The 72,089-nt window shown below is 43.4% G+C and overlaps 1 long non-coding RNA gene across 1 annotated transcript in view; it reads left to right on the top strand.

Moving 5' to 3' along the window:
* The window catches only part of LOC122929749, a 4,588-nt gene extending 3,549 nt beyond the window's left edge, over positions 1-1,039 (top strand). Inside the window, exon 4 of the long non-coding RNA XR_006387996.1 lies at positions 980-1,039. This is a non-coding gene — a long non-coding RNA (uncharacterized LOC122929749). The remainder of the gene's footprint in view (positions 1-979) is intronic.
* The last annotated feature ends 71,050 nt before the right edge of the window (positions 1,040-72,089 follow it).

The raw sequence follows: 72,089 nt of genomic DNA, 5'->3' as shown, positions 1-72,089 counted from the left end.
TTTTTGTCTTTCAATAATTCACTTTTTAAATTCTCACTAGATGAAGGAAGAAGAGAAAAAATTTCAACATATTCTTTTCTCCAAATTTTTTCTTTCACGCTCAAGGGTAAATGAAACCCTAATGGAGAAATTTGACACGCCAGAACTTCTTTAACAGATGTCTCTTTTATACCTGAGTTAAATTCAAGCTCAGGAATTACTGCCATTTCAGGGTTAATATTGGACATTTTAGGTACATTAGTGAACGGTTGAATGGTTGAATTAGCAGCAGTCAGACTATTAAGGGTATTAACTTGACTGACATCTGCTAATCCAGACCAAACATTTTTTGGTGACTCATCCTTTTTAGATAGGTAAAGTAAAAATTCATCAAACAACTGAATCTTCAATTTAGAAGAATCAATGTCAAGTGAATTAATCTCTTGATTAATAGTGCCCTGCGGTTTGCAGTCACTTAAAAAGTTATAATTCAGCTCACCAGAAGCAGATGATGTAGGAGGATGATCAACTGTTGAAGCAGGTGATGGCTCCTGAGTGACAGTTGAATGCTGTTGAAAATGACGCCGTTGAATTTTCCTGCTGGCTCGGCTTGAAGATAAGTTGGTTTTCTTGGTCTTAGAAGGAGGCGCATATTGTGAAGGGGAATATGCCCTCTTGTCTCTCCGCTGACGTTTTTTAATCGGCGAGCGGGTCTCAGGTTTTTCGCGCATGCGCAAAAAATTATCGCAGGGAGGATCGATCAGTTCGGCGCTCGCGCCAGGTACTGCGCAGCAGACGGGATTAGAAGATAAAAGAAGCTCTTCTTGCTGGTCCGGTCCTTGCTGTAAGCACTTCCTCAGCCATTCTTCTCCCCCTTTGCTTTCTGCTCTGAAAATAAGTTGTTTCAACAGATCTTCCATGACACAGATGAACGCAGGTCTGTCTCTTGAAAAATACTTACGTGAATGAGCCAAAATCGTTATTTTCTGTTCTTTTATAGGTTCTCAAACTGGCAGTTAAAGTGATCTCCAATCAAATTTGAAGATATCAGCGCAAGCACCCACAGCATCTGGGTTAACCCATTCTTCACATAGGTAAGTAAATAATATAATCAACATATTAACTGTAATGTTAGGTGCCATGTCATCATGGCTCACCACACTGAATTTATCAGTATGGTTCGCTCCAAGAAGACTCCCTATGCGTGTTACTGCAAGACACAGTGTTCCACACCACTATAAAGGCTCTCTGCAGCCAGGAAATAGCTGTTTTTTAATGGGATTTGCGACAAATAAATTCAGATCAAACTAAATTTTTTCTGAACATTCAGCAAACAGGAAGAATCAAATTTTGGAGAAATTTGCTCATCTCGAACTATAACTAACCATTTTTGCACTACCAGTTTAGAGGTTGTAAGCTTTTAAAGGCTGCAGAAAATTACCATCACTGTTTCATGATTTGAAAGATAAAGAATCCTTGACTGTTGTTGCTCATCAGAAATGCTTTTTTCACTTTATTCAATCTGCACTGTCTTCGAATTTGGTCTGTAAGTGCTAATCCTAAAAAGTTATAGTTTATGCCTCATTCACACGTCAGTGAGCTAAAACCTGGTGAGGCTCTAAACACAGAACAGGTGCAGACCTTTCCCTTATACTTTATCTCTGTGGAGGCTCCACTCTTGGTTTTGGCTCACAATTACTGATGGGAATCACTGACCAAACACTGATCTGTAATTCTCTCTACACCACCATTTGGGGAGACATTGTTTGCGCCTTAAAAAGCAATAGTCCTGTAGGAGAATTATCTCTATAATATAGCACTTGATGCATCATAGGTACATTGGGAATCTGTGTTTGGCTACATTCACACGACCATATGTATTTTGTGATCTGAAAAATGCGGATCAGCAAAAAATATGGATGATGTCTGTCTGACATCTGTATTGCATCCAGGTTTTTTTTGCAGATCCATTGTAACAATGTCTACCCTTATCAGCATATTGGACAGGAATAGGACATGTTCTGTATTTTTTGCGGGGCTACATAAAGGATATACGGATGCGGACAGCACATGGTGTGCTGTCCGCATTTTTTGCGGAACCATTGAAATTAATGGGTCCACATCCTATCCGCAAAAATAACAAAAACGGAATGGACACAGAAACAAAATACATTTGTGTGAATGTAGCCTTACTCTGCATATGTGTTGGTTCCATTGTACCTTAGCAAAAAAATTAACATTAGGTATCTTTTCCATTTAAGATCACTTTCACATAGAAAATCTAGACTTCTACATTTTCTTAAAGGATATTTTGGTTGTAACAATCTATCTTTAATCCACAGGATAGGAGGTGACCATTAAACTGATGAGGGTCTGACCACTAGGGCCTCCACAAATCATAAGAACAGGGACCCTGCATGACCCACTGGAAAAAAAATCGAGCTGTAGATCAGGTGCATGCACTGATGCTCCATTCATCTCTATGACACTGCAGGATATAGCTGAGCACAAGTGCCATCTCTGGCAGTGTGTATGTCCATGCAGTTAAATCCCCCCAATCTAATCATTAATAGGGGATAACTTGTTTCAGCCCAAAAAAAAAACAAAAAACTTTAATCATCAGTAGATGATGCTATAAATGCTATGCACAGTAGCTGGCATGTTTGCAAAAAATCATAAGAAATTCTTTTGTACTGTATGTATTGAAACCAGAGCATTTTATACCGGATACAAAATGTATTTATTTTATGCACTTATATAGCGCTACTATATTCCGCAGCTCTTTATAGACATTATAATCGTGCTGCCCCCTATGGGACTCACAATCTACGCTCCCTATCAGTATGTCTTTGGAGTGTGGGAGGAAACCAGAGTACCCGGAGGAAACACACACAAACTCCATGCAGGTGTTGTCCTTGGTCAGATTTGAACCTAGTACCCCAGCGCTGCAAGGTACCAGTACTAACCACTGAGCCACCGTGCTGCCCAAAACTAATCAAGGCAACATTTTCCAATTAACTATTAGAAAAAATGCCTATTTCTATGTATTTCTATATACTTTTACAACAGGTAAAGAGAATGAATATACTAATTTTCCTGTTATCCCAGTTTGACTTGGTTGGGCAGTTATGGCTTTTGTCCTTTTCCTTTGTCGTGAAGTAGATAACAGCCTGTGGACAGATTTACTTGAATTAATTTTTAATACATTTAATCTTCTGTATTTTGGTCCAAAGAAAAAGCAGACAATAGATTTATTGATTTGTAATGTGCATGCAAAGTTTTTCTTTTGAAGAGAATGAAAATAAAGTTTTTTTATGTTCCTTAGCCACTCTTTTCAACCAAAGGACTCAAATAAAGAAATATGTAGGAAAAAAATCACACTGTTAATGGTCTGTCTCAAATTATTTCCTTTTTATTATTTAAGGAAAATCAATTTTGAAGCTGTTGAGCTTTAAACAAGTTCCATTAAAAAAGATAATTTTCTTGAGGGCTTAGGCAATATTATACTATGTAAATAGAACTATATATTTGCTTATTTAAGTAATCCATTCATAGAAACGCTTTTACATATCAATCAATCTTTTTATCACTCCGCACATTGAAGTTATTCTCTGCCGCTATATGAAGATACTGTAAGTCTGGAAATCCCTTGCTGTTACTTTGTAGCTAGAGTCATTTTAATCAACTTAAGATGGCTTTCTCATTCTAGCTCTGTTCCCCTTCAGTAAAATTGTTATTGCTAGAATTTCAATAACTTTACATACCCTATGCAAGCTCTTCATTTCTTCAACTGTTCTTCTTTGTATGGAAGTGAAAAGTGCAAGAGCCATTGGGGCCTTTTTAGTGTCCTCTGGAAATTTTCATTATTATGCTCCTCTGCCATGTGATATTTTCTCAGTTTCCATTACTCAGGAGAACTTATTACCATCACACTTCAACGACGTCAGATCATTTTTGTTCCTTTAATGAAGCCTTTAGATCGCCAGTATAGAATATTAATGAGCATATGGACTTCTCATATTAATCACACTTTATAGAATTAAAATAACTATGGGTTTTAGCATTCTATTGTATCCACTCCTGGTTTCTGTCTTCTCTTTCCTGCAGTGGTACAAAGCAGTTACAATGGTTACAACCATGTCCTGATGCTTAAAAGGCCGACAGATTCATACGTTTTTTAGGGCCCATCCTCAGCAAGAGTCAAGAGTTTAGCTTTTATTGTGTTTTACATTGAATTGATTTTAAAAAAATGAATTTAAAAATGTTGAAATAATTAAAACATTTGGTTTGTGTTGCTATATTTTGCTACCCATAACTATTTTAATTTCCCAGAGAAAGAGCAAGAGAGAGAGAGAGAGAGAGAGCTCCGTGATCAATGTTTTTTGAAGAGTGAGCTGTAGTTTTTAATTGGTACAACTATGAAGCAGACAATTTTTTCATCCATTTTATTTATTTACTTATTTTTCTGTAGAGCTAAGGTGACCAAAAATGTCAGGTCTGGGATTTTTTTTGTTCAGCAGTCACCAAGCTTGATTAATATCAAGATATTTTAATATTTAACATTTTAGATGCACTGATAACAATTATATAGAGAACCAGTAAGACTCTATTTAGAAGCTACTGCAATCTGTCAGATAGTAGTAACAGATTCCAATAGCTTATTAAAGGAGTATTCCCATCTCAGACAATGGGGGCATATTGCTAGGATATGCCCCTATTGTCTGATAGGTGTGGGTCCCAGCGGGACCCGCACCTACAATGAGAACAAAGCAGGGAACGCTGTGGCCGGAGACCCCAGGAATTTCCCGGGGTCCGTCCACCACCAAGCACTGCTCCAATAGAAGTGAATGGGAGCGCACCGCGCATGTGTGGCCCATGCTCCCATGCATTTCTATGGGGCAGACGGCAATACCCGAACCAGCGCTCGGCTATTTTCGGCGCACCATAGAAATGAATGGAGGGCGGCTGCTCATGCTCAGTTCTCATTGTAGGTACGGGTCCCACCTATCAGACAATGGGGGCATATCCTAGAGATATGCCCCCATTGTCTGAGATGGGAAAACCCCTTTAAGAGTATTACTGGATTATTAGGCTACAAACATTGGTACCTAACGGATTAAATTAGACACAATTTTTTACTTATATTTTTATCACTTAGTGAAAAAGGTGAGCCTTTTGTGGACACATACACTGACGAGCAAAAGGGTAGCAATGTTTTCAACTTTTGACTTTCAGGCTCCATATCTCACCATCCACTACAGCTTTGAACGTGAGACTACCATCATTCTATAGACAATCATCTTGGCGGTATCTCAGCGAAGAAAACTGCCAAACTGCATTATGTGAGTGCCATGACAGTTGGAATAATACGAAATGAAATCTGTCCATCCATTCCGAAGCCAAGAGGTGGACGTCCAGGCAAAATATCAGAGTCAACAAGTCGGCTCATCACAAGGTCTATCAGGTCTGGCACGACAAACATGGCAGCGGAGGTGGCTCGTGTGCTTCGTAATAGTGAGATCACAGATGTCCATGCAAACACTGTGCAACATGCATTACACACGTCTAGAATGGTGGCTTAAAAAAAAGGAGATGAAGCCTTGACTTCTGGAAGAAATAAGGGACAATAGGCTAATGGATCAATAAATTGAAGAAACTGTCAAGTTCGGTGGAGGAAGCCTGATGATATGGGGTTGTTTCACAGCCAAAGGCATTGGATACTTGACCAGGATTGATGGTGGTCTCAATGCTGAGCTATGTGTGAGTATCCTACAAGACAAGTTACTGTGTACACTCGAGTACTATGGGTATACAAAGGACGACATATTATTCCAGCAGGACAACGACCCGCAGCATATGTTGATATTGGCGAAGAAATGGTTCAGTGACAATGAAGTAGAGGTGCTGGATTGGCCCACACAGTACCCAGATCCAATCGAACACTTGTGGGTAGAGTTTAAGAAAACGCTGTATTCGTACCCAAGTGATTCGACCAGTATGCACCAACATTGAGGACAGTTAGAAGAGACCTAAGAACAGATTTTGGTCGAGATATACTTGAATCTGATCGACAGCATGCCCAGGAGGATTCGGGCAGTGTTGAAAGCCAAAAGTGGATTTACAAAATACTAACAAAATAATACAAATAGAAATGTTGAATTTTAGGAGCAAAACAATAACAATGCAGTTACATGACAATAATCTGCATAACTAATCATATGCTAAATAGTCGCAAGTCCAATTTGTGTATCCGATAGCCAACATGATTGTCTATAAAATGATGGTAGTCTCATGTTGAAAGCTTTAGTGGATGATGAGGTATAAAGCCTGAAAGTCAGAAGTTCAAAACATTGTTAACCCTTTTCTTGTCATTATATATATATATATATATATATATATATATATATATATATATATATCTTAACTGGACACATATGTTGTAGTAAAATATAGTTCCCAAAAAAGAGATTTCACATATATTCTGGGAGATTTATCAAACTGGATTCCACCTTCATTTTCCAAAGGAGCTCTGAAAAATCCGTGGACAAATGGGTCCAAGGTCTGGACGGGATGGGCAATGGAAGCAGAGATCCAGAAGGCCGAGTATGTGTCACCTTAGCACGTGCACAGGTACCACAAGCTGACACATAGTCCTCAATACACTTACGCAACCCCGGCCACCAGAATCTGCGAGAGATGAGATCGATAGTCGATCTGTTCCCAGGGTGCCCAGCAAACACCGTACAGTGATGTTTCTTAAACACCTTGTGATGTAACTCGGGGGGAACAAAAAACTTCCCCTGAGGACAAGAGTCCGGAGCATCCTCCTGTGCCTCCAACACCCTGGCCTCAAGATCAGGATAAAGAGCAGAAATAACTACCCCTTCAGATAAAATGGGACTAGGGTCATTAAACTCACCCCCCCAGGAAAGTTACGTGACAAAGCATCCGCCTTGACGTTCTTAACCCCAGGGCGGTAAGTGACGATGAAGTTAAATCTGGTGAAAAACAATGACCATCTGGCCTGCCTTGGGTTCAGTCACTTAGCCGACTCCAAGTAGGCCAGATTCTTGTGATCTGTAATTACCGTAATAGGATGAATTGCTCCTTCCAAACAATGCCACCATTCCTCGAACGCCAACTTAATGGCCAGAAATTCCCTATTCCCCACATCATAATTCCTTTCAGCAGTCGAGAGTTTTTTAGAGAAAAATGCACATGCGCGCCATTTACTGGGTGAAGAACCCTTTCGACAATATTGCTCCTACCCCAACCTCTGACGCGTCACCCTCAACAATAAATGGCTGAGACACGTCCGGTTGCACCAGAATAGGGGCCGAAGCAAAACATTCTTTCACAGCAGAAAAGGCCTGTAATGCTGCATCAGACCAGATAGAAATATCAGCACCCTTCCTAGTCATGTCTGTTAAAGGTTTAACCACGATGAATAGTTCAAGATAAATTTGCGGTAGTAGTTGGTAAACCCCAAAAACCGCATAAGCGCTTTCAGATTTTTGGGTCGATCCCAGTTCAACACGGCACGGACCTTCTCTGGATCCATAGGAAGACCTGAGGATGAGAGCAGGTAACCCAGAAATTGCGCTTCCTGTACAGAAAATACACACTTTTCCATCTTAGCATACAACTTTTTCTCTCTTAGGATCTGTAATACCTGTTTCACATGATCCTGATGAGTCTCCATATTAGGCAAATAAATTAGTATGTCATCAAGGTATACAACGACAAACCTCCCCACCAGATGATGAAAGATGTCAATGACAAAGTGTTGAAAAATCGCAGGAGCATTGGTTAACCCAAAGGGCATGGCCAGGTTTTCAAAATGACACTCAGGGGTATTAAATGCGGTCTTCCACTCATCCCCCTTCTTGATCCTTACCAGATTATATGCCCCCCTCAGATCCAATTTAGAGAACATCTTGGCACCAACAATCTGACTAAACAAATACGGAATTAAAGGAAGGGGGTAAGGATCACGGACGGTAATACGATTGAGCTCACGGAAGTCCAGACATGGTCTCCTTTTTCTTTACAAAGAAAAATCCAGCAGCCACTGGGGACTTGGATGGTCTAATATGTCCCTTTGCTAAACTCTCTGTGATATACTCTTGCATATCCTTTCTTTCGGGTTCCGAAAGATTATACAACCGAGACTTAGGCAATTTAGCTCCAGGAATAAGATTGATGGGACAGTCATACTCCCAGAGCGGAGGCAACTCCTGATTACCACTCTCAGAAAAGACATCAGAAAATTCAGAAATGAACGAGGGTACAGCTTTAGTGGTAACCATAGAGAACGATACATTAAAACAGTGGTCCATGCAAAAATCACTCCAATCGAGAATCTGTCTCGCTTGCCAATAGATGTTAGGATTATGTTTGCTTAACCATGGTAAGCCCAACACCAAAGGAGCAGGCAGACCCTCCAACACATAACAGGAGATAGATTCCTGATGCAAATCACCCACTCTAAAATGAATGTCATTCACTACCTGCGACAGGCATTTTTGGGCGAGAGGTGCTGAGTCAATTGCAAAGACAGAAATACTATTCTCTAATACATTAGTAGTCAACCCGTGAATGCGTACAAACTGTCCATCAATCAAGTTAACTCCTGCCCCACTGTCGATAAATGCTTTGATTTTCACAGTTTTGGACTCTAGCGCCACCTCGGCTGACAGGAGAAAACGGGTACTACCAGTAAAAGACAACAGTAGGTTTTCTTGCTGCCCACCCACACTACCAATAGTAATTTGTGGCTTAAACTCCTTTTTCCTTTTGTTTACACCTTGATGCTGCAAGTACAGACAAATATTCACAAAATTTCCCTTATTGCCACAACAAAAGCGGACTCCTTTCACATGACCCAAGATTTTGCCAGTAGTTCTAGGAGTAGCTCCTCCTAACTGCATAGGCTCATCACAAGGCACGACCACCCGTTTCTCTCCACCATAAATGCCAAAGGAAGCAGTACCCTTATTGGACAGTACGTTCTGAAGGTGAGGACCCCTAGATCTCTCCCTCAGGCGTCTATCAAGACGTACAGCAAGGGACATAGCTGCTTCAAATGACTCAGGATTTTCATGAAAAGCCAATGCATCCTGAAGTCTCTCAGAGAGACCCTGGCAGAATTGGCTACGGAGAGCAGAATCGTTCCACTCTGTATCCGTAGCCCATCTCCTAAATTCAGACCAAAAGGTCTCAGCAGAACGTTCTCCCTGCCGCAAACCCCGTAACTTGGACTCAGCCTGAGAGATCCGATCCGGGTCATCATAGATAAGACCCAAGGCTCTAAAGAATTCATCTACCGACTGGAGGGACGGTGATCCGGTTGGCAGAGAAAAAGCCCAAGATTAGGCATCCTCTTTAAGCAATGAAATAATCATACCCACACGTTGACACTCATCACCAGAAGAGTATGGACGAAGCCTAAAGTACAATTTACATGACTCCCTGAACTGGATGAAATTGTCACTACCCCCGGAAAACCTGTCCGGGAGAGCTACCTTTGGTTCAGGGCAGGTCTGGAACCCACCACCGGAACCAGCAGCCTGTGGGCTCTGAATCTGTAAAACCATCGCACGGAGATCTGCTACCTCCAAAGTCAGATTCTGCAGCTGTTCGACCATTGCAGTCATAGAATCCACACATTGCAGTCAACTAGAACCACACTCCAGCTCTTCCAAAACCAAATGAAGCTATCCAGAGCAAGGAGTGATGGGTGAAGTCAAACTAAATAGGGGGAGTTAAAGGTCACATGATCCACACCTGAACAGGAGGTGTGGACATACAAGCAACACAGACAAAGTGAAACCAAAAGAGGCTGTCAGATCACTAATGAGCAGATAATCTTTCAGACCTTCTCAAACCTGTCACCGGTATGACACTCGCTTCAGACTTTGATGACACAGCGTGCAAACCACTCGGGTCTTGCATCAGCATATTGTGTGAAGAACTGCCATGCCAGGGAACTCCTTGGAGCTGGCTTTGGTGTGCTTGGTCCCTGGATGCGGTGGGCAGTAGCAGACGTACTGTCTTTCAGACAGCTGCTCTGCTTTTGCACCCTACTCCCTCTTTTGCTGTGCTGTTGGCTTGGTGTGACCTTCATTCCATGTGGCATCGAGGACCTCATCGTCCTCCACATCATCTTCCAGCCAGTCTTCCCCCCTGCCCTCCTTGTCGGTCTGCACACTGTAGAAAGCCGCAGCAATTGGAACCTGTGTTTCGTCATCATCAGAGACGTGCTGCGGTGGTATTCCTATGTCCTCATCCTGAAACATAAGTGGTTAGGCATCAGTGCATTCAATGTCTTCCACTTCTGGGGCAGGGCTATGTGGATGGCCCCGGGAAACCCTGCCAGCAGATTCATCAAGATACTGCTGCATGACTTGGAGCTCAGACTGATTGGCTGATTTGCAAGGGGATGAGATGCCAACTCTGAGCTTTCTGCAGAGGACTGGGTGGGAGATAACGTGAAGGAACTTGATCCACTGTCAGCCACCCAATCTACTAGCGCCTGTACTTGTTCTGGCCTCTCCATCCGTAGAGCGGCTTTGGGGCCTACCAAATAACGCTGCAGGTTCTGGCGCCTACTCGCACCTGAGGAAGGTGTTTCACTTGGACGTGTAGTTGGCGCAGAACGGCCACGTCCTCTCCCTGCAACAGGAGCTCCACCAACACAACCATGACCATGTCCACATCCCTTATTTGATGTTCTCCTCATTATTTGCGTTCACCCACCAGGTATCAATTAAACTGCCAATAGTCAACAATTAATTTCCTTAACAGTAAGGCAGTGCCCGTGTCATAAACAGAATACATTTCTTTAGGTCACACAACAGTGTAACAGAGCAACTGAATACAATTACTTCACTATGACCAAAAGTTAGAATTTTAAAACCAACAATTTAACTGCAGAAGATAACAGTTTAATTTGACTGTCAGAAAAGCAGCGTACACAGAAAATGTGCACTCTGCCACAAAACCAGTGTTTTATTGCAAACAACTGTAGAAATGCAGAATTCCACTGGTTACTTCACATGAAAGAAATACAGGGTAGGCCTCAGATCTGCTATGTAAGTTGAAACCAGTGTTTATTGCAAACAACTGTAGAAATGCAGTTTTTCACTGCTTAATTATCAAATAGGTAATGATGCGCTGTACGCAAAAGTGCTCTAGGGCAATAGTATAGTGTTTTTTGGCAACCAACTGTGTAAATGCAGCGTTCCACTGGTTACTTCACAGGAAAGAAATACAGGGTAGGCATCAGATCTGCTTCATAGGCCGAAACCAGTGTTTATTGCAAACAACTGTAGAAATGCAGTTTTTCACTGCTTAATTATCAAATAGGCAATGATGTGTTGTACACAAAAGTGCTCTGGGGCACTAAAACACTTTATTTGGCAACCAACTATAGAAATGCATTATTTCACAGCTTAATTATGAAATAGGTATTAATACTGAGGTGTACGCATAAGTATACTGTGGTACTAGAACACTTTTATTGGCAAGCAACTATAGAAATGCAGTAATTCACAGCTTAATTATAAAATAGGTATTAAAACTGAGGTGCATGCAAAAGTGCACTGTGGCACTAAAACACTTTTTTTGCCAACCAACTATAGAAATGCAGTATTTCACAGCTTAATTATGAAATAGGTAATTGTAACGGGGCGCCAAAGGCACACTCGGTCTCCCATCAGCTGCAGACCTGCTGCTAAGCTTCGGGAGCGAGGATCTGTGTTTGGCATCGTTCCCAGGGCGGCTTTGCTAGCATGGTGGCTCCCTGCTCTTAGGTCTGCCTTGAGCGCAGAACTGCTCACTCGGTGCTCGACTTGTCTGTCTGTCGGTCATGTGACGCTGGCCACATCACATGACCCTCACTCCCCACTATAAATACAGGCGGTCTGCTGGCTACAGGTTGCCTGTGATTTTCGTCTCTAGGGCTTTGTGTACTATTATTATTGCTTCCTACTTGACCTCGCTTTGCCTGTTCCCTTGGTACCTACGCTATCTCTCGGATTTGACCTCGGCTCGTTCTCGGATTTAGTCTCCTGCCTCATCCCTTGTATTTACGTGACCTCACGGACCGACCTCGGCTAGTTGACCCACCATTACCTTTCCCATCACTGGGTACTTTTGTCTTATCTACCTCCCTGTCTATCCGTTTGCTTTAGTCTGGTGTACCGCCTTCTGCCTTGGCTATCTGTTTGTCTCCTTCTCTGTTCGCTCTGCTCTACACTTACGTAGGTCAGGTACCGTAGCCCAGTTGCGCCCCGTCATCTAGGGCAGGTGGTGCAAGTAGGCAGGGACAGGGTTGATTGTGGCAGTTTAGGGGGTGCACTTCCTCTCTACCTTGCTTACCCATTACAGGTAATACTGCGCTGTACGCGAATGTGCTCTGTGGCACTAGATCAGTTTTTTGGGCAAACTATAGAAATTATAAAATAGGTAATATTGCGCTGTACGCAAGGTAACTGCACTATTTAATGGTTTTATTGAACTGTCAGACATACAGTGCCTGTGGCAGACAAGTAAAAAAAAAATCGCTTTAGGTCACAAAAATGTGTGACAGTCTGACAGACTAATGTAATTGAATAATTTTCAATGCCAGGTATGCACTGCCGACTGTAGGGGTACTTGACCTGCTAAAAAAGGGAATTTCACCTCCACTGAGCTACTAGGACAGATGTAGACTAATGTCCCTGGCATACAGGCAGTTAACATGCAGTTTCAAGGTGACTGCATTTAACAAAATGGCCGCCAACGCCGACGGTGACTTTAGCTTATATAGAGGCTGGGTCACATGCTGCACTTGGCCTATCACAGCTCGTTTATTTTTCAAAAAGCGCCAAGAGATCGCCGAACACCGAACCCGAACTTTTACGGAAATGTTCGGGTCCGGGTGCCAAAAATCGTAAAGTTCGGTACGACCCAGAACTTTACAGTTCGGGTTCACTCAACTCTATTAATGTTGCCTGTTTGTCACATTAAGTATGAAGAGTTAATCAGAACTAATAGTAAAATATAATAAAACATACGGTACCACAAATATCATTTTATGGTTTATACAGTATATAGATATACCTTTGGACTTATCTTGGATGAGTCCTAAGTAACAGCATGTATTATTGTCAAAATTTACTGCATGTGATTAGAACTAGTCAACTAACTTATGGGTAAACACCTGCCTAATGGCTACCATAACGAAAAAAAACACACATTTCTGTTTCCTTCGTCAGATTAACGTGTTATAGCAGATATTTAATCAGACATATGGGCTAAATGGAGAAAAACAAGTTGGATGTATAGTGTACGGTGGACTTTCTTTCATGAAAGTGGATTTCACATTACAGTAACATTCATTGTCGGTTGCATAAAAGTGTGAAACAAGTACATTTACACCATATATAAAGAATGCCTTTGGCTGCACAATTCAATCTATAAGCCTTTATTATTCTGCATATATTAACCTTACACACAGCTACGTAGATCAAGAAATATTGAAACCAAAATAGACTTTGCAATAGTTGGATACTTGTAAATAACATTCATCAGGTTGTCTTCTTGTGACGTATATATATATACTGTACATAAGCTTGTACACTGTTATTTTATGTCATATCTGTGCATATTGTACAGTTCAATCTGTATGCCATTTATGTTATATGGACGCTGTACCTTTAAATATGATGATGAATACTATGTGATGTGTGGCATTGCAATGAAGTCAATGGATTGGGGGACATTTATCAATAATGGCGTAATTTGCGGCAAAAAAAATACTATAGTTACAAATCAAAATTGGTGATTTGTTTCACCTCATAAATCAAAAGGCGCACACCACTTGATTATCCGTCTATTTCTCTTGATTTGCAACATTTTAACACCAGCAGCACTAAAATGCGACTTTTTTAAACCAAAATGTACCATTTCAGCCTCCCCCCTGCCAGACTACACTTGAGACTCTTCAAACATAATTGCGACTTTTGAAGTATATTTGCAACATTTCTAGTCGTAAATTGTATTATTTTTGTTGAATGACAATTTACTGACAGAGCCCTGCAGTTTAGCTCATTTACATCATCCTGTTTAAACACTTACCTATTACTTGTTCCCACAACAGGTTGTGTTTTCTTTTCATAAATGCGACTTTTTGACAAAAAGTCGCATCTTTATGCCATAGATGCGACTTTTTATACAAAACACCACCATTAAGCTGGCTTAATTTTCTGCAACAATTTGAGCCATTTCAGCCCATAAGAGGATGATAAATTAGGTGTAATATGTGCCAATGTGATAGCCACGCCCACTTTGACATTTATAACTTATTTCTGGCACAATGTATTCTTTATGGTAAAAATTGTGGAGAAAACTATTGATAAATTTGGTGCAAATTGAAATGCCATTCTTTTTGGCGCATTTTACAAAATAATTCTGGCGCAACATGCTTAATAAATGTTCCCTTCTGTCTCAAAGTTAGCTAGATAAAAGTGTTTAATCCTGCACCACATTCATCATCAAGTCTGAGCCACAGAGGCAAGGACAGATGAGTACAGTGAGTTGCTGAGCTCAAACCCAGTCCACTTTCCTTACCTACTTGCAGTGTAATCACTAAATGTCAGAACAACTGGATTACAGTACCTAAAATTGCATTGCTGCAGAAGAAACGAGACACAGAACATGGACAACAAAAAAAGTAGGAAATGGGTCAGAACCAGACGGGCTACGCAATACAAAGACATGAGACAGAGGGTGGTCAGAAGAAAACCTGAGGTCACAATCAGATGGGCTAAGCAGAACCAAAACGTGAGACAGAGAGTGGTCAGAAAACAAGCAGGGGTCAGAAACATTGGGAGCAAGTAGCAAATGCAATATCAGAACCAGGTACAAGGGAACCAGCTAGAGCCAACAAAGCCTATCACTGGCAATTATGTATGGCCAGGAAGGGATTTAAATAGAACGCCAAGTTGTTTGCCAAGCCTGGATCAGAACCTGAGAGGCCCAATTACTTGGAGCGCCATTAGTCAGAAACAGTACTATTCAGTAATAGAGCAGCTGAGCTAATAAGCCCACTGTTAATCTCCACTGGCACATGCATGTTGCAGGGAGAAACTGATCATTGCATCCTGTTTAGTGTTGAGCGAAGTGAAGCATGTCAAGTGGAAAAAATTGATTTGCAATGAATCTGAATTTCCTCATGCTTAATGGTACACAGCTTTTTTTTATCCTAAAATTGTGGATACACATGTTACAAAGTGAAAGTAAGAAGTCTGGGAATGCAAGATCACCCATAATGCTGTGCAGCCAGCCAATCAGCAGATAGCTATCCCTTGTGATGTTACAACCCTTTAAAAACCTCATCCAAAGCTGTCTCCACCATTTCACTGTGAGATGAGCACAGGGAGAGATGTGACAAGAGCTAGAAATAGTGTTTAATTGTAGAATATTGGATAGGGAGACTGCAGGGAGATTATGGGGAGAGTTTTCAGACACTGTAGGGAGAGCATAGGGAGACTGCAGGGACAGTGTAGGGACTGGAATCTGAAGGTATCCATAGGAGACAGCACAGTTTGCATCAATCCCTGTATAGGGCACAGAGCTATGTAATTGAACAGTGTCCACCTTGTTTAATAGGTAAGTAATTCCATTAGGCCTGGATTCGCAAATTGGGATGAATAATCTGTCTAGTTGTACGATTACTGAGGTGTCTATCTTGTTTAATAGATAGACAATTCTATTATCCCTTGATTCTCAAATTGGGGTGAATAACCTGTGTAATTCTACTGTTATTGTTTTGTCCACCTTGTTTAATAGATAAACAATTCTATTAGGCCTTGATTCTAAAAACTGGTGTGCATAACTTGTCTTCTTCAACTGTTACTGGAGATTCCACATTGCTTAAATCAGGCATGTCCAAACTGCGGCCCTCCAGCTGTTCCAAAACTACAACTCCCAGCATGCCTGGATAGCTTACAGCTATTAGGGAATGCTGGGAGTTGTAGTTTTGCAACAGCTGGAGGGCCGCAGTTTGGACATGCCTGGCTTAAATCAATAAACAATTCAATTAGGTCTTGATTCTCAAATTGATTTTTAAAGTGGAAAACCACTTTAAAACTTGAATTCAAACTCTGCTTCGGTTCCGACTGTTACCTCGGAACCAATGCCGAGTTTGGATCCATGTTTTAAAGTGGTTTTACACTTTTAAAATCAAATACCGAAGTTATTCACCAAAGTCTAGCAACGACTAACTTTGCCCTAATCGGAGGCCGTACATTTTAATGCTGATCCCCGTATAGCATTAATCTGAAGTTTTGAGCTAAGTGACTTTGGATCTAGGATCCGAAGCGCTCTTCACTCATTACGATTCAACATCATCTCAACTGACATTAGACACACACAGCCAGGATTCAGTGGGTTCCTCTGAAACCACACTTAGCATGGCTGAGGAACAAGCTCTGTGCCCTCACCTGTCCTGAACCTGCCTCTTTCCTTTGCTTCTTCTTCTGCCAGGCAAGTAATATATTCAGCTGGCTCTGCTCTGCTTTTAAGCAAGGATAAGCTTATTAAGGACAGTCAGCAGGTCCAGGCTAGCCCAGATTTGGAGGAGGGTCCACTGCTTCCTCCTGTAGGCATGCAAGTAGCGACGATGACAGTTGCGTGGGAGCAGGTGTGGCCAGCGGTCAGGGATGTCGCCATGAGACTGGTGAGGATGACATACAGTACAGACCAAAAGTTTGGACACACCTTCTCATTCAAATAGTTTTCTTTATTTTCATGACTATGCAAATTGTAGATTCACACTGAAAGCATCAAAACTATGAATTAACACATGAGGAATTATATACATAACAGAAAAGTGTGAAACAACTGAAAATATGTCATATTCTGGGTTCTTCAAAGTAGCCACCTTTTGCTTTAATTACTGCTTTTCACACTCTTGGCATGGAGTGGTTCTCCAGCATACCACCTATGCAGAGCGCGGTGGTGTCACACTGTTCTGCACTTGGCCAACCTGGGTAAACTAAGTAAAACTGGGAAGGACCTGCTCCATGTCATCAACTAAGAAATCTCCTCACCAATAGAGTTGAGCGGACACCTAGATGTTCGGGTTCGCCGGGTTTGGCCGCAAAAAAGTTTGAGTTCGGGACCCAAACTTGACCCCGAACTTTGGAGTACTAAAATGGTTCTAAAAAAGTCATGGAAATGGCTAGAGGGCTGCAAATGTAAGCAAAATGTGGTTAAGAGCATGGCAAGTACTCTGCTAACAAATGTGGATAGGAAAATTGCTTAAAATATGTACAAAAAATATATATAATCTTGATCTAGGAGAAGGAGGTCCATATGAGGTAGGAGGTTGAGGAGGCTGTGGAGGTGTAGGTGGAAGCGGCAGTGGAGGAAGAGGAGGAGGTAGCCAACACTGTTTTTTTGTTTCGTTTTTTATTTTATTATTAATATTTTTTGGGGAAATATAAATAAAACAAAGAGAAAGTGCGCTGGAGTACAACAGCGGCTGGGTGAGGCAGGTATACAGTACATGTCTGCACAAGGTACGGAGAAGTTCTGTGGAATCCCTACCTGGTTCATTTTAATGAACGTGAGCTTGTCCACATTGGCTGTGGACAGGCAGCTGCGCTTGTCTGTGATAACCCCTCCCTGTCGTGCTATACAAACGTTCGGACAATACACTGGCTGCAGGACAGGCCAGCACCTCCAAGGCGTAAAGGGCAAGCTCAGGCCATGTGCCCAATTTGGAGACCCAGAAGTTGAATGGGGCAGACCCATCATTCAGTAAGTGTAGGCATGTGCACACATACTGCTCCACCATGTTGCTGAAATGCTGCCTCCTGCTGAGACATTCCATATCAGCTGGTGGTACTGGTTGTTGTAGCTTGCTGACAAAGCTTTTCCACATTTCAGCCAAACTAACCCTCTCTTCTGAGGTGCTAGCCGTGCCCCAGCTGCGTTGGCGACCTCTTCCTCCTCCTTTGCCTTCGCCTTGTGCTTCCACTGTGCCCCCGCTGTCAGGTGGGAATGCCATCAGAAGCGTGTCGACTACCGTGCACATGTAATCGCGCATCTTCTGATCAGTAACAGATGATTTTACTAAATTCTGTTCCCTGTCCACTATGTAGAGCAGAGGTATATCACAGCCAAAAATTGGTGAATGTCACCCAACAATGTAACAGACGAATTAGTGAAATGTATTTCCCTGTCCACTATGTAGAGCAGTGGTATATCACAGCCAAAAATTGGTGAATGCCACACAACAATATAACAGACGAATTAGTAAAATATATTTCCTTGTCCACTATGTAGAGCAGGAGTATATCACAGGCAAAAATTGGCGAATGTCACACAACAATGCAACAGACGAATTAGTGAAATGTATTTCCCTGTCCACTATGTAGAGCAGTGCTATATCACAGCCAAAAATTGTTTAATGTCACCCAACAATGTAAGAGACAAATTAGTGAAATGACTTAAAATTAGGGATGAGCGAACTCGAACTGTATAGTTCGGGTTCGTACCGAATTTTGGGGTGTCCGTGACACGGACCCGAACCCGGACATTTTCGTAAAAGTCCGGGTTCGGGTTCGGTGTTCGTCGCTTTCTTCGCGCTTTTGTGACGCTTTCTTGGCGCTTTTTGAAAGGCTGCAAAGCAGCCAATCAACAAGCGTCATACTACTTGCCCCAAGAGGCCATCACAGCCATGCCTACTATTGGCATGGCTGTGATTGGCCAGAGCACCATGTGACCCAGCCTCTATTTAAGCTGGAGTCACATAGCGCCGCCCGTCACTCTGCTCTGATTAGCGTAGGGAGAGGTTGCGGCTGCGACAGTAGGGCGAGATTAGGCAGATTAACTCCTCCAAAGGACTTGATTAACTGATCGATCTGCAGCTGTGGATCATTGAGCTGCTGATCCTCAATTGCTCACTGTTTTTAGGCTGCCCAGACCGTTTGTCAGTCACATTTTTCTGGGGTGATCGGCGGCCATTTTGTGTCTTGTGGTGCGCCAGCACAAGCTGCGACCAAGTGCATTTAACCCTCAATGGTGTGGTTGTTTTTTGGCTAAAGCCTACATCAGGGTGAAGCTGTCACACCAAGTGCATTTAACCAGCAATAGTCTGTTTATTTTTTGGCCATATACTACATCAGGGGCAAGCTGCGCCTGTCACCAAGTGCATTTAACCCTCAATGGTGTGGTTGTTTTTTGGCTAAAGCCTACATCAGGGTGAAGCTGTCACACCAAGTGCATTTAACCAGCAATAGTCTGTTTATTTTTTGGCCATATACTACATCAGGGGCAAGCTGCGCCCGTCACCAAGTGCATTTAACCCTCAGTAGTGTGGTTGGTCAAGCTATCACACCAAGTGCATTTAACCAGCAATAGTCTGTTCATTTTTTGGCCATATACTAAATCAGGGGCAAGCTGCGCCCGTCACCAAGTGCATTTAACCAGCAATAGTCTGTTCATTTTTTGGCCATATACTACATCAGGGGCAAGCTGCGCCCGTCACCAAGTGCATTTAACCCTCAGTAGTGTGGTTGGTCAAGCTGTGACACCAAGTGCATTTAACCAGCAATAGTCTGTTCATTTTTTGGCCATATACTACATCAGGGGCAAGCTGCGCCCATCACCAAGTGCATTTAACCAGCAATAGTGTGGTTATTTTTTGGCCATATCCCAGTCTAATTCTGTCACTAAATCCATACCGGTCACCCAGCGCCTAAATACTAGGCCTCAAATTTATATCCCGCTAAATCTCTCGTTACCGCTGTCCTGTTGTGGCTGGGAAAGTTATTTAGTGTCCGTCAAAGCACATTTTTTGTTCTGGGTTGAAATACAATTCCCAATTTAGCAATTTAAAAATTTAGTGGTTTCTGCTGTATCAGAGCTATTTGAAATCTATCCCTAAAAGGGTATATAATATTCAAGGTGCACATAGGGTCATTCAGAATAACTTCACACACCCGCTACTGTGCATTTCCAAGTCTAATTCTGTCACTAAACCCATACCTGTCACCCAGCGCCTAAATACTAGGCCTCAAATTCATATCCAGCTAAATCTGTCGTTAGTGCTGTAGCTGGGCGAGTTATTTAGTGTCCGTTCAAGCACATTTCTTGTTCTGGGTTGAAATACAATTCCCAATTTAGCAATTTCATAATTTAGTGGTTTCTGCTATATCAGAGCTATTTGAAATCTATCCCTAAAAGGGTAGATCATATTGAAGGTGCACATAGGGACATTCAGAATAACTTCACACACCCGCTACTGTGCATTTCCAAGTCTAATTCTGTCACTAAACCCATACCTGTCACCCAGCGCCTAAATACTAGGCCTCAAATTTATATCCAGCTAAATCTGTCCTTAGTGCTGTAGCTGGGCGAGTTATTTAGTGTCCGTTCAAGCACATTTCTTGTTCTGGGTTGAAATACAATTCCCAATTTAGCAATTTCATAATTTAGTGGTTTCTGCTATATCAGAGCTATTTGAAATCTATCCCTAAAAGGGTAGATCATATTGAAGGTGCACATAGGGACATTCAGAATAACTTCACACACCCGCTACTGTGCATTTCCAAGTCTAATTCTGTCACTAAACCCATACCTGTCACCCAGCGCCTAAATACTAGGCCTCAAATTTATATCCAGCTAAATCTGTCCTTAGTGCTGTAGCTGGGCGAGTTATTTAGTGTCCGTTCAAGCACATTTCTTGTTCTGGGTTGAAATACAATTCCCAATTTAGCAATTTCATAATTTAGTGGTTTCTGCTATATCAGAGCTATTTGAAATCTATCCCTAAAAGGGTATATAATATTCAAGGTGCACATTGGGTCATTCAGAATAACTTCACACACACCCGCTACTGTGTATTTCCAAGTCTAATTCTGTCACTAAACCCATACCTGTCACCCAGCGCCTAAATACTAGGCCTCAAATTCATATCCAGCTAAATCTGTCGTTAGTGCTGTAGCTGGGCGAGTTATTTAGTGTCCGTTCAAGCACATTTCTTGTTCTGGGTTGAAATACAATTCCCAATTTAGCAATTTCATAATTTAGTGGTTTCTGCTATATCAGAGCTATTTGAAATCTATCCCTAAAAGGGTAGATCATATTGAAGGTGCACATAGGGACATTCAGAATAACTTCACACACCCGCTACTGTGCATTTCCAAGTCTAATTCTGTCACTAAACCCATACCTGTCACCCAGCGCCTAAATACTAGGCCTCAAATTTATATCCAGCTAAATCTGTCCTTAGTGCTGTAGCTGGGCGAGTTATTTAGTGTCCGTTCAAGCACATTTCTTGTTCTGGGTTGAAATACAATTCCCAATTTAGCAATTTCATAATTTAGTGGTTTCTGCTATATCAGAGCTATTTGAAATCTATCCCTAAAAGGGTATATAATATTCAAGGTGCACATTGGGTCATTCAGAATAACTTCACACACACCCGCTACTGTGTATTTCTAAGTCTAATTCTGTCACTAAACCCATACCTGTCACCCAGCGCCTAAATACTAGGCCTCAAATTTATATCCTGCTAAATCTCTCGTTAACGCTGTCCTGTTGTGGCTGGGAAAGTTATTTAGTGTCCGTCAAAGCAAATTTTTTGTTCTGGGTTGAAATACAATTCCCAATTTAGCAATTTCATAATTTAGTGGTTTCTGCTATATCAGAGCTATATGAAATCTATCCCTAAAAGGGTATATAATATTCAAGGTGCACATTGGGTCATTCAGAATAACTTCACACACACCCGCTACTGTGTATTTCTAAGTCTAATTCTGTCACTAAACCCATACCTGTCACCCAGCGCCTAAATACTAGGCCTCAAATTTATATCCTGCTAAATCTCTCGTTAACGCTGTCCTGTTGTGGCTGGGAAAGTTATTTAGTGTCCGTCAAAGCACATTTTTTGTTCTGGGTTGAAATACAATTCCCAATTTAGCAATTTCATAATTTAGTGGTTTCTGCTATATCAGAGCTATTTGAAATCTATCCCTAAAAGGGTATATAATATTCAAGGTGCACATTGGGTCATTCAGAATAACTTCACACACACCCGCTACTGTGTATTTCTAAGTCTAATTCTGTCACTAAACCCATACCTGTCACCCAGCGCCTAAATACTAGGCCTCAAATTTATATCCTGCTAAATCTCTCGTTAACGCTGTCCTGTTGTGGCTGGGAAAGTTATTTAGTGTCCGTCAAAGCACATTTTTTGTTCTGGGTTGAAATACAATTCCCAATTTAGCAATTTCATAATTTAGTGGTTTCTGCTATATCAGAGCTATTTGAAATCTATCCCTAAAAGGGTATATAATATTCAAGGTGCACATTGGGTCATTCAGAATAACTTCACACACACACGCTTCTGTGCATTTCCAAGTCTAATTCTGTCACTAAATCCATACCGGTCACCCAGCGCCTAAATACTAGGCCTCAAATTTATATCCTGCTAAATCTCTCGTTAACGCTGTCCTGTTGTGGCTGGGAAAGTTATTTAGTGTCCGTCAAAGCACATTTTTTGTTCTGGGTTGAAATACAATTCCCAATTTAGCAATTTCATAATTTAGTGGTTTCTGCTATATCAGAGCTATTTGAAATCTATCCCTAAAAGGGTATATAATATTCAAAGTGCACATTGGGTCATTCAGAATAACTTCACACACACACGCTTCTGTGCATTTCCAAGTCTAATTCTGTCACTAAATCCATACCGGTCACCTAGCGCCTAAATACTAGGCCTCAAATTTATATCCTGCTAAATCTCTCGTTAACGCTGTCCTGTTGTGGCTGGGAAAGTTATTTAGTGTCCGTCAAAGCACATTTTTTGTTCTGGGTTGAAATACAATTCCCAATTTAGCAATTTCATAATTTAGTGGTTTCTGCTATATCAGAGCTATTTGAAATCTATCCCTAAAAGGGTATATAATATTCAAGGTGCACATTGGGTCATTCAGAATAACTTCACACACACACGCTTCTGTGCATTTCCAAGTCTAATTCTGTCACTAAATCCATACCGGTCACCCAGCGCCTAAATACTAGGCCTCAAATTTATATCCCGCTGAATTTGAATACAATACATTGGGCCAAATAATATATTTGTTGTTGTGGTGAACCATAACAATGAGAAAAACATCTAGTAAGGGACGCGGACGTGGACATGGTCGTGGTGGTGTTAGTGGACCCTCTGGTGCTGGGAGAGGACGTGGCCGTTCTGCCACATCCACACGTCCTAGTGTACCAACTACCTCAGGTCCCAGTAGCCGCCAGAATTTACAGCGATATATGGTGGGGCCCAATGCCGTTCTAAGGATGGTAAGGCCTGAGCAGGTACAGGCATTAGTCAATTGGGTGGCCGACAGTGGATCCAGCACGTTCACATTATCTCCCACCCAGTCTTCTGCAGAAAGCGCACAGATGGCGCCTGAAAACCAACCCCATCAGTCTGTCACATCACCCCCATGCATACCAGGGAAACTGTCTCAGCCTCAAGTTATGCAGCAGTCTCTTATGCTGTTTGAAGACTCCGCTGGCAGGGTTTCCCAAGGGCATCCACCTAGCCCTTCCCCAGCGGTGAAAGACAACCACTTATGTTTCCTGATGATGAGGACATGGGAATACCACCTCAGCATGTCTCTGATGATGACGAAACACAGGTGCCAACTGCTGCGTCTTTCTGCAGTGTGCAGACTGAACAGGAGGTCAGGGATCAAGACTGGGTGGAAGACGATGCAGGGGACGATGAGGTCCTAGACCCCACATGGAATGAAGGTCGTGCCACTGACTTTCACAGTTCGGAGGAAGAGGCAGTGGTGAGACCGAGCCAACAGCGTAGCAAAAGAGGGAGCAGTGGGCAAAAGCAGAACACCCGCCGCCAAGAGACTCCGCCTGCTACTGACCGCCGCCATCTGGGACCGAGCACCCCAAAGGCAGCTTCAAGGAGTTCCCTGGCATGGCACTTCTTCAAACAATGTGCTGACGACAAGACCCGAGTGGTTTGCACGCTGTGCCATCAGAGCCTGAAGCGAGGCATTAACGTTCTGAACCTGAGCACAACCTGCATGACCAGGCACCTGCATGCAAAGCATGAACTGCAGTGGAGTAAACACCTTAAAACCAAGGAAGTCACTCAGGCTCCCCCTGCTACCTCTTCTGCTGCTGCCGCCTCGGCCTATTCTGCTGCTGCCGCCTCGGCCTCTTCCTCCGCCTCTGGAGGAACGTTGGCACCTGCCGCCCAGCAAACAGGGGATGTACCACCAACACCACCACCACCACCTCCGTCACCAAGCGTCTCAACCATGTCACACGCCAGCGTTCAGCTCTCCATCTCACAAACATTTGATAGAAAGCGTAAATTCCCACCTAGCCACCCTCGATCCCTGGCCCTGAATGCCAGCATTTCTAAACTACTGGCCTATGAAATGCTGTCATTTAGGCTGGTGGACACAGACAGCTTCAAACAGCTCATGTCGCTTGCTGTCCCACAGTATGTTGTTCCCAGCCGGCACTACTTCTCCAAGAGAGCCGTGCCTTCCCTGCACAACCAAGTATCCGATAAAATCAAGTGTGCACTGCGCAACGCCATCTGTAGCAAGGTCCACCTAACCACAGATACGTGGACCAGTAAGCACGGCCAGGGACGCTATATCTCCCTAACTGCACACTGGGTAAATGTAGTGGCAGCTGGGCCCCAGGCGGAGAGCTGTTTGGCGCACGTCCTTCCGCCGCCAAGGATCGCAGGGCAACATTCTTTGCCTCCTGTTGCCACCTCCTCCTTCTCGGCTTCCTCCTCCTCTTCTTCCACCTGCTCATCCAGTCAGCCACACACCTTCACCACCAACTTCAGCACAGCCCGGGGTAAACGTCAGCAGGCCATTCTGAAACTCATATGTTTGGGGGACAGGCCCCACACCGCACAGGAGTTGTGGCGGGGTATTGAACAACAGACCGACGAGTGGTTGCTGCCGGTGAGCCTCAAGCCCGGCCTGGTGGTGTGTGATAATGGGCGAAATCTCGTTGCAGCTCTGGGACTAGCCAATTTGACGCACATCCCTTGCTTGGCGCATGTGCTGAATTTGGTGGTGCAGAAGTTCATTCACAACTACCCCGACATGTCAGAGCTGCTGCATAAAGTGCGGGCCGTCTGTTCGCGCTTCCGGCGTTCACATCCTGCTGCTGCTCGCCTGTCTGCGCTACAGCGTAACTTCGGCCTTCCCGCTCACCGCCTCATATGCGACGTGCCCACCAGGTGGAACTCCACCTTGCACATGCTGGACAGACTGTGCGAGCAGCAGCAGGCCATAGTGGAGTTTCAGCTGCAGCACGCACGGGTCAGTCGCACTACAGAACAGCACCACTTCACCACCAATGACTGGGCCTCCATGCGAGACCTGTGTGCCCTGTTGCGCTGTTTCGAGTACTCCACCAACATGGCCAGTGGCGATGACACCGTTATCAGCGTTACAATACCACTTCTATGTCTCCTTGAGAAAACACTTAGGGCGATGATGGAAGAGGAGGTGGCCCAGGAGGAGGAGGAGGAGGAGGAAGAGGGGTCATTTTTAGCACTTTCAGGCCAGTCTCTTCGAAGTGACTCAGAGGGAGGTTTTTGGCAACAGCAGAGGCCAGGTACAAATGTGGCCAGCCAGGGCCCACTACTGGAGGACGAGGAGGACGAGGATGAGGAGGAGGTGGAGGAGGATGAGGATGAAGCATGGTCACAGCGGGGTGGCACCCAACGCAGCTCGGGTCCATCACTGGTGCGTGGCTGGGGGGAAAGGCAGGACGATGACGATACGCCTCCCACAGAGGACAGCTTGTCCTTACCCCTGGGCAGCCTGGCACACATGAGCGACTACATGCTGCAGTGCCTGCGCAACGACAGCAGAGTTGCCCACATTTTAACCTGTGCGGACTACTGGGTTGCCACCCTGCTGGATCCACGCTACAAAGACAATGTGCCCACCTTACTTCCTGCACTGGAGCGTGATAGGAAGATGCGCGAGTACAAGCGCACGTTGGTAGACGCGCTACTGAGAGCATTCCCAAATGTCACAGGGGAACAAGTGGAAGCCCAAGGCCAAGGCAGAGGAGGAGCAAGAGGTCGCCAAGGCAGCTGTGTCACGGCCAGCTCCTCTGAGGGCAGGGTTAGCATGGCAGAGATGTGGAAAACTTTTGTCAACACGCCACAGCTAACTGCACCACCACCTGATACGCAACGTGTTAGCAGGAGGCAACATTTCACTAACATGGTGGAACAGTACGTGTGCACACCCCTCCACGTACTGACTGATGGTTCGGCCCCATTCAACTTCTGGGTCTCTAAATTGTCCACGTGGCCAGAGCTAGCCTTTTATGCCTTGGAGGTGCTGGCCTGCCCGGCAGCCAGCGTTTTGTCTGAACGTGTATTCAGCACGGCAGGGGGCGTCATTACAGACAAACGCAGCCGCCTGTCTACAGCCAATGTGGACAAGCTGACGTTCATAAAAATGAACCAGGCATGGATCCCACAGGACCTGTCCGTCCTTTGTCCAGATTAGACATTAACTACCTCCCCATAACCATATATTATTGGACTCCAGGGCACTTCCTCATTCAATCCTATTTTTATTTTCATTTTACCATTATATTGCGAGGCTACCCAAAGTTGAATGAACCTCTCCTCTGCCTGTGTGCTAGGCCTAAATATATGCCAATGGACTGTTGCAGTGGTGGCTGACATGAAGCCTGATTCTCTGCTATGACATGCAGACTAATTCTCTGCTGACATGAAGCCAGATTGTCTGTTACGGGACCTCTCTCCTCTGCCTGGGTGCTGGGCCTAAATTTATGACAATGGACTGTTGCAGTGGTGGCTGACGTGAAGCCTGATTCTCTGCTATGACATGCAGACTGATTCTCTGCTGACATGAAGCCAGATTGTCTGTTACGGGACCTCTCTGCTCTGCCTGTGTGCTAGGCCTAAATATATGCCAATGGACTGTTGCAGTGGTGGGTGACGTGAAGCCTCATTCTCTGCTATGACATGCAGACTGATTCTCTGCTGACATGAAGCCAGATCGTCTGTTACGGGACCTCTCTGCTCTGCCTGTGTGCTAGGCCTAAATATATGCCAATGGACTGTTGCAGTGGTGGGTGACGTGAAGCCTCATTCTCTGCTATGACATGCAGACTGATTCTCTGCTGTCATGAAGCCAGATTGTCTGTTACGGGACCTCTCTGCTCTGCCTGTGTGCTAGGCCTAAATATATGCCAATGGACTGTTGCAGTGGTGGGTGACGTGAAGCCTCATTCTCTGCTATGACATGCAGACTGATTCTCTGCTGACATGAAGCCAGATTGTCTGTTACGGGACCTCTCTCCTCTGCCTGTGTGCTAGGCCTAAATATATGCCAATGGACTGTTGCAGTGGTGGCTGACGTGAAGCCTCATTCTCTGCTATGACATGCAGACTAATTCTCTGCTGACATGAAGCCAGATTGTCTGTTACGGGACCTCTCTCCTCTGCCTGTGTGTGTGCTGGGCCTAAATATATGCCAATGGACTGTTGCAGTGGTGGCTGACGTGAAGCCTCATTCTCTGCTATGACATGCAGACTGATTCTCTGCTGACATGAAGCCAGATTCTCTGTTACGGGACCTCTCTCCTCTGCCTGTGTGTGTGCTGGGCCTAAATATATGCCAATGGACTGTTGCAGTGGTGGCTGACGTGAAGCCTCATTCTCTGCTATGACATGCAGACTAATTCTCTGCTGACATGAAGACAGATTCTCTGTTACGGGACCTCCCTCCTCTGCCTGGGTGCTGGGCCTAAATATATGCCAATGGACTGTTGCAGTGGTGGCTGACGTGAAGCCTCATTCTCTGCTATGACATGCAGACTAATTCTCTGCTGACATGAAGACAGATTCTCTGTTACGGGACCTCTCTCCTCTGCCTGGGTGCCGGGGCCTAAATATCTGAGAATGGACTGTTCCAGTGGTGGGTGACGGGAAGCCAGATTCTCTGCTATGGAACCTCTCTCCAATTGATTTTGGTTAATTTTTATTTATTTAATTTTTATTTTAATTCATTTCCCTATCCACATTTGTTTGCAGGGGATTTACCTACATGTTGCTGCCTTTTGCAGCCCTCTAGCTCTTTCCTGGGCTGTTTTACAGCCTTTTTAGTGCCGAAAAGTTCGGGTCCCCATTGACTTCAATGGGGTTCGGGTTCGGGACGAAGTTCGGATCGGGTTCGGATCCCGAACCCGAACATTTCCGGGATGTTCGGCCGAACTTCTCGAACCCGAACATCCAGGTGTTCGCTCAACTCTACTTAAAATAACATAAAATACGTAAAAATAAAAAAATAATAATCTTGATTTAGGCGGTGGAGGTCCATATGGAGTAGAAGGTTGAGGAGGCGGTGGACGTAACGGTGAAGGTAGAAGTGGCAGTGGAGGAGGAGCAGGTAGCCAACCCTGGTATTTTTTTTGTTTTGTTTGTTTTTTGTTCTTTAAATTAGGGTACACCCCAAAACATTGGGAAATATAAAAAATAAAGCAATGAGAGAGTGCGCTGGAGTATAACAATGGCTGGGTGAGGACGGTATACATGTCTTTTCTGCACAAGGTACAAACAAGTCCTGTGGGATCAAGTGAGCTTGTCCACATTGGCTGTGGACAGGCGGCTGCGCTTGTCTGTGATAACGCCCCCTGCCGTGCTAAACACACGTTCAGACAATACACTGGCTACAGGGCAGGCCAACACCTGCAAGGTGTAAAGGGTAAGCTCAGGTCATATGCCCAATTTGGAGACCCAGAAGTTGAAGGGGGCAGACTCATCAGTCAGTATGTGTAGTCGTGTGCACAAATATTGCTCCACCATGTTGCTGAATGCTGCCTCCTGCTAAGACGTTCCATATCAGCTGGTGGTGCTGGTTGTTTGGGTGTGCTGACAAAGCTTTTCCACATTTCAGCCATGATAACCCTGCCTTCTGAGGTGCTGGCGGTGCCCCAGCAGCGTTGGCGACCTCTTTCTCCTCCTCTGCCTTCGCCTTGTGCTTCCACTGTGCCCCCGCTGTCAGGTGGGAATGCCATCAGCAGTGCGTTGTACAGCGTGCGCTTGTGCTCGCGCATCTTATGATTACGCTCCAGTGACGGAATTAAGGACGGTATGTTGTCCCTGTAACGGGGATCCAGCAGCGTAACAACCCAGTAATCAGCACAAGTTAGAATGTGGGCAACTCAGCGGTGGTTGCGGAGACACTGCAGCATGTAATCGCTCATGTGTGCCAGGCTGCCCAGAGGCAACGACAAGCTGTCCTCTGTGGGAATGCCATCAGCAGTGCGTTGTACAGCGTGCGCTTGTGCTCGCGCATCTTATGATTACGCTCCAGTGACGGAATTAAGGACGGTATGTTGTCCCTGTAACGGGGATCCAGCAGCGTAACAACCCAGTAATCAGCACAAGTTAGAATGTGGGCAACTCAGCGGTGGTTGCGGAGACACTGCAGCATGTAATCGCTCATGTGTGCCAGGCTGCCCAGAGGCAACGACAAGCTGTCCTCTGTGGGAGGTGTATCGTCTGTGTCCTCTGTATCCCCCCAACCATGCACCAGTGATGGCCATGAGATTGTTTGGGTGCCACCCTCCTGTGAAGATGGTTTCTCCTCCTCGATCTCCTCCTCCTCATTCTCCCCCTCGTCATCCTCCAGAACTGTGCCCTGGCTGGAGAATTGTGTACCTGGCGCATTTTTGGTGAAGAAACCCACTTTCGGAGCCACTTGTGAATGACTGGCTTGAAACCCATGTAAATAATCCCTCTTCCTCCTCCTCCTGTGTCACATCCTCTTCCATCATTGTCAGAAGCGTTTTTTCAAGGAGGCATAGAAAAGGATAGTAACGCTGAGAACGGTGTCATCGGCACTGGCCATGTCGGTGAAGTACTCGAAACAGCGCAACATGGCACACAGGTCTGGCATGGAGGCCCAGTCATTGGTGCTATTCCGCAGAGCGAGTCACCCGTGCGTGCTGCAGCTGAAACTTGACTGGCCAGCATGTGCAAGGGGGAGTTCCACCTTGTGGACACGTTGCATATGAGGCGGTGAGCGCAAGGTCGAAGTTATGCTGCAGCGCTGACAGGCTAGCAGCAGCAGGGTGAGAACGCCGAAAGCACGCACAGACGGCCCGCACTTTCTGCAGCAGCTCTGACATACTGGGGTAATTTTTCAGGAATTTCTGCACCACCGAATTCAGCACATTCACCAGGCAAGGGACGTGGGTCAAACTGGCTAGGCCCAGAGCTGCTACGAGATTTCACCCATTATCGCACACCACCAGGCCGGGCTTGAGGCTCACTGGCACCAACCACTCATCGGTCTCTTGTTCAATGCCCGTCCACAGCTCCTGCGCGGTGTGGGGGTTGTCCTCTAAACAGATTAGTTTTAAAACTGCCTGCTGTAGTTTACCCCTGACTGTGCTGAAGTTGGTGGTGAAGGTGTTACACTGACTGGATGAGGAGGCGGTAGAGGATGAGGAAGCAGAGTAGGAGGAGGAAGCAACAGGAGGCAAACTGAAGCACCCTGCAATTCTCGGTGGTGGAAGGACATGCGCCAAACTGCTATCAGCCTCAGGCCCAGCCTCCACTGCATTTACCCAGTGTGCTGTTATGGAGATATAACGGCCCTGACCGGGCTTACTGATCCATGTATCCGTAGTCAGGTGCACCTTGCCACAGATGGCGTTGCGCAGTGCACACCTGATTTTGTCCCCCGCTTGGTAGTGCAGGGAAGGGATGGCTAGCTTAGAAAAGTAGTGGCGGCTAGGCACAATGTACTGTGGCACAGCCACTGCCATCAAATTCTTAAAACTGTCTGTCTCCACCAGACGGAATGACAGCATTTCAAAGGCCAGGAATTTTGAAATGCTGGCATTCAGGGCCAGGGATCGTGGATGGGTAGAGGGGTACTTCCTCTTTTGCTCCAGTGTTTGAGATAGATAGCTGAACACTTCCATGGGACATTGTAGAGATGCTTGGTGACCGAGGTGATGGCGTTGCTGGCACATCCTCTGTTTGTGGGATGGCAGCTGCCACTGTCACTCTAGAGGGCGATGAAGAGGCCGAGACTGCAGCAGAAGAGGAAGCAGGAGGAGCCAGAGACGTTTCTTGGTTTTTGAGGTGTCTAATCCATTGCAGCTCGTGCTTTGCACTTAAATGCCTGGTCATGTAGGTTGTGCTCAGGTTTAGAACGTTTATGCCATGCTTCAGGCTCTGATTGCACAGCGTGCAAACCACTCGTATCTTGTCATCAGCACATTGTCTGAAGAACTGCCACATCAGGGAACTCCTTGGAGCTGGCTTTGGTGTGCTCGATCCCCTGGTGTGGTGGGCAGTAGCAGGCTTATTGTCTAGGGGACGGCCGCTCCGCTTTTGCACCCTGCTCCCTCTTTTGCTGTGCTGGTGGTTCTGAACCACACAGGTCACTCGCATGACCTTGATTCCATGTGGGTTCGAGGACCTCATCGTCCTCCACCAAGTCTTCACCCCTGCCCTCCTTGTTGGTCTGTACACTGCAGAAAGCCACAGCAGTTGGCACTAGTAATGAACGAACATCTGCCGGGACAGTTCGCAATTGCGATCAAATGTTTGCGAAACGCAAGTTCGCCGCGGGTCCCATTTATTTTAATGGCAGGCGAACCAGAAAACGGTTGTATTGGACTGTCAGAAATGCAGCGCAGGCCACAAATGTACGATGTAGCACAAAAAGGGTGTTTTTTAAAACCACAATATAACAGCAGTATTTAACGTTTGTATTGGACTTTCAGAAATGCAGCGCAGGGTGCAAATGTACAATCTAGCACAAAATTGGCATTTTTTTTTAAAACAAAAATATAACTGCAGTATTTTACGGTTGCATTGGACTGTCAGAAATGCAGTGCAGGCTGCAAATACACGATGTAGCACAAAAAGGGTGTTTTTAAACTATAATATAACAGCAGTATTTAACAGTTGTATTGGATTGTCAGAAATGCAGCGCAGGCGGCAAATGCACTGTCTAGCACAAAAAGGGTGTTTTTTTCAAACCACAATATAACAGCAGTATTTAACGGTTGTATTGGACTGTCAGAAATGCAGCGCAGGCTGCAAATGTACAATCTAGCACAAAATGGGTGTTTTTTTCAAACAAAAATATAACAGCAGTATTTAACCGTTGCATTGGACTGTCAGAATGTTTTTTTTTTTGTTTTGTTTTTTGGACCCGCAATGTCCCAGTTGTATTCACTGATTATATTTCACTATCAGATTTGCAGTGCAGGCCGCAAAAGGTACTTTATGGGAAAAAAAATTATGTTTTTGGATTTAATAGATTTTCTTTCAGTATCATAAATGCAGTGCAGGGCGCAAATGTACTTTTTAGCAAAAAATAAATAAATTGTCCCCCCAGAATCTAACAGATGGATTTACTGAATTGATTACACTCACATATGCAGCACAGGGGTACTTTACAGAAAAAAATCTGAATATGTCACCCCCTGGGTCCCTGAACTCACAGATGGATTACCTATATTATTTTCCCTTCCCCTGGAGCATATGCAGTGGAGGTGCACTTAAAAAATGGGTGTATGTTTCCCACTGAACTAAAAGAATAGGATTTAATTATTGTCCCTAGCACATATGCATATGCAGTGTACAAAATGGCCACCGACACCCACCTTACTAACAGACGGATAAAACATATTTTTCTGTGTCACTGGGCTCAGGGCAGGGTACAAAAATGTTGCATTGCACCCACAAATAAATAAAAATAAATTGCTGTAGATCGCAGAGTTAACAACAAGTTCTGATATCAGATAGATTCTTTCCTATTCTCTCCCTCACAGCGGCAGCATCCTATCCCTACACTAGTAAGAGCTGAGTGACATGTGGTGCTACGTGACTCCAGTTTATATAGAGACTTGGTCACATTCTGCACTGGTGTCACGACCATGGTCATGGTCGTGACTCTTGAACCACATTCTGTTGCCTGCGGTCTCGTTTGGTTGTTTCAACCACAGGTGAGGGCCGCTTATTTGTTGCCACACTTGTGGTTGCCGCTGGCAACATGTTTTTATTATGTATGTGGCAGTATAGAAGCCTGAGCTGGTGCTAGGCAGTTTGCTGCAATGTGCATGCGGTTGCACCTGGCAACATCTCTTTATAGGTGTGCCTTTTATCGGTGTGCACGGGGTGTTACATGTTATGTGTGCACTTTCCCCTTTAAGTGGTTGTCTTCCCTTCTCTGGTGTGAGAAGGGTTAATTCCTTCCTAGTGTGTGTGCACTGGGTGTGTCTGAGTGTGGGTGTGGCTACTTTGGGCTATTTAACCTCAGTTGAGACCTGAGTTCTGAGGGGTACTCCAGCCTTGTAGTAAGCTGGAGGCACTCTCCTGGTCCCTTATACCATCTGCCAGTGAGGGCCACCCTTGTGGTCATAAATTGTGATATAAAATGTTTATGTGATGTTTATATTATGTCTATGTGGTGTCTGTTATACAAACCGGATTCCAAAAAAGTTGGGACACTATAAAAATCGTGAATAAAAACTGAATGCAATGATGTGGAGGTGCCAACTTCTAATATTTTATTCAGAATAGAACATAAATCACGGAACAAAAGTTTAAACTGAGAAAATTTACAATTTTAAGGGAAAAATATGTTGAATCAGAATTTCATGGTGTCAACAAATCCCCAAAAAGTTGGGACAAGGCCATTTTCACCACTGTGTGGCATCTCCCCTTCTTCTTACAACACTCAACAGACGTCTGGGGACCGAGGAGACCAGTTTCTCAAGTTTAGAAATAGGAATGCTCTTCCATTCTTGTCTAATACAGGCCTCTAACTGTTCAATCGTCTTGGGCCTTCTTTGTTGCACCTTCCTCTTTATGATGCGCCAAATGTTCTCTATAGGTGAAAGATCTGGACTGCAGACTGGCCATTTCAGTACCCGGATCCTTCTCCTACGCAGCCATGATGTTGTGACTGATGCAGAATGTGGTCTGGCATTATCTTGTTGAAAAATGCAGGGTCTTCCCTGAAAGAGATGACATCTGGATGGGAGCATATATTGTTCTAGAACCTGAATATATTTTTCTGCATTGATGGTGCCTTTCCAGACATGCAAGCTGCCCATGCCACACGCACTCATGCAACCCCATACCATCAGAGATGCAGGCTTCTGAACTGAGCGTTGATAACAACTTGGGTTGGCCTTGTCCTCTTTGGTCCGGATGACATGGTGTCCCAGATTTCCAAAAAGAACTTTGAATCGTGACTCGTCTGACCACAGAACAGTCTTCCATTTTGCCACACTCCATTTTAAATGATCCCTGGCCCAGTGAAAACGCCTGAGCTTGTGGATCTTGCTTAGAAATGGCTTCTTCTTTGCACTGTAGAGTTTCAGCTGGCAACGGCGGATGGCACGGTGGATTGTGTTCACTGACAATGGTTTCTAGAAGTATTCCTGAGCCCATTCTGTGATTTCCTTTACAGTAGCATTCCTGTTTGTGGTGCAGTGTCGTTTAAGGGCCCGGAGATCACGGGCATCCAGTATGGTTTTACGGCCTTGACCCTTACGCACAGAGATTGTTCCAGATTCTCTGAATCTTCGCATGATGTTATGCACAGTTGATGATGATGGATGCAAAGTCTTTGCAATTTTTCGCTGGGTAACAACTTTCTGATATTGTTCCACTATCTTTCTGCGCAACATTGTGGGAATTGGTGATCCTCTACCCATCTTGGCTTCTGAGAGACACTGCCACTCTGAGAAGCTCTTTTTATACCCAATCATGTTGCCAATTGACCTAATTAGTGTTAATTGGTCTTCCAGCTCTTCATTATGCTCAAATTTACTTTTTCCAGCCTCTTATTGCTACTTGTCCCAACTTTTTTGGGATTTGTTGACACTGTGAAGATTTGAATCAACGTATTTTTCCTTTAAAATGATACATTTACTCGGATTAAACGTTTGATCTGTCATCTACGTTCTATTACAAATAAAATATTGACATTTGCCATCTCCACATAATTGCATTCAGTTTTTATCCACAATTTGTTTAGTGTCCCAACTTTTTTGGAATCCGGTTTGTATTTGCAGCTATGGTTTTGGGTCCCTGTGTGTTTATGTGTGCTGTGTCCTTCTATGTTTGTGTGTGGACAGCCAGAACTTGTGTCCAGGGATCCAGTCAATGTGTTTGTGGCAGGTAGAAGTGGAAGTCTTTCACTCTCCTGCCAAATCCATAGTCTGTTTATGGTTATATCCCATTGCAGCTCGGCCAGTTTAGACTCCTGTTTCTCTGCATCCAGGAGGAACAGGTGGTCTACCCAGCTCCTAGTTCAGGGATCGGCGGAGGGTGAGTAGGGATACGAGGTTCCTGAGCATGGGCCCTCCTACCTTCAAGGTCGGCTCATGCAGCTAGGAGTTAGGGTCGGATTAGGGATGCGTTAGGAGGTGACCTGCTCCCTAATTCTGTTGTCCTGGCCGAGCAGCCACTAACATCTTCTGGCATCACACGGCTGAGGATTTTCCTCATCCTCAGCCGTGACAACTGGCCAATCACAGCCAAGCCATTAGTAGGCATGGCTATGATTGCTTCTAAGGGCACACGAGTTAAACGCTTGTTCATTGGCTGCCCTGCAACCTTTCAAATAGTGCCATTAAATCAGCGAACTCGAACCTAAACTTTTACTGAAATGTTCGGGGTCAAAAAATCCTACTTGCCAACTAAAAATCTGAACCTTGGTCATCAATAATAGGAAGAACATTCTGTCAGCGCTGTCTCAAGGAGAGTTGACCCATGCTCCCTGCATGGCACACGTTTTTAATATAGTTGTAACCTGGCTTCTGAAGTCTTCCACCCAACTGTAAGAAGTCTTGAAAATGGCCAGGAAACTGTGCATGCACTTCAGCCATTCTTACCATGCTTACTGTGGTGTTCCCCAACATTGCCTCATATATGATGTTTCCACCTGATGGAACTCCACCCTCCACGTGTTAGACTGACTATATGAGCAGAGGTAGGCCGTGAACTATTTATTGATGATGCAGGCAGACAGGAGTACTGCCTTGTGTAACCAACATTATCCTGTGACAGCACATGCGTCACACCTACTGTTTGCTCAGACCCTTTAAGGAGGCCACTTTATTTATCATGAACAACCAACACTTGTTTCCCTACACTCACTGCGTAAGCGATCCGGTATCACCTTTAGCAAAACCAATCTTAAGATACATAGATCAAATTCAAAATAACAAATTATAACTCCATCAACAATTGTATTTCAAATAATCATCAATTTTATTAGTACTCACAGAGTTATAACCATTTCTGGCCTCACAGACATTAAGAACATTTAAAAATCCTAATCAGACTGCGGGTGTATGGCAATTTATAATTCATTCATATAAAGTGCAAGTGCAACAGTATATATAGGAAAATATAATCAGTGCATACAAGTAATGTTCTCCTATCCACAATGTATGGTCACAGAATCAGACTTCCGATCCTGGATCCACCGGACATTAACATACATACTGCCATAGTGAGATAACATATGTATAGCAGATAATCTAGCATACTGACCCAAATATCTGCCACAACACCGTCAGACTGTGCCCCGACGCACGTTTCGCCGTCAGCTTTTTTAAGGGGTCCACCCGCAGTCTGATCAGGATTTTTAAATGTTCTTAATGTCTGTGAGGCCAGAAATGGTTACAACTCTGTGAGTACTAATAACATTGATGATTATTTGAAATACAATTGTTGATGGAGTTATAATTTGTTATTTTGAATTTGATCTATGTATCTTAAGATTGGTTTCACTTTATTTATCAGTCACTAGGACTATGGGATGAATTATATCATTCCACTCCTTCACATCTGGGAGCAGATAAATCAGACTAGCTAGGTAACAGGAAATGTGGGGCTGAACTGGCTGAGGAGAAGGATGAGAACGAGGAGGACATTAACACCTTGGAACTGTATATAGAAATAGGTGGTTAATCTGCCCAAGCAACAGATGAGGAACAGGAGGAGCAGGAGGAGCATGAAGACCTGGAGTGCGATGTGGAAGACCAGGCAGATGACCCTGACACACCTTGGCAGTATGCAGTGGAGATGGAGGAAAGGAGTCCCTCTGAGTCCCTTCCAAAAATGATCAGATATGTGCTAAGTTGCTTGCGTAGTGACAGCTGCATTATCACCATTTGGCAGAGGGATGACTGCCTTGCTATCTTGCTACTGGGACAAAATGGGGGCCTTTTTTTACACCTACCGAAGGGATGGTGTCGAGAAATCTTATGTAGTCGGTTGGTCGCTCCTTATGTGCATCATCGTCTATCCTCACAAATGTCTGACTGGGGGGACCCCCTGCGCTCACGGTCCACTGCCATTTCTGCTGGAGGGGGGGTGGAAGCAGTAACCTTGTCAGCATTGACTTGAGTCTCGAGTCTCTGATGAGCAAGTTTCTTCACCTGCCTAGTGAAGAAACTGACCAGCAGAAGGTCATGGAGCAGAACCTGAACCAGCAGGTGGTGGCATACTTGTACTGCTCCCTGTAAAGATCCCTTGGACTACTGGGCAACCAAACTAGAATTGTGGTGCAACTGGCCATGTTTGCCCTGGACAAGCTTTCTAAGCATTCCTGCCCAGCCAGTATTGTGGCATCAGAGTGGGTATTTAGTGCAGCGGGGGCATATTTACCCCAAAGAGAACTCACCCTTCAATACAACATTTTGAGAGATTAACCTTTACAAAGATGAATCAGGCATAGATCAGCCAGGATTTCCACACACCGTTGCCTGATGTATCGGACTAGATAGACTAGATCATTCTGGCAGTAATGTTCTGATTGCAGTGTGCTGCCACACCAGAATATTGTGAAATATGGCCGTTATTTCTGGCCACGTGCTTCAGCCACTATTCTGATGCTGCCACCCCCTTGATGCACTCACCTGCTGCTGCCATCTTCTACTACTGCCACCATCTTGTGCTGCTACTGCCACTACTGTTGTCTCCCCCCTGTACTCTGTGACTGGGCCACTATTTAGACTCCTCATGCTGTTTCCACTCTCCACACTCAAGATGCTCAAAATACAGAATCTAGTTTTTTTTTTTTTTTTTTTTTACTGTTCTGATGGATCAGAAGAACCGAAAAATAAACTGTGACATCAACATAAACTTACAGCTGACAACCTCCCCACTCTGTCATGGGTCACTACATGTATCAGTGGCTAACAAAATAGGTTATCTATCAATCTATATGAAAACGGCAGATGGTGTAAAATGAGACAGCATCCTATGTAGATATGAAGGCAAACAGAACCTTAATCCGGTTGTGGTTGTCTGACTCCTTGCACCCCTGTCAATCAGATTTTAGAAGGGGCCATAGAGTGATGTGATCTCTTCCTATGCTTGTGATATCAGTCTCATTCAAGGGAATGGATGTGGGCTACAATACCATGCAATATCACAGTCATTATACAATGAATAGTGCTGTGCTTGATATGCTGTGCGAAGGCTGCATCGATCACCAGGCCATTGCGGCCTCTTCAAACTTTTGATCTGTGGGGGTGCAGGGAGTTGGATTGATCTGATATTTATATGAGATAGAAAACAGAAGACAGTTTGCTGAGGTGCTTGTCTCAAATAAGTTTGATGGGCTGAATATTTTTCATGGAATGCCAGCTAGTTTTGGACATGGGACTTGTCATTCTCTTGCCGCTCCAGTACAACATTTTCTTCTACCAAAAGGCAATGCAGGTGTAGTTACTGGGTTTGTTACTATGGGAATAAAGACAGGGCTGGAAAGCTCATTCAGGGTCAGAGCCTGGGAGCTGTATGACCTGCTGGCTGAGTAAAGCTTGATCTTCCATTTTTTTTACTGAGTACCTAGGTGAGGAAACCTATGTTTAGTTAGCACCCAGATGGGCGGGTATTTCCTTTGTTCACGGTTCCTGTGGCTTGCTCAAAGTGACAACTTTGATTGCAATTGTATGTTTTGGTCAAAAATATAGTAGCTATAGTAACTGCATGCTGCAGTGTTATTTATTATACAGTTGACATCTTCTATCAAGGTAAATAGTAATAGTCTTTATTTTCTTATATTGTATAGTTGAAAATTTAGGAATATACATATTTTTTTCTATCTTTAGAAATCCTTTTCTCTATTGATTCTCCAAATCTGAATCACTCAGACTTTCAGCGACTTTCAAACCTGGTGAATTGCTTTATCCTTCTCTGTTCAGGACTATAGTGATCAGTTGTATGCCTTGTTATATCAGGAACAGTATATTAGAGAATGGAGTACCGCACGCTGTTTTACTTTTACCGGTGGCAGCAAAGACCCTACGGTCATATTCTGTATGCCGCATATTTATACTATTGTTATATCAGGATGACTCCGAAGTGTTATGAGAACACATTACTGTATAATCTTTTATTTCCTATTCAACACACAGTTTGTGTGTATCAAAGTTCATTTCAACTTCTTGTCCTGTCATATCAATGAATCATTGTAATACAAATGACATGTCTGTAGTTTACAATTACACTCTACTTTAAGTGTGAAGCTGTCACAAAAGATGATGACTCATAGAATCAAGACATCTACATATCCAGTATTTGCTCACAGAAGGAGGGCTATGTGTCAGAATATAAAATACATGAGTCATAGAAGAAAATATGTATGGCAGTATAATACTTCAGCCTCTGATATTGACAACATGTACTATACAGTCTCAATTTTTCCCAATATTATACCAATTCTATTTGCATAGGTGATACATTGTAATGCAAGTGTTTCTATTCACAGAATGCAATAAAAAAAGAAAATATCTCTAGTTCCGCAGTTAAAATATTTCTTAAGATACTAAGAAATCTGTTTGTGTGCTCTGGTGCTCGAGTAGAACACTTCCCGATGCTCAGCTGCTCTGCACAATGGAAGTCAATGGGAGAACCCAAGCATCCCCTGCTCTGAAGAGGGGAGGAGGGTATCGGGACTTTAGTTCAGCTTAGGAGTCCCTGCTCTGACTCCATATATAGCTATGTCCATATATGGAATCAGTGCTTGGGGACACCCAGTGTATTTAAATCTAATTTAGCCTCTATTTCTAAAAAGTTTCTGGCAGGATTCAACTCACAACCTTCTACATTACAGCCAAGAATGTTAACCACTACACTATAGAGCTACATGGCCAGTAACTTAATATATATATATATATATATATATATATATATATATATATATATATACACACATATATATATGAAACTTCTGTTGTATAGGAATACTTACTAGTAGTATTCCTATACAAAGGAAGTCTCATTTTTGTTGTATTTTCTTTCTTTTTTTTTAAGTAACTAGTCATGCAGCTCTGTAGTCTAGTGGTTAACATCCTTGGCCGTAATGTAGAAGGTTGTGAGTTTGAATCCCGCCAGAAACTTTTCAGAAATAGAGGAAAATTTTGATTTAAATACACTGACTCAAGCACATACGATATTCGTCCGAACACCGCGATGGGCCGAGCATGCTCACCCAACACTATTAAGATGTTGTGGAAAAAGAAAATATTGGGTGCTGCTGATTTCCTTCTTTTTAATTTAAATATAACATCTGCCCCTGCTGATTTAGATCTAATAGAGTTTTCCACTTTGGCCATCCCTTTCTCACATTAAAGTATAGAGGACAGCTCAATGCAGAGAACACATCAGTGTGAAGCTTTGCCTTGTGCACTGGCAAGAGCAGAATCTGACAGAATGAAACTTCATAGTCGCATGCACTGCGCCCCAGGCCCTACTTAGTGCCATCAGTAGTTTAGCATGGCCAAAACTGCTGACAGAATTCCTTTAAGAGATAAGGATCTCAATTGGGTGACCTTTCCTCTTCTGCATATTTATTTATCAATGGGACATATGGGAAAATGTTGACTAAAGCAGACAACAAAGGGTCTGTTCTCCTTTGTGTTTTATTAAGTTCAGTAACTCTTATGTTTCTTCATCAGAGTACATTCACTTTCACTGCATATGCTGTGTTATATTGTGCTTGCATTTTTTTTTATAGGCAATAAGCATATTGTAACATTATATAAAGGTATCTTTCTTTGGTAAGATATGCCATTACTTCTTGATCATTAAAAGTCCGAATATGCAGTACGCCAGTCCTGTAGGGTGAGTGACTGTGAGGTCACAGGGGACAGTTAACAGACCGAGGGTTGCTATTGGTACTCACAGTTTTTAATATACCCTGGGCAGGCGTACAGCAGTGATGGAGAGGCTGGCACATAAATCCTCTGGGGCACTCTCTGGGTATAGGGACCAGGCCTGGTGGTAGGTGAGGTGCCCTGGGTGTTGTAGATTTAGTGTGCCGGTGGCGAGATCCCTTATAGTTTGTGACGCCAGTGCCGGTAACGGTGGCACACCGATTCATTGTAGGAATAATTGAGGTACACGCAGTTGTAGTGAACGAGAACTCCTTTTTACTAAACAGTTCAACTATATACAGGTTTCAGTTAGTTCCATATGCAGGGTCTTGGTAACAGGCAGGCTTCACATAAATGGCAGGCAAAGTCTTTGCAAGATACTCAGAGGAAATAACACTCACAGATCAGGCTGTACTTTCTTCAGATCCTGTCTGGTTTTCTCCAAGGCCCTTATGCCCTATAGCTGGCTTTATCCTTGGGTAGGGAAACCTTCCTCTGGTATAAATCCTCTTGCTGTAAATAGCCTTCTGCCCTTCAGCTTTCTACTTGGCTGGATACAATTGGCTCTGCTCCGGACTTCTGCAAAATGCTAGATATCTTCAGGAGGCAACTTCTTCTCCTGGATGCAAACTAGGAACCTGGGCTATCTAGCTGCATGTTAGAAGCTGATCTTCAGCTACTCTCTAGCTAAAGTGTACACTGGCTTCTAACTACACACTGCCTCTCCCTGGACTGGACCTGTCTATATATACTAGGGGGTTCCCTAGCTCCCTCTACTGCCTAGGAGGAGGAACTACACCCCTAACAGGCCTGGTACACAGGAGATAACATGACAACATACATTAAAATGCTATACAAAATACCATGACCGTGTTCCACAAAAGGTGGGGAACAACGTGACCCAATTGACACTTGAGTAGTGCCCACATTGACGTAGTGGGACACTACAACTCCTCCTATCATGATCTGAAGGGGTCACATGACAGCATCTTTAGGCTTCATGTATGAAAGCTATTTCTGGAGATGGAGGGGGAGTGCTCCATATAACTAAACTATATGCAATCTTTCTGCCGTGATCCCCAAAGATCCACTTAAAATTTCATACAATTTACCCAACAACGTTTGTGCAAGTTAAGACAAGAAGGCCACTGCTATAAGAGGAAAACTTTTCAGGCTATTATCCATTTGGTATCCAGTCCTGATTGGCTAAAATGCATTAAAAAGCTGTGCCAAGCTACCCTGTGTGAATTTAGCCTAACAGTTAGACAACAACAATCTTTATTGTACAGTGCTTGGGGCTTTATATGTTTGTAACTGCCATGTAGCAGAGTGTTTATATCTGACTTATGATTGTTACTGTTTTTTTTTTTTTATTATTTAAGAGACCTACGTATAAGCTACTTTGAAAATTCCGGGTTTTTTACATGACTGTGGGTTTCCTATTGTGACATGTAATAAATAATTAGTTTACTAACTTCAAACTGGATTTGTTATAAATGGTTTAATCTAGTTTGAAGGTGGGATGAGGAGTTAGTTACAAGACCCTTTATCTAATATGTGTATACTTATATATATTCTTACATGCCCCAGCTATTTTTCTGTATTGGATTTTCCATCTAGCTCTCTGTCTTTTTTTCTCCCTTATATATCCTTTATGATTTTTTTTGGGGTGATATAGTACACTTTAAACGCATTTTGATATTTTATTATGAACTATATTGTGAGTTCCATAATTGTCTTTTGATTGAAAGCTTAGATAAGTAAGTTTTATTGATGAGGATGTTGTAGGTTGTTTATTGTATCTAAATTGTCTTTAATGTTATTATTGCTATGAGTACCAAGAGTTTCCCTGTTGCTTCATGGTCACATACTTACTAACTTTGTTTGAGCAACTGCTATGCAACTGCCTTGTATCTGAATCTGGGTTTGGTTATTGCCTAGCCTGACCTGGTTGATTACAATAAAGTTGCTTATTGATGAGCCTTTATATTTCAATATTTAACAGGCTGGTTTGCTGACTTGAATTCAAATCAGTTCAGGTAATTTCTGTATGAATCCACTTCTACCCACTGTTAGTCATCCACTATTACCCACCTGTGTGCCATCCACCTGCCATCCACTCTATTGCTGGACAATCTTCTCCTTCCATAACCCTCAGTATACTTTGCCTGCTATCCTCCTGTGAGTTTGTTTTAGTGTCTTGTTTTCTGCCAGTGTTGATGCATGCATCTTATATTTTGTTTTTGTGACCATCCGATTTTTTTTTGCAATTCAACCCTACTATAAGTGTTGAAGTACCAAGAGCCGTTGTATGGACACTGCAAAGGTGACTGCTATAGAAGAAATCCAATGTACAACCAGCATTGGAACAATTGCCCAAAATGTTCCTTTGTATTTGATATTGTCCCAGCATACGGGGCTGAAGGGAATTTGAAATCAACACTATGCAGGCTACCATAAATAATCTCTTGCCTTAAATATTGGGAATTAGCTGTTGAAGTATTCTGTAACATTGCTCCATGTTGGCAGGTTCATTTTAAATTACTTGCAAGTACGCAATTGCTATTCCATTGGTGTGTCCAACATGGATGATAGATTTTGAGCTAGAGTTTTATTACAGTAACTTGCCATAACTCTCACCATAACTGAAGTTAATCCTTGGTATGAGCTGTTTTGAATGTGTTTGTATCTATTGCAAGCATGCAGCCACATCAGAAAAGACTACTCTATGTATCAAGGCTTAAATAGAATTAAAGTTAAATAGTTTTCCTTTAAATGGCATTGACTGCATTTCTGACTTTACTTCACCACTAATGTTGGATCAATCCACTAAAGTCTATTCAACCTTTTTTTTTTTACCATTCTCAAGCATTTAAACAGAATGTGAGTTTCTTGCCTGACGAATCTCTTTAAGCCATGTTTTATTTCTCGTGCTTGCAAGGGTATATTGCAAAGGCACTGGCAAAGCGTATTCTTTATTATCTGAATGTGATTAAAACGTTTAAATACAGTGGCGTTCAAAGCAGTGCAGCACAGAGAAAAAAAATCAATAGCAGCACCATAAAGTAAAATAACAATCCCAGCAACCGGTTATTTGCTATTGGTGTATGGATAACCCTGATTTATAAAGTCTTCTTATCAGCCTCATAATAATAAACCTTAAGATATGCTCAGAGGTGCAATTGGTGATTATGTGTACTTATTATATAGTAATTCCATCTGGTTAACTTCACATACGACAGCCTTTCCGGCAAAAGGAGAGAATAGCAGTAACTCACACACTATACAAGTCACACTGTAACCCAGCATATTAAAAGAATGATCCATAATTCAGTTCAATCAGTTCTTCAAGCAGAGAGGAAACAAAATCAATTAGATCACAGGCTGCTTCTGATTATAAGTGTTCCCCTGCCTAAACAGCATTTCACACTCTCCTCCGAGGCATATGGCATCACATACTCAATAGACTTCAATAGAAGGTTAATGCCAACTGTTTAAAACACACAAGCCTTTAGTCTAATGGACTGGATCTACCACTTACTTTGCAATCAGGAAATCATTTTTAGAAACATGGTAATTGCAAACACTCTGGGCTAAAGACTAAGCATTTTGTTCCATATATTATTTTGCTGTTCTGTTATTAATTGACTGATTTTATGACAACAGTTTCAACTGAATCAATAATCCAATAATAAAATTTGCTTGCTGGTGCACACCAGCAGTACACAAATTACATTAAACCTACAATCTATTCCAGGTGCAATTTTCTACATTGATGGATTTGGCGTATATTCTGCAGTTATTTTTATCTTTGTTGATTATGGTAAAGCCATATGGAACAAATGTTGAATTCATGTGACTTGGTTGCCTATGAATAAAAAATAAGTAGACTCATTTTTGTTCATGGCTTACAGAGCTGCAGTTGGTTTAATTAATATATATGATAACAGATTTACTAGGATACAATATGTACAGAACATCAACTTTCATTATATAGTTTCTCAATAGGCAGTGGAAAAGTTCAAGGATAATGTTTTATTTGCTTGCAAGCTAAGGACACATATAATAGGAAAACATATAAGAGTTTGTGTTCCTACCTTGTATATTGTACATATTACCTTAATGCACTGTTACAGTATGTATCACAATGTTTCCGGGCCATAAAATGTGTTCTCGCCCCCTTGCTTCATGCAATTATTTGGCAGTTGTACACACTCTGGCTCCAAATAAAGATTTATCTTGACTAGACATTGTGAAAATGTTAGTAGGAATTGTAGCATCATTTTCACACACCTTGCTAAAGATGTGGACTCACTGGGTTACGACAGGTTTGACTTAGGGCTCAACAGAAAACTGGAGTCCAAAGGGTTTCTCAGTGTTCTACACTTAAAGGTGGTGTCCTGGTTCAGATCTGAACCTGGACATACCCATATTTTTACTCAGGCAGCCCCCCTAATGTTAGCATCAGAGCATGATATGCTCTGATGCGCTCTCTTGCCTTCCGCTGGATTGCACAGGGCTAGGGTTTTTTTTATTTACAATAACACACTGGCGGGAGGAGGTTTCCGCCCAACAGTGTATTCGGTGATGTCACCTGCTCTGATGGGCGGCCTTTTTACAGGCTAGGGCAGCACTAAAGCCTGCCCATCAGTGCCGGTGGTGTAACTGAGCTCACTGCTGGGCGGAAGCCTCTGCCTGGCAGCCCTAAGGAGAGCACGGTTCATCACCTGAACTCCTGAAAATGCCTTTGCCCTGCATGATTTCATGCTCCAATGCTCTTGTAATGAGGAAGCCCTGAGTGAAATTCTGGGTATGTCTGGGTTCAGCTCTGAACCCAGACAACCCCTTTAACCTCTACACTGGATCAGCAGGTAGAAGATATAGGCAGGCAAAGGTAGTAGACAGAAGCATGGAGTGGTTGGGCATCTGCTGGAGAGAAAGTGTTTTGGCACATACTGGCTTTTTAAGGAGCTAGTAGTAAGTGCACCTGCTGGAGAAGACTCTCTAGAGGTCCCAGCAGGAGGTATAGTATGAGGCAAGTAGAAAGTCTCTAAATAAGGCAGCACAGAATAGAGCGGCAGCAGCTTCGGCAAGGGCGGCCAGCAAGCGGACTAATAAACATAAAACCTAAGGTCTTTTGCCAATGGCACAACAAAGATGTGTACAGTTTACAGATCCTGTATTGCGGCACATGAAATCTCCACGGTACTTTACAGAGAAGCATCATACTTTACCAGAGAAGCAACGCTTCTAAGAAAAAATACTGATATGCCATACAAAGGAGCATGGCATAGTTGTAGATGTTACTAATTTATTGTTGTGCTTCTGTAGATCATGAGTTGACCCCATTGCAGTCTGTAGGTACTAAAAAAAGCTATAAGAGACACCCATGCTGTTGGCAGGTCCACACTGACATCAGGCAGGGCAACACAAGTAGCCAGGGCCAACACAGGTAGTCAGTTATGACTAGTGATGAGCGGCATAGGCAATATTCAAATTTGTGATATTTCAAATTTTTTGCTGAATATTCACTCAAATTCGAAAGATCACAATTGTAAAAATCGGCAAAGTAATATGCACGTATTGCACACGCAATTTCATTACCTATAACATACAACAAACAAACACTCAAAGGCTATATGCCAAAAGCCGGGTATGTGCAAGCCAACATCCTATCCATGAGACAGGTACAGTCAGCAAACCTTACAATGGCCGCCTTGTGCACTATGAGACATACAAGACTAGCTTTACATTTATTATAAAACTAAAAAACTTACAAACAATTTCATCAAAAGTTACTCAAGAAGCACATTCCACATGTTAATATTCCACAATGTAGAAGCTCTAACACCTAAAAGTTTTCTGTCACGTAAATAGAAAACATAAATCTCACTTAAAGCAAGTTTGATACAATCTTTTTCATCAATCAAGTCTCTCCTGAACAACAAAATATTACAAACTTGTCATAATGCATTTTTCAAGCAGTTCACCATAGTCCATAATACCTGCTTCTTACCTGTCTGCAGCGCAGTACAAAGTCCATACATTACTAGTTTGTGATTCAAGAAGCCCAGATCACAAGTATGCTTCACCCTCCTCCATAAGTTCTGTACATACTTACAATTCCACATTATGTGGTGAGAGGTTTCATCCATAACACAGTCACTTCTTGGACATCAGTCCTCTCCTGTGCTAAAAAGGCTCTCGTCGGTAGACAATCCTTCATTGCCATCTAGGCTAAGTCTTTTAAACAGTTCCAGAGGTAAGCGCAATTACACAGCTACCAATATTCCAAAGACTTGGCTTCTGTATAATTTGAGACTGGACAGACTTGTTCCTTATTATTTAGATGTTGTATTATTTTTTATAGCATTATCCAAACCGTCTCTTTCACAATTCTCTAGGGAATACTGTCGAATGATCTTCTCAATTAATACATATTGCTTGGTGGGACAAGCAACACTGGTACTGTTAAAGGAATTTGTAATCATTCGCGTCTCCAGAACAAATGTCGTGCTGCATACTTTAGGAAAAAAGACCAGGTATTCTCAGTTCTTTTAATCATCCTGAAGCACAGGGAAAATAAATGCAGGTACAGAATTTGCTTAATATTAGGTATCCCTTTGCCTCTGAACTTTTTTTGTTTATACTTTGTATTCCTGTTGACTGTCTCCATTTTTGAGCTCCAAAAAAACTGATAGATTACTCTCTGAATGTATTTCAGACACTGATCACTTGGAGGAAAGACTACATTCAAGTACAATAGAATTGGGATTATTAGGGCATTAATCTGGTTTCAGAATGAGAGAAAACAAGATCTAACCATACGATCCTTGAACTTTCTCAAAGCATATGACAGAGTGTGTGTGTAACGGAGTGCCGAAGGCGCACTCGGTCTCCCATCAACTGCAGGATCTGTGTTTGACCTCGTTCCCAGGGCGGCTTTGCTAGCTGGGAGGCTCCCTGCTCCTAGGTCTGCCTTGAGCGCAGAGCTGATCACTCGGTGCTCGACTGGTCGGTCTGTTGGTCATGTGACACTGGCCATGTCACATGACCCTCACTCCCCACTATAAATACAGGCAGCCTGCTGGCCACAGGTTGCCTGTTAATTTTGGTTCCTGGCAGTTGTTGGATACCTGTGTACTTACCTGATCCTGTTCCCTGACGATCCTTTGCCTGCTACTCCTGTATACTGCGCATGCTTCCTGGTACTTCTCGACTGGTATTTATGACCCCGGCTTCTCCTGACCTTTCTTTGCTTATGCCTCTGTACTGCGTTGTCCTCTTGGTTTTGACCCGGTCCATTCACTATCCGTTATTTGTCTTGTCTGTCCTTCCCGCACGTATCCTAAGTTAGGGACTGCCGTCCAGTTGTCCCCTGTCATCAGGACTCGTAAGGCAAGTAGGCAGGGCCAGGGGTGAGGGTGGATCGCAGTGGTCACTATCCTCCCCCCTGTGTGTGTGTGTACGTGACCGTTATAGTGTCACATGAGTTTCTGTGGTCGGTTCTGAAGCAAATAAACTTTCCAGATGTTGTAATAAAACAGAGATTATTGCTCTACAAAGAATCCTTTAGCCAAATTCTTATTAATGGTTTTCTGTCTGGAAAAGTCACTTTGTTTTCTGGAGTCAAGCAAGGTTGCCCCTTGTCACCCATTCTGTGTATTTGTGTTTTGGAGCCTCTTCTCTCACTACTATGAAAAGATAAGGTAGTCACGGTTGTCTCTATACCTGGTGGTAATGCACTTACTGCTTAAACAGGGGCCTACATGGATGATGTCACAATCTTGTGTACAACAATACCTGCATTGAGGAGAGCCTTACAAATTACAGAATTATTTTGACAAGATTCTGCCTTTCATCTTAATAGAATGAAGTGTGATTTCTTTGCTATAGGGGTTTGGAGAGAAGCAAATATCCTGGATTTAAAAATGCAAAAAGAGCAGATAAAAATACTTGGAGTAAATTTTGATGACAATAACAATGGTCAAAAGAGTTGGGAGGAAGTAAAAGCAAAAGTCCAAAAGAAAGTTGAGTTTTGGAAGCTGCACAAATTAACATTAGAAGGGAAAAATGTGATCATTAAATCCCTAATAATCTCAATTCTACTGTACTTGAATGTAGTCTTCCCTCCAAGTGATCAGTGTCTGAAATATCTTCAGAAAGTAACCTTTCAGTTTATTTGGAGCTTGAAAATGGAGAAAGTCAACACGGATACAATGTATAAACAAAAAAAGTTCGGAGGCAATGGAATACCTAATATTAAGGAAATTCTGTACCTACATTTCTTTTCCCTGTGCTTCATGACATTTGTTCTGGAAACACCAATGGATACAAATTCTTTTAACAGTATAAATGTTTTGCTGTCCCACCAAGGCAATATGTATTAATTGAGAAGATCATTTGACAGTACTCCCTTTAGAATTGTGAAAGAGATTTGGATAATGCTATACAAATAATACAACATCTGAATTATAAGGAACAAATCTGTCCAGTCTCAAATTATACAGAAGCCAAGTCTTTAGAATTATGGAAGCTATGTAATTAAGCTTAACTCTCAAACTGTTTAAAAGACTTGGCCTGTATGGTAATGCAGGATTGTCTACCAATGAGAACCTTTCAGCACAGAAGAGTAGTGATGGCCTTGCTGTTCGCCCAGCAGTCGGTTCCTCAGTGAACTTTGCCCGTTCACGATTTGCCAAACATGCTAACATATGGCGATATTCGTGCCAGCCATATTCTTTTACATTGTGAATAACTTTGACCCATTACACATCCATCAGGTGGTACTAAACAGCCAATTGAGATGTTTCAGCACATGGACATACCCCCTACCTTATAAATAAACCTGATCTGGGCACCATTTTACATTTAGTCTTTTGCCAGTGTAGGGAGAAGTTGCTGTGTGGATCAGGGACAGACTGTTAGGGACACAAATCGCTAGCTAATAGGGCCACAAAAGTCGTTTTAAGGACTGGTATAGGTGTGCTATCAATAGGTGTTACAAACTGAGGGGTGTAATTTACTTATAATATACGTTCTAACATAGAAAGTATATTATAGTGCAATTGTATTGTGCAGCAGTTGTGTGTGGTTCTGCTGTGATACTGCAGCCACACAGAGTGCCAAACGCTATTGGAACAAATAATTTCTACTGGTGTGATTTACCAGTTGCCCCCAAAAAAAACCTGATTGAAGCAGGCGTGTTATATACCAATAATATACGTTCTATATAGTGCATTTAGGTAGTGCAGCATTTGTCTGCGGTTTTGCTGCGTTTTACCACATGTACACAGCGTGAAAAACACTATTTGAAGAAATAATTTCTACTGACGTGATTTACCAGTTGTCCCCCAAAAAATACTGATTGAAGCAGGGGTGTTATATACCAATAATATACGTTTTATATAGTGAATTTAGGTAGTGCAGCATTTGTCTGCAATTTTTTCTGCGTATTACCATATCTACACAGAGTGACAAACATTTTTTGAAGAAATAATTTCTACTTGTGTGATTTACCAGTCCCCCCCCCCCCCCCCAAAAAAAAAAAAACTGATTGAAGCAGGGGTGTTATATACCAATAATATACTTTATATATAGTGCATTTAGGTAGTGCAGCATTTTTCTGAGGTTTTGCTGCGTTACCACATCTACACAGAGTGAAAAACACTATTGAAACCATTAATTTCTACTGGTGATTTACTAGTTGCCCCCCACAAAAAACTGATTGAGGTAGGGGTGTGATATACCTTCTTCCACAAATGCTGCTCTTCTATAGGGACTTTTGTCACAGGGTCATTTTGAAAATGACAGGCAGAGGAAGCGGCAGGCCATTCCGCAGGGGTGGTAGGGGTCGGGCAGGTGCACCAGGCCGGAGCTTAAGTGTGAAGTTGCAGAAGGTGCGTGCGATTACTTCAAAGTATGCACCAGACTTGGTTGAGTGGCTCACTCAGCCTTCTGCTTCTGCACCCTCCTCATCCTCTCTATCTGCACCCTCTTCACTCTCTGCTGTGTCCACCCCCAAAGACATCACAACCACCACCATATACCCTCCGCTTAAGTCAGAGGAATTATTTTACCATACATTCCAAGACCTTTCCGTTGCGCAGCCATTCTTAGCATCGGATCAGGAAGAGGAGGTATCTGCTGCACACAGTGATAGAATTTAAAGGAAAACATTTTTATAACTGCTGTAAATTCTAGACCAGTGGCCCACAAAACAACATATAGAATTGGGGTGTTATTTAAGAATATACTACTCAAATAGTGTATTTGTGTGCTGCACACATTTATCGGCTTTCACTGCTTTACCTCTGCTACACACAGTGAGAAGATTTAAATATATATATATATATATATATATATATATATATATATATTTTTTAAAACTGGTGTGAGTATAGACCAGTTGACACCAAAACGACATATAGAAGCAGGGTATTATCTACTAATACACTACTGGAGAAATGTAACCGCTTTCACTGTATTTGTGTGCTGCACAAATTTATCCACTTTCACTGCTTTATCTCTGCTACACACAGTGATAACATTTAAAATATATATATTTTTATTTTTTTAACTGGTGTGATTATAGACCAGTTGACAACAAAACGACATATTGAAGCAGGGTGTTATAGACCTTCTTCCACATACACTGCGCTTCTCTATAGACTTTTGTCACCGGGTCATTTAAAAAATGACAGGCAGAGGAAGAGGCAGGCCCTTCCGCAGGGATGGTAGGGGTAGGACAGGAGCACCAGGCCGGAGCCAATGTGGGAAATTGCAGAAGGTGTGTTCAATTTCATCGCACCAGACTTGGTTCAGTGGCTCACTCAGCCTTCCACTTCTGTACCCTCCTCATCCTCTCTATCTACCCCCTCTTCACTCTCTGCTGTGTGCACCCCCAAAGACACCACCACCAACACAACCACCACCATATACCCTCCACTTGAGTCACAGGAATTATTTTCCGATCCATCACAAGACATTTCCGATGCGCAGCCATTCTTGGCATCGGATCAGGAAGAGGAGGTAGCAAGTGCAACAGCCGCCACTCAGCAGTCTGACGACAGTACCCAGATCATCTCAAGGAGGTTGGTCCCCGTTGTTGCTACCTACTCCGAGATCTCTAACGTTAGTGGTAGGGAATGTGATGACCTGTCTATGAACGTAACTTGGGTGCCCACAAGAGAGGAAGCGGGGAGTTCAGAGGGAGAGATGGACCAGCAGATAGGGAGGAGAAGCAGGCCGAACTTACATTGCACAGGAGGGACAAACCAGACTGTTAATGTATCAGGAGCAAGTCATCAACCATGTACGGTCACATCTGGTGCTCCCAGGACGCCGGCACATGGCTCCTCAGTGTGGGCTTTTTTAATGTGTCAGCTGCTGACAATAGTGTTGCCATCTGCAGCCTTTGCAGTCAACGCATAAGTTGCAGTAAGCCCAACACTCACCTAGGGACGACCACCTTAAGACGACACCTGGCCTCACATAACCGAACCCAGTAGGAGCAACGCCGTCAGAACCCACAAAGCCACTCTCCCAGGCTCTCATCGTCCAGCCTCTTCTCCTTCTCCTCTCTCCTCCCAAATGTCCTCCACTCCACCTTCCATCATGCCGTCCTCACATTTGTCCGGAAAAAGGCAGGCTTCCGTGGCCCAAATGTTCGAGCATAAAAAAAATTATGACGCCGGATAACCCTCTTGCCCAACGGTTGATCGCTGGCTTGTCGGAACTGATAGCCCGTCAACTTCTGCCATATAAACTTGTGGACTCGGAGGCCTTTTGAAAATTTGCGGCCATTGGAACACCACAATGGAAGGTCCCAGGAAAGAAATATTTCTTGCAGAAGGGCATCCCAGAGCTATATGGACACGTTCAGCAGCAAGCGAATGTATCTCTGGCACACAGTGTTGGCGCCAAGATACATCTTACCACAGACATTTGGTCTAGCAAACACGGGTAGGGAAGGTATATAACTTTTACTGCCCACTGGGTGAGAACCTTCTGACGGCAGTCAAGCATGTAATCCGTGGTAACAGTGTAGATTTGGTTTTACCGCCACGGATTGCATGCAGGCCTGCCTCTTCTTCTCCTCCTCCTACTCCATCCTCCCTCTCCTCCTCGGCTGACTCCTCCTTTTTCGCTGCTACCATCTCTTCCGCTGCACCAACCAAGATCCCCAGAATCTATTCGACATGCCAGGTTAGATGTTGCCATGCTGTGCTGCGTTTGTTGTGCCTGGAAGCCAAGAGCCACACCGGTCCTGCACTCCTTTCAGCTTTGCGTTCACAGGCAGATCAGTGGCTAAGACCGCTCAATTTGATAGTTGGTAATGTGGTGTGCGACAATGGTGCCAATCTGCTGAGCGCTCTGAAACAGGGCAAAATTACACACGTGCTGTGCATGGCACACGTCCTGAACTTGGTTGTGCAGCGATTCGTTGTCAAATTCCCTGAGGTCCAGGACATCTTGCAGCAGGCTAGGAAAATCGCGGGCCATTTCAGAAGATCTTACTCGGCCATGGCTCGCCTTGCTGAAATCCAGCAGCGACACAACCTGACAGTCAGACGTCTTATTTGTGACTGCCTGACGCAATGGAACTCAACCTTGTATATGCTCAATAGGCTGCTCCAGCAGAAACATGCAGTTAACGTCTGTACGAACTCTGCAGCAGGATAGGTTCTGGGGATCTTTTTTTTTTTCATCACGCCAGTGGCTGCTCATGCGCGACGCATGCAGACTTCTGCGGCCATTTGAAGAGATCACCAAACTGGTCAGTCACAGCCAGGGTGCCATCAGTGACATCGTACCTTTTGCCTTCTTTCTGGAGCGTGCATTGCGTTGTGTCATTGATCAAGCCGTCGAGGAGCGGGACGATGAGGAAGTAGCAATGCTGGATGAATTCCCAGGGGGGCTACTCCATCTGAGACAAGTCAACAACAGGAGTCCAAAGAGGAGTCAGAGGACGATGGTGTCGGGGAGGAGGATCAAGAAGAGCATGCTTTAAACCTTTCTGGGATCCCTCGTGTTGTCCGTGGATGGGGGAGGAGAACAAGGATGACATTATCCTGGATGATAAGCAGGAGCCAGGCCACTACAACGTTTCTAGTTTAGTGCAAATGGGGGCCTTCATGCTCCAGTCTTTTAAGAGGGACCCCCATATAAAAAGCATAAAGGGCAAGGACCAGTACTGGGTGGCAACGTATTTAGACCCCTGTTACAAACAAAAAATGGCGGAAATGTCACCACCATCATAGAGGGTTGTCAGAATGCAGCACTTCCAGGCCTTGCTTAGAGAAATGCTGCATTCTGCTTTTTTGGGCACTGGCAGAGGAGTTTCCACTCACAGAGAAACAGTTGTGGGTACTAATACAACAGTGACTGCAAGAAGAGGGTGGTTTGAAAATGTGTTGGTAACTTCTGATATGAGAACATTCTTTCAGCCGACCCATCGACAGCTGTCCTCCGGATCCAGCCTCAGGGAACGCCTAGACCGGCAGGTGTCCGACTACATCGGTTTAACAGCCATTTTGGACGCTCTGAGAAGTGATGAACCCCTGGACTACTGGGTGGGCAGGCTTGACCTCTGACCAGAACTTGCACAATTTGCAATGGAACTGTTGGCTTGCCCCTAATCAAGTGTCCTGTTCGAAAGGACGTTCAGCGCAGCTGGGGAGATTGTGACCAATAAGCGGACTCGCCTACCTCACATTTCTAAAAATTAATGAGGCATAGATCTATTAAGAATTCAACACATGTGAACAGTAGACCATGTTTGTTTAAAATTCCTCATGACAGCCAACAATTTATGGTCCCTGTCTTCGGTAAATACAGCGGCATAAAATGCCTTTTATGTACGTTGAATGCCTAATTTTTGGGGCCTGTAATAGCCGACACTTACTTCTGTATCCTGTGAATGCCTAATGTACCACCAGCAACAGAATACAAAGTGATTTGCTGTCAGGGGAACTCCTGTCGGCTAATTTTTGGGGCCTGTAATGGCCGACACTTACTTCTGTATCCTGTGAATGCCTAATGTTCCACCAGCAACAGAATACAAAGTTATTTGCAGTCAGGGGAACGCTTGTCGGCTAATTTTTGAGGCCTGTAATGGCTGACACTTTCTTCTGCGGACACATTTAACAGACATGTGAATGAACTCGATATGTATTTGACATGTATTTACCGTCTGCTGTCAGTTCTGGCTGATTTAGGCTATTACAGTAAAACCAAGCAATATTACAAAAAACACAATACATGTTATAACTGTACAAACGATTTATATAACTTAGTAGAAAAAAATAAAATAAAATGAAGGCAATTTCTCCAAAAGCATGATAATCTCATGTACCTCCTTCATGGCCTTGCATTGCCTCTCCTCCATGCCCTTCAAGCAATCATGAACGGCCCGCATATCATGGAGATGCGCCCTTTGCAGTTTGGCCAATTTGGCCTTCAATGTCTTCATTCCTGTTTGGAAAAAAAAAAAAAAATTAACATTATTTGCAACTCCTATTAAACCTTTAATTTGTGGTGCATATGTCTTTATGATTGCTTGCTATTACACCTTTTTGTGAGAAAAGCTGTCCATAAAATTGCCTATTTTAACTGTTGTAAATTTTTGTTTAAAAAGGTGTCCAACTAAGAGGTTATCTGGTATGATATTTTTAGACAGCTGATTGTTACAGGTGCGGCCAAACCTACAATTTTTCCTTATGTTATAGTAAATTGTCTTTTACACAATAAAAGCATTGTTGAACCAAAAACAATTCATGTTTTATTGTCTCCATATTTTGAGAGCCAAATTATTGATTTTATGTGGCAATTGTCTAACAGTTGGGTCTCATTTTTAGCAGAAAGCACTGGCGATTGTTACTATTTTGGGGGGCATATGCCTCTAGCTTGGTGTTGCACTTTTAGTGATGTTAGGTTGAATAAATTCATATTTTCATTTAATAAAAAAAAAATGTTCACTGGAGGGGTAATATAATATGATATTTTTATATAGACAGTCAATATGTAGACAGCGGTACAAAATATATGTCTGTTTGTCTATTGTTTACCTTTTTTATTTTTTATTTAAAGTCTTTATACACATTGACGATTTAAATCTCAATATGTTAGTTAGTGATCTTTATGATCATTATATGGTATTAGTTAGTTATATTTCAGTACATTATAATTTTATTTTGTTTGTTAGTTAATGATAATTCAATTGAGTTTAATATTATCATTTCCTCTTCCTCCGAGTCCTGAGATGGGGTGGTGCTGGAGGGTACAGCACTTTCCACCTCCTTCACTTCTTCCACATCTGGTGGGGGTGGCTCAATAGGCTGGGAGGGTCCGGCCTCCACCTCCTCTACCTCCACAACCTCCACCGGTCGCCTTTTCCGAATGGAGGGAATAGGAAAGTCTGTGATCACAAAATGTTCAGATTTTAGATAAACAACTCCAAAATCTTAAGAACATTTGATTTAAAGATATTCCAATATGGAGGGATCTATATATAATTGCAGTGGGTTCCAGCTTTATGATGCATAACTCAATCCAAAATTAACAGTATGAAAAAAGACATCCCCTCCACAGTGTCTTGATGGAACAATAGTGCGAGAGAAGACCCATGGGATGGGTATATCTCCTCAGTGTATCATAACATGATATCATTCTCTACACCAGAGTCGGCTACTTCTTAATACCATCACTAACACAATAGGACAAAGGGACATATAAACCAACACATTCATTTGGAGTCTCTGAGCGGAGTTATCCCTTATTGCGTTTATGGATTCACACCATGCTACTTTAATGGGGAATACGAAAAATGTGGCCTATAAACTCAACCAAAAATCCATGGTTTATAGTTCCCTCTCAACCAAATAGATCAGAGTGGGGGTCTCCATAGTCCTGTGTCCAAAGCCTGTAGGAAGGAGGCTAGGCCTCAGGCTTCTACTATAGACACAGTGATGGTTCAGTCCATCACTTGTCTAGCACAAAGCCAACAACACATCACATCACCCAAAGAACATCATCCCCACAATGAAACATGGTGGTGGCAGCATCATGTTGTGGAGATGTTTTTCAGCAGCCGGGACTGGGAAACTGGTCAGAGTTGAGGGAAAGATGGACAGGTATATTCTTGAACAAAACCAGTCCCACTCTGTGCGTGATTTGAGGCTAGGACGGAGGTTCAGCTTCCAGCAGGACAATGACCCCAAACACACTGCTGAAGCAACACTTGAGTGGTTTAAAGGGAAACATATAAATGGGTTGGAATGGCCTAGTCAAAGCCCAGATCTTAATCCAAAAGAAAATCTGTGGTCAGACTTAAAAATTGCTGTTCACAAGCACAAACCATCAAATTTGAAGGAGCAGAAGGAGCAGAATCAGTATTGCAAGGAGGAATGGTCAAAAACGCCTGTGGTAAGATGTGGCAACTGCTCATAGAGACTTATCCAAAGTGACTTGGAGCTGTGATTGCCGCAAAAGGTGGCTCTACAAAGTAGTGACTTTAGGGGGGTGAATAGTTATGCACTTTGACCTTTTCAGTTATTTTGTCCTATTAGTTGTTTGCTTTATAATTAACCAATTTAAAAGAAGGTCAAAGTTGTGGGCATGTTCTACAAATTACATGATGGAAATTCTCAAACAATTCATGTTAATTCCAGGGGGTGGGGCAACAAAAGAAAAGAACAAAGTCAAGGGGGGGGGGGGTGAATACTTTTTCTTAGCACTGTATACATTATAGAGTGTTGGCAAAACATAAAGTTATTTATGTATGTACCTGGGCATTTTTCGTTCCGGATTCTTTTAATGAAACGGGGCTGCCTTCTTTTCATGTCTGAACATTTTTTTTAAATGGCCAGACAGCGGTGTGTGCGACCCATTTTGCTCCACTTTTCATATGCCAACTGCCGCACGATCTTCTGTTTTTCGGCATGGGATCGGGTGCTGTCGTAGCCCCGAACAAACATCCACTGCAAGAGAAAAATGCAAGCATATAATCCCCATTTTTAACAATAATAGTATGGACAAAAAAATGTAGTCAAGTAAACATAAAAAAGTATTTAATGGTTTGAGGGGGAAATATTAGATTTAGGCTGCATGCAACGCCATTATTTAATTGTTCATTTACAGTTACCCAGGGTGCATCCCCGGGGAGACTAACCGGCTGTACACCCCATACCATACTGTCACTTCACTAGACAGGTACATCTCTGCTTAGCTGGACAGTATCTGATAGTTTAGACCCCACCCATATACAGTCGTAATACAATCCCATCTTCTAACCGTAACAGTAAGGCCGCATGCACACGGGCGTGTTTTTTCAAAACCCGTCCTGCCATACTGCAAAGTGGAAAAGCGCAAGGCGTCATTGGTTGCTATGAAGACGTGTGCTTCCAGGCCACCACCGCTGTACTGTGATACACTTGTATGATCTATACAAGTGTATTACTGTACAGTGGTGGCGGCAAGAAGCTCACGGCGTCATAGCGAGTTAGCATTAGCAACCAATGAAGCCGCCCGCTCGGCCACTCTGCAGGGTAACCTAACATAGTGGGTGTAATGTCACAGGAATACTTAGTGCAAAAATCAATAATATCTAGTTAGACCATATAAAATGTGAAGTTTGGTGCACTTAAGAAAAATTTGAATCACAGAAGGTCGCACTGGTGATTTTTTTATAACACTCTTTATGCATATAAAGCGATTGTTCAGATATGCAGGTGAAATGTAATCAAATACACTACTTTAATGTAAGATTACTTACAGTCACCAGGAGTTCTTCCTCTTTCTCGTTGAACTTCGCTCCAACCATTGCATCCATCTATTTGCTAGTTGGTGTAAACCAGTTGTTGTTCTTGTAGGCATCGCCTTCAGAACGTATGTGATCTTGCGAATAATACTTTGCTGACCGAGAGAAGGCGTATACTCCACAGATAGGACCCATTTTTTCTGGGTAATTGTTCTGACAGATTAGAGAATAGGCAAAATGAATATTCAAATTTGCGATATTTCACTAATATTTTGAAGAATATTTGTCATATATTTGCAAATTTTGAGAATTCGAGATTATTTTATTGAATGCGAAAATTCGGCAATGTAAAAATCATGTAATGCAAATTTGTAACGCAAAATACAGGCGTGGGTCACTTTGGCTACATTTTTCAAGCTGCTAAAAGTTTCATGAGTTTCTCCTGAGACTGGAGAAAATGGTTTGCATAGCAGAATATTACAATAGCTTTATATGCAGATAGAGTCAAGTGCTCCAATATATTCGCGATTGCGCTAATCAGCAGTGATTACAATATTTTTTCGCACTATGTGCACCTTCACATTTTAGCAGGTTTGACTACAGATTACTGATTAGTGCACTGAGTATTGTTGTTAACTTGACATCGGTTCCTTCTCATTGGCCCACAAGCAAGAATCTGAGAGGAATCGTGTTCAGATGGAAAAAAATGCTGATTATTCGATATAACGAATATATAGCACTATATTCTAAATATTCGTATATTCTCGAAGTGGCGATATTCGCGTTAAAAATTTGCTATTCGAATATTCATGCTCAACACTATCATTGACATCAACACAAACTTACTGCTGACACCCTCTCCCCTCTGTCAGGGGGGCTCTACTTGTATAAGCGTTTAATAGAACAGGTTCTATAGACATCTATGTGGAATCAGCTGCCGATGGTGTAAAGGGAGTGCTCTTCTTCTTGATGCTAACATCTACCTGTAGGGCTGAGTTGATACTTGAGTTATTGGTCAGTTTTGGCCCAGTGACTGCCCAAATAAGTGAATTGTGTAGTGATTTTAAGAGCGACACTTGTCAACTGCTTCTCATACAGACTCACAGTATTATTTCATTACCAAAGCAGACTCCCTATGCGTGTTACTACAAGGCACAGTGTTATGTACCACTATAAAGCTCTCGGCAGCCAGGAAATAGCCTTTTTTAAATGTAATTCGCTGAGAATTTATTCGGATCAAGCCAAATTTTTCCAGAAAAATTCGGCGAACCGGCGAATCGAATTTGGAAAAAATGTGCTCATCTCTACAAGAGCTGACTGGAAATTGGCTTCAGCATTATTAAACCGAAAACTATTATTAATGTTTTCCACCAGTGAAATTATTTGGCTAGAAAGCACATAATTAGTAGTTATCCCACGATAAATGTAAAAAATGTAAAGACCTCACATAGTACATGACAGTACCTTTCTAAGGCCACTTTCACACTAGCAGCACGGACCTCTGGCAGGCTGTTCCGTCGGGTGAAAAGCCTGCCGGATCCATCCTGCCGCTAGTGACCGCGTGCCCCCGGACTGCCGTTCCGTCTTTATTGACTATAATGGGGGAGGTGCAGAGTTCCAGCGGAGGCATGGCGAGAGGCTGCCGGAATAAATATCAGACATGTCGTAGTTTTATTCCGGCAGCATCTCGCCGTGCGCTGCCGTGCCTCCGCCAGAACCCTGCCCCATTATAGTCAATGGGATGGAGTGGCAGTACGGGGGCACATGTTAACTAGCAGCAGGACGGATCCGTCAGACTGTTCACCCGACGTAACAGCCTGCTGGAGGTCTGTGCCGCTAGTGTGAAAGTAGCGTTAGAAAGCTAAAACCAGCCCTGAACCTCACATGGATCCAGATATCTTTACATTCATTGCTCTGCTAGATTTATATCAAGCTGGAAGCTCAAGGGAGTGTATTTTATATTGCAGCTCAGGAGGCGTGTCCATGCTCTCCCTATCACAGCTCAGAAGGCAGCTGAAAGACGAAACTGAGCATGTCTGGCCTTCTCAGTGAGCAGGACAAAGAAATACAGATACATTTTATTGAATAACTCAATATTTATGCCAATTTTTTTATTACATGCAGTTACAAAAGAATTGAGATCCAGGTGCTGGTTTGAAAACTGTAGAATATTTTTTGTGGGACAACCCTTTTAAGTGAAGGTACCCAGTGGGGCCCACTGCTGAACTTCTTTCTCTTCCTGATGTAGACAGCTGCATGTTCATGCAGCACCAATAGGAGAATCTCATTACAACAGATGATTACAGTAACTCTATAAATGCCAGTGCACCAAGCTCCCCCTAGTGGTGGCATCCAGCTTGATAATAGAAGGTAAGCAGGAGATTTATCAATGTATTTACACCAGCTCTGCCATGAATAAATTTAGAAATATAGTGGTCCAAATAAGTGCCATATTTATGAAGCAACTGTTGGCATGGAAGTTGGATAAAGTGGGTGAGGCCAAGTGTGACTTTTCTTTTTACAATTTATTTTTAATTAACATGTATTCTGCTTAATAAAAGAAAAACATAAATGCATCAGAAATCTGTGGTGTTGCACTTTGTATGCAAGGGAGTGATTGATGAACCATTATTTAGAAACTGAGTAGGTAGAGGGACCCACACTAACTTTTGCAATGAGGCTCTATGAGATTGGTGTATGCCCTGATCACAATGTCTTTGGTAATGTTGATTTGTTGTATTTGATCTGATGAAGTTGTTTAATCTCTGTATCTGTGGAAACCCTTGTGCTTGCTTCAGTACATTTTTGTGAAGGCTCTGTAGGATCATGTTTATCCTGATTAAACTAATCACTTTCACACCATACCAACTAGGAATTTGCTACATTTACATTGTTCTGCTAAGCATCTTAATTCTGCAATGTAAGCATAAATGTTTAATTTTCTATTAAGTTTCATTAGTGTAACTGTGTTTGATGACAGACGCTGTTAGAGAGAAATACGTCTCTATTCTTGTATATAACTTGTGGACTTCCCACAGCAGTTAGTCAGCGCATCATTCTAGGACCTTAAGGGTAAGTTTATTTAAGCTTTTAAAAAGTTCTTAAATGCTACTGCAACAATTCTTTCTACAGCATGGTGAGGGCAGGGCCGGTAGACCTAATACATTTATTTTCATTCATGCCAATTTTCTGGCATGAATAAAGACTGAAATTTACCACAGCTAGGAGTCTGTCGTAGATTTCAGTCTGGCACATTGACTGCTGAAGGGTGTGCCAAATCTATGATTAGGACGTAAATTAGGAACTTCCTCCAGCTGCGAAGTTGAAATCAAAATCGATGAGGAAAGCGCTAGTCTTGATAAATGCCCCCCTTAGTCCATAGACTACTACTGACTCTGCTTTCTAGTGTTCATTATTATTTACAAATCACTGAATAAAGGTAGAAAAGGGCTTAAGTCCCACTTAAGTGCACAATCACTTTCTGAAGGAACGCTTAAAATACAAAACAAACAATAATGTATTCAACATGTGAGTGAATCTAGATCGCACATCCTCAATGCTATGCTTTTGATATGACAACTGTTTTTCAGCATAATGAAACATGGCTTCTCAGCACAATAATTAATAAATATAACCTTGTGCTATGCACTAAAAGGAGGCAACGGGACCCATTCGGCCCAGGTGTTTTTAATCTGCAGGAGTCTGCAAAGGGTGTATACATTCCTCCCACCTCTCAGTTGGAGTTCCTGAGAGTCTGTGAACAGGTTAGCTTTTCACATTACCTATTCACATTATGCGGTGCTGAGCGGTGGCCATTGCTGCTCTTGTGCTGTGCTGGTGGAGTGATGGGGCCCAGGGCCAAGATGGCTTTGCCACACAGTGAGAGCACTGTGTGGCTACTGGGTCTCGTCGCCTGCTGGCACGGTGCTGGGGTGCCGGTGGTCGCTGTCAGTGCCGCGCCAAAGTTAGAGTAGGTCCCCACTTGAAGAGGCAACCTTGTCGTAGTAAGTGGGCCTATGCTCTTTGATCAAACTGTATACCAATGCCTCCCTTTAGTGGATAGCATAAGGTTATATTTATTAATAATTGTGCTGAGAAGCCATGTTTTATTATACTGAAAAACCGTTGTCATATCAAAAGCATAGCATCGAGGATGTGCGATCTAGATTCACTCTCACATGTTGAACAAAAAATAATGTAATTGAATTACTATTTAAAAATAGGGAAATACAACCTGGTGAACCCATTACAAATAGGCAGACATATTACTGTAGGCTCAGATGAAGCACCTTTTTACCAGGAATGTTCACAATATTAGATGACATTGATTGCCCACAGACTGATAAAGAAAATTACTGCTTAATAGCCAACTTTAGGACACAATGTATCTGTTCCTGAAAACACTTGTGTCATGTAGTTGATACACTGTGGAGCAATGTCCATAGTCAAATACACTGAAATTTTAGCAGCAATACCCATGGCTGGGATATGTACAGTATGGCTTGGCTGATTGGGGATAGGGTAAAGTTCATATGAAGAACCGACAGTGCTATATGGCCCTACTATATGTGCTATATGGCATATATTATGTCATCAGATGTAAAATTCTCCCTATCCCTAGGGAATGACTTTAGCATCCTTAATAATTCTCGTATGAGGACTATACACACGTATGCATCAACTGTCCCTATGGTAGGATTAGCGGTAATAATATTCTGACTATACGTAAATGTAAAGAAACAAAAACAAACCACAATAACAGGAATAAACAAGGGGATGTGGACAGTATCTGAAATACGGGGTACCAGTAAACCAGGGTGGAGACTGTCCCTAAGGAAACCCTGGTCAACCCTAAGCCAGGGGACGACCCCTTAAAGGTGGAGTCTCCCAGTCTCCGTACCTGTCCTGATTTGCCCTTGGAAGCCCTGCGTGGTCGCACCTATTACCGGTTCACCCCACGCAGGTCCGACCACGCAGGGCTTCCTAGGGCAAATCAGGACAGGTAAGGGGACGGGGAGACTCCACCTTTAGGGGCTGAGAGTTGAACAGGGTTTCCTTAGGGACAGTCTCCCCCTGCTGTATTCCTTCTGTTGTGGATTGTTTTTGTTTCTTAACATTTATATATAGTTGTATTTTGTACCTACTAAAGCCAGCCTTATTGGTAGATTACTTTTGTATCTACATTAGAAAAAAAAGTATCAGTTTTTAAGGGTCCTCCTTTAACCTCTTAAGGACACATGACGTACCGGTACGTCATGATGTCCTGGTACTTAAGGACACATGACGTACCGGTACGTCATGAATGGTTCCGATCACCGCCGCTCGGCGGGCGGTGATCGGAACCCGGTGCCTGCTCAAATCATTGAGCAGGCACCTGGGGCAAATGCGCCGGGGGGTCCTGTGACCCCCCCATGTCGGCGATCGCAGAAAACCGCAGGTCAATTCAGACCTGCGGTTTTCTGCGTTTCCGGGTTATTCGGGTCTCTGAAGACCCGATAACCCGGAACAGGATGGTGATGGTGGTGTGATTTCACTCCACCAATCACCATCCAGCGATCCTGAGTGGTGATGGTGACATCACCACTCAGGATCGCTTTCTGACTGGTCAGTGGGCGGTCCGGCGGCAGATTCAAAAGAGGCAGGCGCTCCTCTCCTCCTCCTTTTGTGTTCCGGAGCCGGAGGAGAGAGGAGCTGCCTGCACGTGTCTGCTGCCGCTGCCTGCACCCGATCTGTGCCCCCAGGACCCGATCTCTGCCACCAGCACCCCCCATCAGGTACATAGGGACAGCTAGGGAAAGTTTGGGTTAGGCAGGGAAAAAAAGGGAAAGTTAGTTTTTTTCACTTTTCATTGCATCACCCTAGTTAGGGTGTCTGGGGTCCACAGCACAGCTGTGTGACCCTAGACCCCCCAGGGGTGCTGCCACTTGCCCCCCCCCCTGCCCCCCCTCCCCCCCCCCACTTTTTTGGGGTGCAGGATTTTTTATTTTTTTTTGTGTACGCTGACTGTGGCCGGCACTCTTAGTGTCCGGCCACTGTTAGCGCATCGCACACCCCACCGCTGATCAACTTCGGACGGTTGATCAGCGGTTTTGAATTTTTTTTTCCACATTTTTTGGCCTTTTTTTTAGTCAGTTTATTTTTTTATTTTTTTAGTTTTAGGGTGAGTTCGTGAACACCCGTGCCCCCACACACACGCACACAAAATAAAGAGTTACACACACGCACATATACACGCAGACACACACTCCCCTATGGCCCGCCGGACGTTCTCGGCCGAGGAGGCATACGCCCAGCTTGCCTCCGAATCCGAGAGTCCCAGTGAGGATGAGGATGACCCCACATTCCTGTTGTCATCCGCATCCTCCTCATCATCTAGCGATGATGATGAGCCCCCAAGGCGGCGGAGACGCCGCCAGGCGGAGCAAGGGGACCGCCATGTTAGGGACCCTGTGGCCCAGCCTAGTACGAGCAGCTCTGGGGCTCGTACTGGTTTCCCGGCCCACCAGTTAAATCCACCGGAGCACCCTGCCGGTGAATTTGTCTGGTGTAGCCCAGAGCGATACGAGCCCGTGATTCCTGATTTTGTAGGCCAATCAGGAATCCAGATTTCCACAGTGGGCTACACTGAATATGACTTTTTTCGTCATTTTTTCAGTGACCCACTGGTAAATCTGATGGTGGAGCAGACGAATCTGTACGCCCAACAGTTCGTCGCTCAACACCCGGGCTCCTTTTTGGCCAGGCCCGGTGGCTGGACGCCGGTCAGTGCAGCCGAAATGAGGACATTTTGGGGCCTCGTGCTGCATATGGGCCTGGTCAAGAAACCCAGTGTCAGGCTGTACTGGAGTGGGGACGTCCTATACCAGACCCCACTTTACAGTACAGCCATGACACGCTCCCGGTTTGAGGCCATTCGGAAATGTCTGCATTATTCCGATAATGCAGCATGTCCCCCCCGAGGTGATCCTGCCCATGACCGTCTGTACAAGATACGGCCGGTCATCGATCACTTTGGGGCCAAATTCATGGAGGCCTATGTACCTGGAAGAGAGGTCGCGGTTGATGAGTCTCTCATTGCGTTCAAGGGGAGACTCATTTTCCGCCAGTATGTGCCCACCAAGCGAGCGAGGTATGGCGTGAAGCTATACAAAATTTGTGAGAGTACCTCAGGGTACACTTACAAATTTCGTATATACGAGGGGCGAGATTCCCGGATTCAACCCCCAGAATGTCCCCCCACTCTGGGTGTTACCGGGAAACTTGTGTGGGACCTTGCTGCCAGATCCACGTTCGCTTGTGGGACCGTGCGGAAAAATCAACGCGGCCTCCCTGCCCTCCCCCTCCAGGTACCTATCCCCAGGGGTGAGACCCGTGCCCTTACCACTGGAAACCTGTTGCTGGTCAGGTATAAGGACAAGAGGGATGTCCTTATGCTGTCCACAATTCATGGTAACGGCATCACCCCTGTCCCTGTGCGAGGTACCGCGGCAACGGTCCTCAAGCCCGATTGTATCGTCGCCTACAATCGGTATATGGGAGGAGTTGATCTCTCTGATCAAGTCCTCAAGCCATATAACGCCATGCGCAAAACCCAGGCATGGTACAAAAAAGTTGCGGTCTACTTGGTGCAGGTTGCCATGTACAACTCTTTTGTACTATCCCGAAGCGCTGGCAGCACAGGGACATTCCTCCAATTCTATGAGGCAGTCCTCAAAGACCTGATCTTTTCGGACCGGGAAAGAGCAGGCCGGAGTACCTCGGGAACTGGAGGTGCCCGGATCGTCCCTGGCCAACACTTTCCAGGTGTGGTCCCCCATACTGGAAAGAAGGGACGAACCCAAAAAAGGTGCAGAGTGTGTCACAGGAGGGGGATACGGAAGGACACCACAACTCAATGTGACACGTGCCCCGATCATCCGGGCCTCTGCATTATTGGTTGCTTCAGGGAGTATCACACTTCCATGGAGTACTAAATTTATATCCCAATTTAGGACTGACATGGGATAAAAAAAAAAGGGTTCTCAGACTTGAGACACCCAAAAAAACTATAATTTATTAAAAGTAGACATATTAGGTATCGCCGCGTCGGTAATAATCTCCTCTATAAAAATACCCCATGATCCAACCCCCCCAGATTAACACGGTCCAAAAAAAAAAAAAAAAGTGCAAAAAAAGATTTTTTTTTGTCACCAAACATAACAAAAAATTTAATAGCAAGCGATCAAAAAGTCATATAGCCCCCAAAATAGTGCCAGAAAAACCGTCCGCTCGTCCCGCAAAAAATGAGCCCCCACATAAGATAATCAGATAAAAAATAAATAAAAAAAATGACACCTAGACTTTAGAGATACCAAAAAAATGTTTGGGTATCAAAAAGGATAATATAGTCAAAAACCTAAATAATTATAAAAAAAAGTAGACTTATTAGGTATCGCCGCGTCCGTAAGAATCTCCTCTATAAAAATATCCCATGACCCAACCCCCCAGATTAACACGGTTAAAAAAAAAAAATGAAAACGGTGCCAAAAACTCCATTTTTGGCACTTTTTCATTTCAATCCGTTTTTTTCGGTAACAAAACAAGGGTTAACAACCAAACAAAAGTTAATATTTATTACCCTGATACTGCAGTTTACAGAAATGCCATATGTGTGGTCGTAAACTGCTGTATCAGTAAAAGGGAGGCCGCAAAAGGAAAGGACCGACATGGTTTCTGGAAGGCCGATTTTGATGGCCTTTTTTATTGACACCATGTCCCTTTTGAAGCCCCCCTGATGCCCCCCTAGAGTAAAAACTCCCTAAAAGTGACCCCATCTAAGAAACTACACCCCTCAAGGTATTCAAAACTGATTATACAAACTTTATTAACCCTTTAGGTGTTCCTCAACAGTTAATGGCAAATGGAGATGAAATTTCAGAATCTCAATTTTTGGTAACCTTGCCTCACAAAAATGTAATATAGAGCAACCAAAAATCATATGTACCCTAAAAATAGTCCCCCAAATAATGCCACCTTATCCCATAGTTTCCAAAATGGGGTCACTTTTAGGGAGTTTCTACTCCAGGGGTGCATCAGGGGGGTTGAAACAGGACACGGTGTAAATAAACCGGTCCATAAAAATCAGCCCTCCAAAAACCAAACGGCGCACCTTTCCCTCTACGCCCCGCTGTGTGGCCGTACAGTAGTTTACGGCCACATATTGGGTGTTTCTGTAAACGGCAGAGTCAGGGCAATAAAGATACAGTCTTGTTTGGCTGTTAACCCTTGCTTTGTTAGTGGAAAAAATGGGTTAAAATGGAAAATTAGACAAAAAAATCTAATTCTCAAATTTCATCCCCATTTGTCAATAACTCTTGCGCAACACCTAAAGGGTTAACGACGTATATAAAATCAGTTTTGAATACCTTGAGGGGTGTACTTTCTTAGATGGGGTCACTTTTAGGGAGTTTCTACTCCAGGGGTGCATCAGGGGGCTTCAAATGGGACATGGTGTAAATAAACCAGTCCATAAAAATCAGCCTTCCAAAAACCATACGGCGCACCTTTCACTCTACGCCCCGCTGTGTGGCCGTACAGTAGTTTACGGCCACATATTGGGTGTTTCTGTAAACGGCAGAGTCAGGGCAATAAAGATACAGTCTTGTTTGGCTGTTAACCCTTGCTTTGTTAGTGGAAAAAATGGGTTAAAATGGAAAATTAGACAAAAAAATGAAATTCTCAAATTTCTTCCCCATTTGCCAATAACTCTTGTGCAACACCTAAAGGGTTAACGACGTATGTAAAATCAGTTTTGAATACCTTGAGGGGTGTAGTTTCTTAGATGGGGTCATTTTTGGGAGGTTTCTATTATCTAAGCCTCACAATATGACTTCAAACCTGAACTGGTCCATAAAAAGTGGGATTTTGAAGATTTCTGAAAAATTTCAAAATTTGCTTCTAAACTTCTAAGCCTTGTAACATCCCCAAAAAATAAAATATCATTCCCAAAATGCTACAAACATGAAGTAGACATATGGGGAATGTAAAGTCATCACAATTTTTGGGGGTATTACTATGTATTACAGAAGTAGAGAAACTGAAACTTTGAAATTTGCTAATTTTTGCAATTTTGGGGTAAATTAGGTATTATTTTGTGCAAAAAAAAAAAATTTTTTGACTTCATTTTACCACTGTCATGAAGTACAATATGTGACGAAAAAACAATCTCAGAACGGCCTGGATAAGTCAAAGCGTTTTAAAGTTATGTGCACTTAAAGTGACACTGGTCAGATTTGCAAAAAATGGCCTGGTCCTTAAGGTGAAATAAGGCTGTGTCCCTATGGGGTTAAGTGGTTTACATTTTTGGGACACCGCATCATCTTTTCTATATCACTATAGGCACGGCGAGAGGCTGCCGGAATAAATGTCAGACATGTCGTAGTTTTACGAATCTATAGCAAAAAGTCTCTATGGTGGTGGTTCCTGCAGTGTTGGATACCAGTCTGGAGCATCCCCAAATCATCCAGAATAAATAAAAAATAAAACTGCAGCACTCGCCAGTCTTCAATTCATGCTGGTTTATTAAAAAATAAAATTGCAACATTTCAACCTCTCTGTCTTTTTCAAGCAAGTAAGACAGAGAGGTCGAAAAATCACAATTTTTGCCTAATAAACCTGCATGAATTGAAGACCAGTGAGTGCTGCAGTTTTATTTTTGATTTATCCAATAACTACTTGCACAAAGGTTACAATGCTGATCGTTATCTCCATTGTTATTTCATAAATGTATGCTCTGATTTAAGAAAGTAGTAACCACTTCATACAAATGACTTTTAACACCTTCTACCAACATGGTACACCCTTTCATTAAGGCGTGGCATGTGGGAGGAGGACATTGTTAAAAACATCTGAAGAGCTACAAAAACTCTTCCTAGCACCTAAACAGCCCTCTAATGTGTAAGAATGCAGGAAAGCAGATACACGATACTGACTAGATGGCATCTTACCCCAGTATTGTTAAACAAATATAACCCTAATTAAGACCCCACTGCTGGAGATGTAGCCAAGACATAGGCACATACTTCCATCTGGTATGGACATGCCCTCGTATTACTACATATTGGTTAACTATCTTATCACAAATCAACTCGATAAAAGGTTTAAAAATTTCTCTTCTCCCTGAGTTATGTCTATTGCATTTATTTCCAGATAAAATCCCAAAACATACTTTGCTATTGACTAGACACCTTCTAGCTGCTGGTAGAATACTGATCCCTACACTGTGGAAGTCAAGCTCCCCACCAACAGTGGACAGAGAAGGTTGTAGTCCAGTATAAATCCAATCAAAAGAAAGCGTGAAAAAAATATGTGAAAAAATATATTCAGTCAGGAAAGAAAGGGTAAAAAATGGTGCTCATTGAGTCAAATATATATTGTGCACAATAAATTATGGTAAATCAATATTGATTAAAAATAGTGAATTTCAAAAGGTGTGGGTGATGTTTTTATATATTAAAACAATGTCAGATACTTGCTGGTTGGAAATCTGCAATGGTTATTCTTATATTCACCGGGTTTCCTGATAGTAAAACGTCCGTCCTTTGAGGAGAGAGCAAGTCTCCTGATGATAGTATATATAGTTAAAGTCTATTATATGTTTTCTCGATGTAGTTCTTTCGTATATCCGTTATATTTGGCAAAATAAATATATTCAAATGTTGAGGAATAGTAGAGAGTTTAGAAAGTTTACTTTACCCCTCTTCATCTGCTGCGATGTATTCCTTTGTGCAAGGACCTGCATGGCGTCCCACGTGATCGCTCGCCTGATCTGGAATATGCAGTTCAGTTCTGGTCATCAGTCCATAGAAAGGATGCTCTGCAGCTGGATAAAGTAGAGGAGAGCAACTAAACTGGTAAGGGGCATGGAGGTTCTTAGATATGAAGAAAGATAAAAATAATAAAATGTATTTAGTCTTGAGAAGAGACCTCTAAGGGGGGACATGATTAACCTATACAAATATATACCATATTTTTCGCCCCAAAAGATGCACTTCCCCCCCCCCCAAACTGAATACTGATGAGCGCCATCCACAGACCCCCCCATCCTATAACAGTGCCATCCACAGACCCCCCATCCTATAACAGTGCCATCCACAGACCCCCACCCCATAACAGTGCCATCCACAGACCCCCACCCCATAACAGTGCCATCCACAGACCCCCCTTAACAGTGCCATCCACAGACACCCCCACCCCATAACAGTGCCATACACAGACCCCCCCACTCCATAACAGTGCCATACACAGACCCCCCATAACAGTGCCATCCACAGAACCCCCACCCCATAACAGTGCCATCCACAGACCCTCCCCACCCCATAACAGTGCCATCCACAGACCCCCCACCCCATAACAGTGCCATCCACAGACCCCCCCACCCCATAACAGTGCCATCCACAGACCCCCCTTAACAGTGCCATCCACAGACCCCCCACCCCATAACAGTGCCATTTACAGACCCCCCTTAACAGTGCCACCCACAGACCCCCCACCCCATAACAGTGCCATCCACAGACCCCCCCTTAACAGTGCCATCCGTAGACCCCCCCACCCCATAACAGTGCCATCCACAGACCCCCCCTTAACAGTGCCATCCACAGACCCCCCATTGCCACTCCAGTACAGTTATAAAATGTGTAAAATTAATAATAATTCTATTCATGCTGCCCCCTCTGTAGTATAACATTCAATATATCCATCCTACTCACAGGGCTACTGTTATTGTAATGCAGGCCGGCCGGGCAGACGATCGGCAGCGTCACTGACTGACGTCACGTGCCTGCGCCGCCTGCTTCGTAATTTTATAACTGTACTGGAGCTGGGGGCCGGAGCACAGTGAACGCATCGGCCCCCAGCTCCTCCTCCCAGTCCCTCCCCGCTGATACATCGCAGCCTGCCATGCTGGAGCATGGCAGGCTGCAATGTCAAAAGGTGGCGGAACGCCGTTCCGGTGCGTTCCGCCCGAAAAAAAGCCCTGCATATATGGCTGGGGGATGCTGATTACATATATGGCTGGGGGCTGCTGATTATTAGTGATGAGCGGCAGGGGCAATATTCAAAT

This window comes from Bufo gargarizans, chromosome 2 (assembly GCF_014858855.1).
Source record: "Bufo gargarizans isolate SCDJY-AF-19 chromosome 2, ASM1485885v1, whole genome shotgun sequence".
In the NCBI taxonomy this organism is placed as follows: domain Eukaryota; kingdom Metazoa; phylum Chordata; class Amphibia; order Anura; family Bufonidae; genus Bufo; species Bufo gargarizans.
The sequence above is the reverse complement of the archived record's forward strand: the minus strand, read 5'-3'. Positions and strand labels throughout refer to the sequence as shown.